Source organism: Xyrauchen texanus, chromosome 36 (genome assembly GCF_025860055.1).
Source record: "Xyrauchen texanus isolate HMW12.3.18 chromosome 36, RBS_HiC_50CHRs, whole genome shotgun sequence".
NCBI lineage: Eukaryota > Metazoa > Chordata > Actinopteri > Cypriniformes > Catostomidae > Xyrauchen > Xyrauchen texanus.
The window spans coordinates 31063769-31133255 of record NC_068311.1 but is presented as its reverse complement, the minus strand read 5'-3'; the positions used below and the strand labels follow the sequence as shown (position 1 = coordinate 31133255).

General features: G+C 39.4%; 2 protein-coding genes across 3 annotated transcripts; both read right to left on the bottom strand.

Moving 5' to 3' along the window:
- Nucleotides 1-22590: 22590 nt before the first annotated feature.
- Nucleotides 22591-59488, bottom strand: LOC127629776 (E3 ubiquitin-protein ligase rnf168-like). Its single transcript, XM_052107015.1, has 7 exons — nucleotides 59188-59488; nucleotides 57945-58358; nucleotides 57579-57649; nucleotides 34612-34782; nucleotides 27612-27706; nucleotides 27415-27490; nucleotides 22591-23631 (listed from the first exon to the last, which is right to left on the bottom strand). Exons 2-7 carry the CDS (start codon nucleotides 58282-58284, stop codon nucleotides 22936-22938), a joined length of 1449 nt encoding a protein of 482 aa, XP_051962975.1. The 5' UTR covers nucleotides 58285-58358; nucleotides 59188-59488; the 3' UTR covers nucleotides 22591-22935.
- A 202-nt stretch (nucleotides 59489-59690) lies between these two features.
- LOC127630237 (uncharacterized) lies at nucleotides 59691-63307 on the bottom strand. Of its 2 annotated transcripts, none has more exons than XM_052107712.1 (2): nucleotides 62843-63307; nucleotides 59691-61730 (listed from the first exon to the last, which is right to left on the bottom strand). In XM_052107712.1, exons 1-2 carry the CDS (start codon nucleotides 62932-62934, stop codon nucleotides 60578-60580), a joined length of 1245 nt encoding a protein of 414 aa, XP_051963672.1. In that variant the 5' UTR covers nucleotides 62935-63307; the 3' UTR covers nucleotides 59691-60577. The 2 variants fall into 2 exon arrangements, with proteins under 2 accessions (XP_051963672.1, XP_051963673.1); XM_052107713.1 differs by lacking the exon at nucleotides 62843-63307 and adding an exon at nucleotides 61946-62541.
- Between the last annotated feature and the right edge of the window lie 6180 nt (nucleotides 63308-69487).

Here is a 69487-nt window from a genome sequence, read left to right as displayed (position 1 = left end):
CAGATGTGTGATGTGATATGAATATGGATATAATATGAATTTAGATATGAATATCATATTTTGGCACAGAATGGAATTTTCAGAATTTTGGGCTCAAGTTTTAAAGGGTTAATATACTGTATGTTCCATTCAGTGTATCTTAAATATATTTAGGCTGTGTTTGTTGTGGAATATTTAAGTATTTTTTTTCCTCTTTGCAAGACAACTCTCGAAATCAAGGAGTTTCAGATGTCAAAGGTTAAACTTTATTGAGCAAAACAAACAAAACCGAGATGCCAGCTGAATCATCTGATTATCCCATTCCAAACTCACATTTTTATACATTTCCGTTATCATATTTTACCCTATAAGCATACATTTCTGTTATCTTAGCCAATGGGCGTGCTTCCCCACCTTTTCTTTTTGCCACCATTATTTATCAGACCTTCTGGCTTCTTTTTAATAGTGGAATCCTGGCAACTAGTCTATTTTTTTAAAAGAACATTTTAATCCAAATTATTAAGAAAATATATATTTAATGTAAACAGAATAGTACTTTGAATAATGATTGTACCATTCAGTGATTGAGGAATGCTTTCTCCACTGTGTACCATTCTATATATAATATTGCTGAGTGTAAATTTTAGGTCAGCTAAGACAGTATATTTGTATGTTTGTTTCCCATAGCATAGTCACGTAGGCAATTCAGGCTTGCGTACATTTTCCTGGTTTACATAATTGGTTTACATAATGCCCAGGCTACTCTATACAAATATCTTTTCTATGTTTAATAAAAATATATTATATATTACCCCTTTGAGACTTCTCAAAGTCTCACCTATATTACACTTACCCAGAGTGCAACTCCACATGTCAGTCTCTATCTCCACATGTCCTATCAATTGACCAACGTAAGTCACACATTCCTCTAACAATGACTTCTCTTATGGAGCCGCACTCCGGAGGAGAAACAAGACTAAACATTTCCCCCATGTTTGGCTAGGGGAAAGTAAAATATCTCATCTCCCTAACTAAGTCTTTCTCATTTCTGATTCTAACACAAATCAGAAATGAATCAAATTCTTGTATAAATGCGTATGCATGCAAATTCAGCCTGGCCCATGGTTGTCATGATTATTTAGAGTATACCAGTGATTAGACTTATTTCAGTAAATGAAAATATTTCAGTGATTAAACAATTTCAGCTGATTATCCAGCATATTGATAAGTCCCACGGTGCCAGAGGAACTCACAGACTTTTCCAGTAGCCTGGAGTGCTATCTGGTGGGGTTGGAGCAGACAGCGGGTTTTAAAACCACCTGTAGAGTCTGTACATGCTGATAAGCACTGAGGTGCTTGTCGATATTTTCTTATTTTCAGTGTTTTTTTCCTTCAATTTATGATATCTTAGTCTCTGGCCTTCCAGTGGTAACTCTAAAAGAGATCTAAAAGGAAGGGGCATATGCCAAAATAATAAACTTAATACCCTCTGTCTTCCTGCCTACTCTACCCAAGATAAAAAGTACTACCTAATTTTGCATAAAAGAAAATACAATGAGTATGATGACTCCCTTGCTGTTCAAAAACTCAAAATAAAGAGTCAAAAATAAAAAGGCTCCCCTTCCCTACCCCTCTTTGTGTAGTGAGGTTTTACACTATTTTATCCAGTTTGTCTAGTCCAGGACTTATAGGTATGTGTTGGTGATCCCAATGTCAATTTCAGATTGTTTCACAGACACATTGTTCATCTGTTTGGCTGCAGCACTGGCCATCATTGATCTGAGGAGAGGCAAAATACAACAAAAGAACAGCACAAAAATAATGACAGCTATGGCCATTATTATTCCCACTTTAGTATACCATTCTCCCCAGGATCCAAATAACTTGTCAAACCATTTCCCAATATGTTGGTCTCTTCCTGCATTTTCAGTGACCTCTTCACTTGCCTTTTCAGCTTCTTCATGGCTAAAAGAGAAATAGAACTGCATATTCCTTTCCATCCTTTGGGTAATGTTGCCTGCAATAATTTTCCTCCACAAATCCAAAAGTAGTCTGCTACTGTTAGTTCCTCATATATCCTTACCACAGGAGGAACTATAGTTTGGGTTTCAGAATCTAAAGACATCCATTACAAGTTTTATTTAGAAATCTTGTGGTTTCTATTAATGTAAAATGTTTCTTTTTTTTTCTTTTTGCTAAACCTATACACTTATAAACTCCTTCCTGATCATACATTTTTTTCATCCAGATGCCAAATTACTGCACGGTTACCTAAAAAATGTCCCATATCAATCTCTCCTTTGGATTTATTAAAACACTCATATTCAAGCATGAGGTTTATGACATATGTTAAGGGGTTTTCACATTCAATGAATCTATTCAAATGTCTAAATGTTTACATTTATCTCCCCAACCTTCCTGTACATAATATTTATGAATGTTTGAATGTCCTAAAAATGCCAGACACTCGGCTGGGCAGAAAGGTACTTTTTCCTTTTTAACACAATTTTGTGAATAGTGCTGGGCACACTGCATAACATCATATTTGTACTGTTAGCTTTTTCAGAGGTGATGGTGAACATAAACAATTAGACATTCTCAATTGTTTCACTGTATACTCTGCCCACTTAAACCAATCATTATGATATGTGTTCTCTAGCAATCTTTCCTTTTCCAATGATGGGTCAACTTTATAGTCCGTGTCATCATAAGATGTCTGTAATGGCAATTTTATAGACCGTAATCTGTATCACCATAAGTATTCTGATAGTCTGTATAGTCATAACGGGTCCCATAAAGACCTCTTTTTAATGGATTAATTTACTTGAGTAAATTGTGTCGGATCAGTGGCATTATGGAGACCAATCAAGGACTGAGAAGTCAATCGAGGGAAACTCTTCCTGCCTTGAGTCTGGGGTAACTGCTGCATCAGGTATATTGACATCAGCATTAATGTCAGAACCTCTCTCACATTTCTGTTATGTTTCCACTGGCTGTGGTACATCCTCTAGCATTTGTATTTAATTTTGTTCTTCTGCATGCTCAGTTGCCCTAAAATGAGGTGCTACAGCATTACTACTTTCTCCTTCCTGCTCTGCACTTCCTTCTCTTTGTTCAGAAATCAGTTTAATTATTTGGTCACCACGTTGAATTGGTGTCTTTGGCAGGGCGGAGGGCGGGGCCGGGTTGTGATTATACACACCCGGTCCCTTATCAGGCTAATTAAGCCTCCGAGAGGGATAAAGGCCAAAGGCAGACGGTGGTACGACGAGAGAGAGATAGTTTACGGACATGTCCGTCATGTGTGTGTTTGTCTTTTGGTTTAAGTTATTCATTAAAATATTATATTTATATTGCCAAGCCGGTTCTCACCTCCTCCTTCCCATTGAACTCCTTTACAGTGTCCCATCACTCTTTTTGAACCTCCTTTGTTTCCAAACCACTCCAAATAGATAAGCATATGATTTTTAGACAATTTACAGGCTTTCAGTGAATGCTTTTAATTCAGCCAATTGTGCTGAGCATGGTTTCTCACAATGCTGCAACACAATTTGGATAAAACTATTGTCTTCTCTCTTGACAATAGCATACCCAGCATGATTTCCCAGGTGATCTCTGAAGCATGATCCATCTAAAAAAAATAATCTGCATCTGCTTCAGTGATTGGTGTTGATTCTAAATCTGGTCTTAAATGAGTAAAAGCTAGAGAGTCTATTACACATTCATGAGTTGTTCCTTCCCCTTATAGAGGAATGAAATTGGCTGGGTTTTTCGCTTTTGTGCATCACTTTATGGTGATGTAAGTTAGCAATATTGAGTATGTCAGACACCTTGGGTCAAGACAAATCTACCTTGTTCTAATCATTCGGTTAGTTTGTGATGAGTATAAATTATAACTGGGTAGCCAATTGTCACAGTGGAAGCTTTGTCATAATCAAAATATACAGGTGAAACTCGAAAAATTAGAATATCGTGCAAAAGTTCATTAATTTCAGTAATTCAACTTAAAAGGTGAAACTAATATATTATATAGACTCATTACAAGCAAAGTAAGATATTTCAAGCCTTTATTTGATATAATTTTGATGATTATGACTTACAGCTTATGAAAACCCCAAATTCAGAATCTCAGAAAATTAGAATATTACATGAAATCAATAAAAAAAAGGATTTTAAATACAGAAATGTCGGCCCTCTGAAAAGCATAATCATGCATATGTACTCAGTACTTGGTTTGGGCCCCTTTTGCATTAATTACTGCCTCAATGCGGCGTGGCATGGATGCTATCAGCCTGTGGCACTGCTGAGGTGTTATGGAAGACCAAGATGCTTCAATAGCGGCCTTCAGCTCTTCTGCATTGTTTGGTCTCATGCCTCTCATCTTTCTCTTGGCAATGCCCCATAGATTCTCTATGGGGTTCAGGTCAGGCGAGTTTGCTGGCCAATCAAGCACAGTAATACCATGGTCATTGAACAAGGTTTTGGTACTTTTGGCAGTGTGGGCAGGTGCCAAGTCCTGCTGGAAAATGAAGTCAACATCTCCATAAAGCTTGTCTGCTGAAGGAAGCATGAAGTGCTCTAAAATGTCCCGGTAGACGGCTGCGTTGACTCCGGACTTAATAAAGCACAGTGGACCAACACCAGCCGATGACATGGCTCCCCAAACCAACACAGACTGTGGAAACTTCACACTGGACTTCAAGCATCTTGGATTGTGTGCCTCTCCATTCTTCCTCCAGACTCTGGGACCTTGGTTTCCAAATGAGATGCAAAATTTGCTCTCATCAGAAAAGAGGACTTTGGACCACTGAGCAACAGACCAGTTCTTTTTTTCTTTAGCCCAGGTAAGACGTTTGACATTTGAAGCCCATGTCCAGGACCCGTCTGTGTGTGGTGGCTCTTGATGCAGTAGCTCCAGCCTCAGTCCACTCCTTGTGAAGCTCCCCCACACATTTGAATGGCCTTTTCCTGACAATCCTCTCCAGGCTACGGTAATCCCTGCTGCTTGTGCACCTTTTTCTTCCACACTTGTCCCTTCCACTTAACTTTCTATTAATGTGCTTTGATACAGCACTTTGAGAACATCCAACTTCTTTTGCAATTACCTTTTGAGGCTTTCCCTCCTTGTGGAGGGTGTCAATGATGGTTTTCTGCACAACTGTCAGGTCAGCAGTCTTCCCCATGATTGTGAATTCAACTGAACCAGACTGAGAGACCATTTAAAGGCTCAGGAACCCTTTGCAGGTGTTTAGCTGATTAGAGTGTGACACTTTGAGCCTACAATACTGAACCTTTTCACAATATTCTAATTTTCTGAGATTCTGAATTTGGGGTTTTCATAAGCTGTAAGCCATAATCATCATAATTATATCAAATAAAGGCTTGAAATATCTTACTTTGCTTGTAATGAGTCTATATAATATATTAGTTTCACCTTTTAAGTTGAATTACTGACATTAATGAACTTTTGCACGATATTCTAATTTTTCGAGTTTCACCTGTACTGCTGCAAGTCCTTGTTGATAGCATGGCGAGCAGCCCTGTGCAACATTGTCCAATTTGGTGCTGTAATAGGCAATTAGTTGTTTTTTTTCATCCACTACAAGGATCCTGCATTAAGACTGCTGACGCATGTCCATCTTTTCTATCTGCTACATACAAATGGAATGGTCTGACATAGTCTGGGTTTACCAGAGTTTGAGCTGCCTGGAGCTCCTTTTTCAGTGATTCAAAGGCTATTAATGCATCAGTATTCCATGTTATACATGCTCTGAGATTCTAATGACCTGTCTGTTTATCAGTTCTCTTAAAGGGGTTGTTTTGATAGCATAAACAACAAATCTGCTTTCCTCTGATAAATGGATGCTAAAAAAGCGAACACAGGTCAATTACAGTGAAATAATTGGCAGCAGGAGGAACATTAGTCAACAGCATATTTGTATTTGGGAGCTCTGCAGGCCAAGCTTCCACTACTTCTTTAACTGCTCTCAAATCATGCACTAAGTACCATTTTGATTTGTCTGTCTTTGCAACTGGCAATATGGGCTTGCTGATTCAATCAATACCCCAGCTTTGATCAGCCCCTCGATAGTCTTTTTACTTCCTTCTACAGCCTCCTTTTTCAATGGATATTGTTGTTTTCTTGGTAGCTGCACTCCTGGTTTAATTGGAGTTTAATTCTAAATGGATTAGCAGATTTCACTAATCCTATGTCTGTATCATGTTGAGACCACAATTCAGCTAGTACTTGTTCTTTCATCTCTAACATCAATTCAACTGTTTTTGAATACAACTTCTTTTTTTTTAGTAATCACCACCACCCTTGGAATGTCATAATGGTAGTACACAGAATTGTTAGGTATGTTTTGTCTGCTGATTCGAAAATAAAATGATTATTTTATGCTTCACACTTTCTCACTTCTGCTCTCTGCACCATTGGTCCTAAGTCTTTTGCCTATAAGGTAACATGTGGAGCTGATTCTGGTACTTCAAAAAAATTTTCAATAAAACTACATTTCTCAATTTGTAGTACTGCTCCTTCTGGTCCTATAATTATGTATTGCGAACTCAATGGAACTTCCTGTCCTTTCGTGTCATTCAACCATTTCTTTTCAAGCTTTGGGTCCCTACCATGATCATATATTATGGTTCAATGGAATACAGTTTTTGGCAGACTTTGTTCACAAAGCTGCTCTTTGATATAATTTCCCCATTTGTTAATTTTTTTTTTCCACATCTTTCCCTAAATCTCCTAACTAATATTTATTAGCTTGTGGCTCTTGGGATTCTTGGAATATTGTAACAGTCTTCTGCTTAGTTCCCTTGTTGTGTATGTATATGCCTCTGGAGAGCACAATATCTGCAAGATCATTTTACATATGGCATCCCTTCCTAGCAGATTAACAGGTATTTTTTCTGATATTAAAATGGGAATTTTTATTTCTGTGTCTTTGCAGCGGAAGTCCCGAGAATCCTACTGTCTTTACATATTTTCCAGACTTGGGGAGGTGAGAGGCATAATTTGGATTTAAACACATGAATGATGCTCCAGTGTCTAGCATTACTGGTGTGGTATTGCCTTCTATTTTAACCTGCAGCATAGGCTCTTGATCAGCATCAGATGATATCATCGGAAGCTGACCCCTCCACGTAGGATCCTCTGGGCAGCATTTGTAGCCCTGATTTGGTCCACACCGTGGATTTACTGGACCTGGCACATGAGCTTGATATTCTTGTTGCTATGGATTATTACCTGGACTTGGTGCTTGGTTATTTTGCCATGGATTAGTAGGGTAGTCTCGTCTGTTGTGTCCAGGCTGGTTGCATCCCCAGCATACTCCTGGTGGGCCATTATTTCTCTGCTGGCTATTGTTCTGTCTTCCTCTTACTCCTTGTTGTCTGTTCTAGTTTCTGTTGTTTGATTGTTCTGGTTTTAGGTCAATTACAATTGGTGTTGGTGGCTGTGAGCTATTTCCAGCTGTTGCCTTTGCATTCTGGACAACAGTTGCAGGTGCTACTACTGTGGTCTGAGCAGCAGGTACAGGCATGTTCACAGGAGCAATTACTGCTGATTGTTTCTCTTCTTTGTCTTTTACTGCAGCTTGAATCTTCTTCTTGCTAGTTAGTTTTTCAAGTTGTAGTTGTGTCAGCTTTCTTTGCAGTTCTCTCTCTTGGTCTTTTAGTTTCAGCTCATTCTTCCTGTGTTGTTCCACAGCATAAGCCACATGTTTGCAGAACTCCTTTTGTGTCTTGGAGTTCAGTCCAACCACATTTTCCAGCTTGGCCTTCACTGTAGGTGGCATGGCATCCATTATGGTTGTTCTGAACAATGCTGTCATCACTGGATCTCCTTCTGGGTTTCTTTCCATCTCTTGTTTCCATTGTCTCAGTTGTCTCTGGATGTAGGTGGTAGGATTTTCTGTTTCACCTATTGGATCTCCTTTCAGGATTTCGGATCCATCTGTATTGGGTATTCTTTTCTCAGTGCAAACCATACCTGTCAAATGGGATCCCATCCAATCTTTGATTGTCAATTGCTTGGTGTAGATTAACCTTTCTAATGATCTCATTCATCTTGAATCCTGCCAGGCATTTACCCAGTAGTGCTTTGATGTCTCCAATTGCCAGCAGTTTGCCCATTGTTTCATATTCCACCATTCTGATCCATTTTCCAGCCCTCTCATGGATGTCTGGAAGGCAGGCTATCAGTCCATCAAGATCTTGATTGGCCCATGGCACATATTGTCCTTGTGTTTTGGGTTTTCACTGGGTAGATTCATGCTGCTTGTGGATCTTATCAGTCTGCCCTTTCCACTTTGTGTCCAGCATGGTTTCTCTTCCTTCTCTACATCCTCAAGGAGCAGTCTGCCTGAATCATGTTTATATTCTCATCCCTTAGGACTGTTTGAGCAGGCTCTGACGCTTGATCGTCTGTTTTTTTCTGTAGATTATATTCTCGTCATTTCTTTTCTCATTACTTGCTCCTCTCTTTTTATTTGTTCCCCAGTCTATATTATCTCTTGCTCCAGTTCCTGCATCATTCCTGTTAGGTCTTTGCTAGGTGATAATCTCCCCTCTGACAATTCTTCACATTCCTTTTCTTGTTTCTCTCTCATCTCTTTTTAAAGAAACTTTCTGTATTTCATATTATTTTTTTTCATATTTGTTTATTTTTCCCTTTCTTTTGTCTGCTCTTGACTCTTCCTTATAACTTGACATCTCACTTTCCCTTTCTTCATCATTCCTTTTGTGTACATCATTCTCTATTTCTACCTGACCTCTTACCTGCTTCCCAGATGGCTCATAAGGTGGTGCATAGGGAGTTTCATTATTTTTCATTTTTCATTATTTCCCCCTTTGGCCTGTCTTTTAATTTTTTGTAATTTTCTCCCATGGTTTTTTCCCTTTTGTCTTCCTTTTCTTGCCCTTATCTTTGGCCTTATGATTTCTTATCAATGCCTCCATTTCTCTACACATAGCCAAATCAACTGTTCCCTCTGCTGGCCATTTTGTGTTTAGACTTTTTGTTAATTTCTCCCACTTTTTAGAAAATTCTCTTATGATGTCTCTACATATTTGGTGTTCTGACCCCAGCAGCTCTACAGGTGTTGATGCCATTGTTATTCAAACTTAGTTATCACAGTGTGTTTTATGTTTTTTAATGCACCTCTCTAATCCCAGCTCACGTCTATTCTTAACTAGTCTTCACCAGGCTGGTCAGACGAGGGTCACTATAAGAACCCGACCCCTGTCTTCCCTAGTCACAATTTTTAAGGTATTTTATTAGTCTTTCTCAAGTATTTCAAAACAGCATTTACTTGTATTCGAGTTGAAGGTTTTATAGGCAATTCCTTTATTCCTAACCAACTTGAGTCACTATGCATCCAGATAATGTCTCTTCTTAGGCTGATTATGTCAAAGCTCCAAAGCTCACCTTCAGCAAACTAACGGCCTGTAGCTCTATTCCTCCTGCCCAATGTAGATAAGTGAGAAATGGGGTTAATTCTAAATGACACCCTCCCCACATAACCACAGAAATATTTTGTTTACTTATAGCACAGTACTCTTAATGGAAAGGTTCATGGAAGTAAATAAGGGATTCTCTCCTGTTTCTCAAAAGAATACTCATTAATTGCAATAGCTGATTGCTAAATGTACTATTCCTTTTATTTTCTCTGATTCCCATGTATTTCCACCACACCTGCCATATTTGTTCTGGGTCATTTCTTAAAACATTGGCATAATTTCTCCACTTTCCTCCTTACAGAATAACACCTTACTTTTCCACTGTCCTGGTCCTATACATGAATTTACAACAATGTAAATTTTTTTTAGATTGTTGCTCCTACTATTCCCTCTGGGCAGTTTCTCCCAAAATTCCTTTTGAGATAAGGCACATTCACTGGGTCAAAAGGCATTTCTGCTGTCACTAAAAATGAATCCAATAGAGTATATCTTGGTATGCAAAGTTTTCCAGTGGCTCAACAGCCAAATGTTATTTCCTATTGCTCGCCAGTCCACAATTGGCCACTCCTTTTCTATTTCCCTCAAATTCATGATTTTAGTCAATTTTCTTAGAAACTCATTTTTCTTTTGTTCTGTCAATTTCCTTACCTGCGCTGTAACATCTTTATATTCAGATTCTTTCCAGAAGTGATTGCTAATCCCTTTTGCTTCTATCAATGTCTTTTTAAATTCTCTCTTCTCTTCTGATTCAACTATACTTCTAGTTAAATGTTCTCTCTCAAACTCTGCTAGCTTCCACATCAGTTCTCAGATAGGAGCAACGCAAGAAAAAAAATCCTCTTTACCCACTCACTCACAGCCCCTCCTTTCACTTCACACACACTCAGTCACATGCAGCCCCTCCTCTTACACTCTCTTCAGCCACACACTCTTGTGCCACACAGTCAGCATTGTTTACTTTTGCTGTGGGAGAGAAACAAGTGTTTCATGATTTTAATTTTGTTTCTTTATTAATAATTGTGTCTCTTTATTTGGATCACAACAATGACAATTTGGAAGATGTCCAAAATCAACAAAGACCGTGGTGATGGTTTGAATTCATGGCAGCAGATTTTTCTTCTCTGCATGTAAGCTCGGATCCTCATTATATTTAGCAAAGACTTCTGCTCTAGACTGTTTCGTAGATTGTTTTTTATCAGTGACATTTGGGAAAATGAACGTTCAACAGCTGCATTCTGAATGGTAAAGCAAGAAGACACAATGCAAAATTTCCGAGATCTTCAAAGTTTTTATCACATGCAGTATCTGTGTTTGCGGCAACTTCTACCCAGAAGTCCTCCATTCTCAACCCTGTTCCTGGAGGCCCCCCAATTCAAAATTTTTGGAAATCTCCCTAATCAAACAGACCTGCTTCAACTTATCAGCTCATTTTTGGAGACTCCAAGACCTAATCTAGGTGTGTCAGATAAGAGAGATATACAAAATGTGCAGTGTTGGGGGACCTCCAGGAACAGGGTTGGGAACCACTGCTCTACGTCTTATGCACATAGCACACAAAACTGGAAAACGCTTTCTCAATCAACACAGTTGTTTTTTTATCAGTATGTCTGGAAGCAGAGTTGTGTTCACAAGGTTCCGCTTTGATACGGTGACCACTTTTGAGGATGAAACAATCACAATGAGCTCTTTTGAGAATGAAATAATCCCAGAAGTTGCCCAAATTTGCCATGTTAGTGACATAAAATCTTACAAAGTAAAGCAGATATCCACGAGACGAGCTGCATTTTCTGCTTTGTTTGCTTAGTTCTGTCTGCTAAATTATCTATAATGAGGTTTTCTGTGCTGTACTTAGAATCCTACACATTTTCTGTTATTTTTCCATATCTATTCTGTGCAATCGAGACTCACACGCTGTTATGTAAATTATTATAAAATTACTAGTCATGTGCTGAGCATACAGATGTGGCCTTTGAGTGTGCTGTTGCCAAAGACATGGTAAACTGTATACTCGGGGTGAAAGCCGGAAAGACGCTGGACCGCATCCCTCTCTGAAAACACTGTAGCTCCTAGCATAGACTCAATATCTACTGACATCCTCAAAAACAACAATTTTTTTCTCACTGCAAGTAGATGAGTCGACTGATGTGGCGAATCTAGCAAATCTTCTGGTGGATGTCCTTTATTTTTTGGGAGAAAATCAACAGTCTTGTTGATGTTTACAACAATTGCAGGAATCTGTGCTGAGTGATCGTGCATAATTGAACATCTCAACCAGCTTAGCCAGAATCTGCAGACTTGCTTTCCCTCTATGGACCCCTCTCTCACCTGGATTTGCAATCCTTTTGATGTCACTCCTCCAATCTCACATCTCTCATTTCAAGAGCAAGAACAATTACTGGAGATATCATCTGATGGGAGACATAGCATACATAAAAAATTCTGGACATCAGTAATGCTGGAGTATCCAGGCTTGTCAAAGCGAGCAGTGCCAGTATTGATGCCCTTTGTAACCACATACTTGTGCAAGGCAGGATTTTCTGCACTGATATAGTTGAAAACCAAACATTGACAAAGGCTAGATGCAGAGAATGTTTTGAAAGTAAAACTGTCATCCATTACCCCGAATTTTGATGATATGCTGATTAGAATATGGTTTGAAATATGTTATTTGATCTTACCCTGATAGCACACAGTGATGAGGAGGAGGGCGTGGCTGGGTTGTGATGGAGCACAGCCAGCACTGAATCAGCTGATCAGTGGGAGAGTGAGATAATGGGGAGCCAGAGACACCAGTTTGGGAGTTCATTTATATCATTAAACCTTTATGTTGACTGTTCAGCCGGTTCCTGCCTTCTCCTTGCCTGTCCGTTTATCTGTTACAACACATATTTTCAGGTTGTTTGCTCATATGCAATACGCCTATATGATGTATGTCAATATGAATGTCTTAAATGTCAATAAGACATTCAGCAGATGTCCTTGATACGTTTATAAAAAATTTTAAAATGTTTAGCAGATGTTAATTAGATTGTGAGGCTTTCCAGATGTAAAGATCTAAAACAGAATCTTGGAGATGATCATGTGCTATCTGGGTAATCTAGACAAACAGTTTTGGAGATTTCAGTCTTTCTTCAGTCAATTAGAAAAGAGATGTAGTTTTATGCTGCTGCCTGTGTAAAGCCTGTGTAAGCCCATTTATCGGTCCAATGACGGTCTCCAATAATACGGGTGAAGGTCTCTGCGCATTACTGTCTTTCTTGTTACGCAACACAACAATATTAAATGAAATACATTTTCTCTTATGTATTACCTTGTTTGTTCATCTGACTCCATAAATGAAAAAGGTTTTTAATGATATCTGAGTATCATTAAAAGTGAGCAAATGCTTGATTATTCTTTTAACTCCTTTAATTGTACTTTACCCGTTTAGATTAAGAAACTATGTCGCTTTGAGGTCCTCGCCTGTTTTCTCTACACTGCGGGTCTCACGATCACAAGCGGTCAGTATTGGATCATCAAACAGAGGTAATTGCTATATACCTGAGATCGGTTATGTTCACGTATACACAATCAAATGTACTTCAGTATAGTCCCATGGAATTGCATACACTTGAATGTAACTTAACGTTTTCTTCAGTAGAGGTCACGGCCACTATTACAGATGTAAGTTGACCAACATAACTTCTCTTATAATAGCTTTGGATTGGCCATGCGTGGTTTCCCACGTACACTTATCTGGAGAAACATCAAATTAAAACAGAGGTAAGACACCCAGATTTAGATTGGTCAAGCAGCGTTTGCTGTTCTAAACGGAAATTCCCTTTTTGTCTTTGCAAACCAAGTACACTTGAATCGATGCCAAATATTAGTCGTCACTAATCTGAAGCAGACTTGCGGTAACATATGAATCGTTTAATCTGTTTGGGAAACACAATGTCAGAGTCAGTCAGAATAAAATCAAATGTTGACAATTTATTGACCAGGTAACATAATCAATTCATCAATTCCAATTAGACAGTGATAAGTCAAAGTTAGACATTTTATCAAAACATAAGAAATTTGAATTGCTATGACCTGAAATAAATTACAAACAGTAAACTGTTTGGGATCGTCTGATTACAGAGAGCCCTGAGCAATATGTCGCCTTTCCTTAAATACCCAAACCATGGACAAAGGGGATTTTGGGAGTGGTTAGGTTTGGAAGTCCTGGGGACATACTTCATTAACATACAAGCAGGGATGGAGACAGACCTCCAGAATTATAAAGCATTTGGCAAAGACCTTATAACTTTGCTGTCATTAAGTTTACAAACCTGGGAATAAGAGCACTATACCAGACGCACTGAGACATTTTAAATGATTCCAAACATGTTACACTAGTTACATTATTTGTATACATCAGATATAGACTTTTGTTACATACAGATCTTAGGTGATTCTGAGCTGGATGGGGGAGAGAGGAGAGAATGGGACAGATGTGGAAGGGCAAAAATGAGGTGTGCATTTGCAGTCTTCGCTCAGTGGGGTGTGGTGCCTCAGGAAGAGTTGCTAATTGCGAGAAAGTTAGTTTGTTGATTTTCTCAAAGATCATACATTTGCTCTTTGCCTTTGAATGCAAACACATTGGCACCCTGCCTTACACCTGTTTTAGGCACTTTTCCCCGGGACTAGTACTTTTCGTCACTTTCGCACTTAAGGAACTATAGTTCCTCTAAACCGTTTTAGGGGGATTTTTAGCTCCAACTCCGGAGTGGGTACTTTGGAGGTGTATAGAGACTGTGGCAGATTGTGGGAGGTGCTGCAGCCTGTGATTGGTCAAAAACCTTTGACACACAAAGCTTTGAGAAGCAGTCCAACAACTAGCCTCTAGCCTGCTACTCAGAGAATTTAGCTAATTTTACAATTCCCTTAACAGAAATAAAATAAAACCAACAAAGTATTGAAAGAGGATCACCTGTTTCACATATGTGTGTGTGTGTGTGTGTGTGTGTGTGTGTGTGTGTAACTTCATTGGGAGACACGCTCTGATTTTTCATTACATCTGCACTGTTTGTACGGTGTGACTATAAAGAAAATAAAGTGATTTTGCGATTACTACATCAAATTGTTCCTGGGATGATGGATATAAATAATCAGAGGTTTATATTGAGTGGGTAATTGAACTCTATTATACACTAAACTGTCATGAAATCTAGTTTACATGGGGGAAGTATTGCTTTCCTGTTATTGCATGGTTAACATGAATCAAGATGTCTTTTGTAAGTCAATGAGTATTTCAGTACAGTAATTTATGTAATATAAAAGAGCGAATGGTATATAAAAATGGTATATAAAAGCATATTAACCTCCCTCACAATCCACTCTGTCCATCAGAAAGGGGACTTATTAATATGTAATTTTGGGTTCATACAAATGCTTGAGGAAACATATAAATAAATGTCAGAATTAAGAGTGTTGAGATAATTTGAAAATATGGTTCAACATTTTAGGATTCCCAGTTCTCGGTTCTTCTAGGTATTTACAGCTGTGCCACTTGCTCTGTCCTATTTTTGGGGGTAGCATACACTGGAGGAGGGAGTGTGGGCTAGGATTCTGAAAAACATCAAGTCTACATCTAGAGATGCAAGAGTGTGTCTGATGCAAAATAAGATTCTGTTGGATCCCCTCTAGATTGTATAGGCTTGGTCTTAAAGACTCACCCACCTGCTGGCAATGCCAGTCAAAAGACAGGGACACAACCCATGTTTTTTGGGGTTGTGTTAAGATTCAGGAATTTTGGTTGAGGGTCCAACGCTTTGTGTGTGACATTCTGGACACTCAATTTTCATTTTGCCCCAGACTGTGTAATTTGGGTGATGGGGGGTCCTGAATATAAGAGATAAATACATAAAAAGCTGGGTCCTAACCATTGTGATGATTGGCAGACAGCTAATCCTGAGAGGTGCACAGAGTTGGGTAAAGTGGCAGCTTTTGAGGACATGACTTCCAGAAAGCTGTGTAACCTGGCAATTTTTGACAGAAATTGGGGCAGTTATTTGTTCCAATGGAATGGTCCTAGCGAGGGGCAGTGGAGGGAGACAATTTTTTTTATCTGTGTCCTTTTTTTTCTATCTGTTGAACTTTGTCATTTATATGTACTTATGTATTTCTATTTCTATTTGTATGTCTGTTTATATGTGGGTATGAAGTTATTTTGTATTTGTTCATGGAAAGGGGGAGGCGGTTGTATTATAAAGGTTTATAAGTTGATTCTTAATGAATAATTCTGTGGCTAAATTTATACTTGTCTGTGTTGGAATCAATAAAACAATTTTATAAAAAACAAAAAACATCTTAAAATATCACTATACATTTGATATTATAGAATCTGTCCTCCAGTGCATCTGCTGTGAAATGTAAGGTGACATTGTTTTTATTACAGCACGCATTAAAGAACTCTTAAAGAGGAGAATATTCCCTAATAAACAGTCTACTCTGGCTCCCATGAAAGCCTGAAACACTTCTTTTGCCCCTGAAATTATTATCTTAATGTCCCCGCTGCCCATATCAAGATCATGGTTCCTGTCTTGTTACAGTTTGGATGGCTGTTGGTAGTGTTCCAGAAGTTTGACACTTTCGAATAAAGTTCTCAAACCTTGTTTCAGTTGCAAGAAGCCCAAAACCAGCTCTAATGACTCGGTCATGCTGGGCATTCCGATGCCGGCGGTCACAGATGAGCCCCTGTGTCCACTAGCTCATTACTTGCATGCAAGGCTGAGGTTCTTTACTTGGGTACTAAGCACAATCGAGCACAGCTATGTTCATTAATGGCATTCTGTCTTCCTGCGTGATGGTGGGCGATACTCTGATTTTACTGTCAGAGGTACAGTGTCTCCTCGACAAAGACTGCAGCCCATACTGGACTTGAGGCACTTGAACCAGATGCCTCTGTATTATTTGAATGCTGTTGCACTCGGCTAAGTTGCCAGATACAAAGTTGTCTTGACGGATACTTCCAACTCAGGCTGGGGAGTCCTGTGCAACGGTCTTCAGCAACTGGACAGGTGTGCAGGTTATGTGGCACATAAATCGCCTAGAGCTGCTAGCAGTTCTAAGAGCCTTTCAGGCAGACGTGCAAGGCTTTCATGTTCTGGTCCATACAGAGAGCGCTACTGTTGTGGGGTACATAAATCTCCAAAAGGGTGTACGATCGTGCCCAATGTTGGCTGTGGCCAGGGATGGAAAGAGTACAGAAAAATAATACTCAATAAAAGTACTGTTACTTCTTAAAAAGTTTAGTTTGCGTAAGAGTAAAAGAGTTGCTCATTTAAAAGTACTCATGAGTAGTGAGTATTGAGTACTGAGTTGCAAAAGCTATGCCCCGTTATAATAAAAACCTCAATGCTCAATTAAAAAATGTAGCACATATACTGTAATTTACATTCCCTTTCTTGTCTGTTTGCCAGAAAGAATAAAAAATGTAGGTATTTTATAGGTGTTTGTGACTGCCAACTTTTAAAATATATTACTTATCTATGATACTGTAAACACTGCATGAATATAATTTTAAAAAATAAAGGGGCGACATGATTACAGAAATGAAAAGATAAAAAAGTGATTTTCAATATCATAATGTATGAAACAATTACATTAAAATCAGTTTACGTGCAGGGTCTAAATTTCCCTTAATGCTGACTGAGAGAGTTATTGTTGTGCATACATCATTCAAAACAATGCAAGGAATGCAAAAACACAAAAAAGCAGGGTCACTTGGCACAATAGAGGCATTAGAGCAGTTGTTTGGTACAGGGGCCATATCGGGCTTTAAAGGGATAGTTCACACACAAATTTAAATTATTTAATTATTTGCCATCCCTGATGTGTGTGACTTTCTTTCATCAACAGAACACAAATTAAGATTTTTACAATGCAAGTGAATGGGTGCCAAAATTTTGAAGCTCCAAAAATCACAAAAGTCAGCATAAAAATAGCCTAATCCATGTGACTCCAGTGGTTAAATCATGACTTCAGAAGTGATATGATAGGTTAGGTGAGAAACAGATCAATATTAGAAATTCTCCTACCTGCTCAGTCAATCTCCACTTTAACTTTCACTTTCTTCTTCTTTTGTTTTTGATGATTCACATTCTTCATGCATATCACAATCTACTGGGCAGGGAGAAATATTTCTAGCAAAAATGGACTTAAATAATGATCTGTTTCTCACCCACACCTTTCTCTTCCTCCCTCATGTGGTACCCTTCCTGCAGGCTCATCCTGACATGACCCTCCAGCATGACAATGCCACCAGATAAACTTCTCGTTCTGTGTGTGATTTCCCACCAGCCAGGAATGTCAATGTTCTGCCATGGCCAGCGAAGAGCCCGGATCTCAATACCATTGAGCACGTCTAGGACCTGTTGGATCGGAGGGTGAGGGCAAGGGCCATTCCCCCAGAAATGTCCGGGAACTTGCAAGTGCTTTGGTGGAAGAGTGGGGTAAAATCTCACAGCAAGAACTGCCAAATCTGGTGCAGTCCATGAGGAGGAGATGCACTACAGGACTTAATGCAGCTGATGGCCACACCAGATACTGACTGTTACTTTTGATTTTGATGCACCCCTTTGTTCAGGGACACATTATTCCATTTCTGTTAGTCACATGTCTATGAAACTAGTTCAGTTTATGTCTTAGTTGTTGAATCTTTTTATGATCATACAAATATTTACACATGTTATGTTTGCTGAAAAGTTTAGGTTAGCGGCCTTAAAAATGAAGTATGTAATTTTTCCTCAGTTAATAACATTCTCCTGTTCCAGCTTAATATATAGACATGTTTGTTTGGGTTTCACAATCTCGACTACTGTAACTGCCTCTTTACTGGCCTACCAGCTAAAACTCTTGCCCGATTACAATACATCCAAAACTCTGCAGCTAGAGTTCTCACTAACACTAAGCATTCTGCACACATTACTCCCATCTTGTTTAGTCTTCACTACATCTCATGCCGTATTAAGTTTAAAATTCTTCTCCTGACTCCTGAAAAGCTCCAGAGCTTTTCTCAATGATCTGGCACCTTGTTATATATGTGATTTGCTGCATCCATACACACACTCTTCGTTCTTCTGATTCCAAGTAGTTGTCTGTCCCTTGATTTCGTCTATCCACATTTGGTGGGAATTCTTCACTTCAGTGTAATTGCACCTAAACTGTGGAACTCTCTACCCCAGAGCCTCTGTGATATCTCCTCTATATCTATTTTTAAATTTCAGCTTAAGACACATCTTTTCTCAGCGTTTTATATCCTTTTTTTTAAATGAGATTGTAACTTCTGTTGAAATGTATATTAATGTCCTTTGTCCTGTTAAATATATACAGAGTGTAAAGTGTCCTTGAGCACGTGGAAAGGTGCTATATAAATAAAAAGTTTTATTATTAGTCATTAGTATAAGTGTCCTGAGATAATAACAGTAAATTGCTTTGAGTTTGTGGCAAGAGTATATGTTTGTCTGATGGGAAAACATAAAAAATGATTATTTTTGCAGTTCTGTTTGTTCATGCTAGTGGCTTTTAAATCACATTTAACAAGCACATATCATTGCACCATACCATATTATAAAAAAAACCATACAAAACACCCATATATAGAAAATAGGAATCTGCAAATTTTATACATCACTTGTTTTCATCTCATGTCAAGCTTTTCTATGAAAGCAGTGGGGGAATTTTTTTGTCTTAAAGGATCAGCAGGTGTTCAGACGCAATGAATATTATTCATGCTGTGCAAAGACAGAGGAACGAGAACTGAGAAGTGCTGCCACAAACATATACCCACAAATGTAGGAAATAATAAAAGAAGACCATAATAGGGTATGAGTTAAACCAAAAGGAAGACTTGTGACTTGAAATTGTTATAACACTAATATGGTTTCCCAGGGTTCACATGACATTTCTGAGGGTAATACTTAACATGCAATGTTTTGCCATCATTGCATAAAAAAAACTTTAAGAATGAAGAATGCCGTGACAATGCTTTCCCATTCAGAACATATTTGAACCAGATAGGGCACATAAACGTCTTCAGAGAAAATGACACAAAATTGCATACTTCCAACGAAAGAACTTACATCAGCAATGCACAACCAGAACTATCTGCCTATAAATATACACTCACCTAAAGGATTATTAGGAACACCATACTAATACTGTGTTTGACCCCCTTTCGCCTTCAGAACTGCCTTAATTCTACGTGGCATTGATTCAACAAGGTGTTGAAAGCATTCTTTAGAAATGTTGGCCCATATTGATAGGATAGCATCTTGCAGTTGATGGAGATTTGTGGGATGCACATCCAGGGCACGAAGCTCCCGTTCTACCCATCTTGGGTTGAGATCTGGTGACTGTGGGGGCCATTTTAGTACAGTGAACTTATTGTCATGTTCAAGAAACCAATTTGAAATGATTCGAGCTTTGTGACATGGTGCATTATCCTGCTGGAAGTAGCCATCAGAGGATGGGTACATGGTGGCCAAAATGGTCAGAAACAATCCTCAGGTAGGCCGTGGCATTTAAACGATGCCCAATTGGCACTAAGGGGCCTAAAGTGTGCCAAGAAAACATCCCCCACACCATTACACCACCACCACCAGCCTGCACAGTGGTAACAAGGCATGATGGATCCATGTTCTCATTCTGTTTACGCCAAATTCTGACTCTACCATCTGAATGTCTCAACAGAAATCGAGATTCATCAGACCAGGCAACATTTTTCCCGTCTTCAACTGTCCAATTTTGGTGAGCTCTGGCAAATTGTAGCCTCTTTTTCCTATTTGTAGTGGAGATGAGTGGTACCCGGTGGGGTCTTCTGCTGTTGTAGCCCATCGTGCGTGTTGTGGCTTCACAAATGCTTTGCTGCATACCTCGGTTGTAACGAGTGGTTATTTCAGGCAAAGTTGCTCTTCTATCAGCTTGAAACAGTCGGCCGATTCTCATCTGACCTCTAGCATCAACAAGGCATTTTCGCCCACAGGACTGCCGCATACTGGATGTTTTTCCCTTTTCACACCATTCTTTGTAAACCCTACAAATGGTTGTGTGTGAAAATCCCAGTAACTGAGCAGATTGTGAAATACTCAGACCGGCCCGTCTGGCACCAACAACCATGCCACGCTCAAAATTGCTTAAATCACCTTTCTTTCCCATTCTGACATTCAGTTTGCAGTTCAGGAGATTGTCTTGACCAGGACCACACCCCTAAATGCATTGAAGCAACTGCTATGTGATTGGTTGATTAGATAATTGCATTAATGAGAAATTGAACAGGTGTTCCTAATAATCCTTTAGATGAGTGTAGTCCCGCCATTAAAAAGACAATTAAGACAACTTTACAGCTCAAATAGTACATCTTTTTGTATGAAAGAATTAATATAAGCATTTAAAAAAATTTTTTTAAAGAAAATTATTATACATGCTTCACAATTAGTTTTTTAAACCCTTTGGAATGCAATGCCCCATACATTTCCATTGCAACTGCATTACTGTAAATGCAATATTTGTTGCTTTTTTTTCTTTTCTGAATAGACAAGTTAAAATTATTGTCTGTGATAAATTTAACGATTCTGGTTCATTAAAGGGATAGTTCACCCAAAAATGAAAATTCTCTCATCATTTACTCACCCTCATGCCATCCCATATGTGAATGACATACTTTCTTCTGCTAAACACAAATGCAAGTATTCAGAATAAGAAATTTCAGCTCTGTTGGTCCTTTTCAATGCAAGCGAATGTTGGCCAGAAATCTGAAGGTCCAAAAAGCAGATAAAAGCTGCATAAAAGTAATCCATAAGTCTGTAATAGTTAAATCCATATCTTTAAAAGTGAAGTGATAAGTGTGGGTAAGAAACAGACCAATATTTAAGGCATTTTTACTATAAATCTCTACTTACACTTTAAGATGTGAAAGTGAAACTAAACAGGTGTCACATGTGAATTTTAGATGTAAAAGTAAAGTGGAGATAGAAAGTGGAGTGATTGAAGTGGAAAGAAAGTCATACACATCTGGGATGGCATGAGGGTAGGTAAACAATGAGAGAATTTTCCTGTGGCAGGGCGGAGGGCAGGGCCGGGTCGTGATTCCGCACACCCACTCCCTATTCAGGCTAATCAAGCCTAGGAGAGGGATAAAGGCCGACCGGAGGCGGGAGTGCGACAGAGAGAGTGTTACGGGCAGCTGTCCGACACCTGTGTGTGTGTGTGCTTGTCTTTTTGGTTAAGTTCATTATTAAATTATTATTTAGATAATAATACTCGCCTCCTCCTTTTCCGCTAACAATTCTTTTAATACTTTTCAGATAGAAATATTTGAAAATAAAAAATGCAGTTCTTGGATTTCCTATCCTCAGCAGCCTATAACCAAAGGGTGAGATGATGTTTTTGTTTTTAACAGAACAGATTCTTGCAAAAGGTATGTGCTAGAGGTCTGCGCGGGCTGGATTTTTCAGACCTGCTCCTGAAAAAATAGGTCCCGCCCGCAACGTTTAGCACAGTAGATTCAAAAGAACCGGATCAGAAATTATTTGTTCAGAAATCTGGATACACTGGCAGGTCTTTATGTTTTGCGCTGCTGATTTTGTAGCGATGTTGCTGAATGCTTGCACAGGAAACACTAACAAGAGTATTTTTAGTTTGGTGTTCCCTTCCCAATGGCAGAAGAATGGTCTGAGAATGTTTAAAGTAACAAAAGACATGAAAAACATTAGGTTAAAATTATATCTTTTTTTTTTTTAAATGGAATGGGTTTTCGGTTTCCAACCCAAGTGGTAATCAAACGCATGCCACAGATGCTGTGGATAGAGTAAAACTTGTTTTGAACCCACTGTTAAGTTTCAGACATTAAAAATGTATTCATGCATATGTATACCTCTGTGCTGGATATCAGTTATACAAGTGACTATCTGTTTAATATTGCATATGACCATTTACCGAAGGGCAAACGGCAAGCTCTTATTGTGAAGTAAACAGAAGTGTGTGGGGTTTTGAGGGGAGTGAACGTTGTGAAAAAATGGCAGATCCTAATAAAGTTGTGATCGAATAACTTCTGAAGTGTGTCTTAACACAACTTTCTTGTTTTCCACTTGTTCAATAAACGCACAACACAAAAGACACATTTCTGTACTTTCCTTTATTTCAAACAAGTGAAAATAGCTGCAAATTCTTACAAAAGGAGAAAACCTGTAAAACCATCTTCTTTTGCAGCATTCGCACCATTTCAAACTCATAACTAGTCATTACTATATAAACACTCCTGTTTATTATGACAGTACAGTATGACCCTCCCAAAAATACTGTTCAGAAAGGCACTGAAGAGGTATTAGCAACAAATGGGCTGAAATTGATAAAGATAATGGAACAGCTAATCAATGTCCTTTAGTAGCAGCGCTGCCTCTTACAACAAATGTCATTTCTATTGCAAGGAGTGTATAAGAAAACTGTTCAAGTCAGCAGTGCATTGCTTCAAAAGCCCAAGTTGGGGAACATCTCGGTCAGGGTGGTCTGCTTTGTCCCCTTCTTCAGAGGAGTAACTGGGACTGTTGTTGTTGGAGAAGACACAGGACTTTTCCCAGGAGTCTTTTCCACTAGTTGGGAGCTTGTTACAGACAGTCTCTTTCCAGCTTTCTCATTATCCTCATTCAGTCCTGTGCTATTCCTTGAAGTTGATCGTGATGTACTACAATTCCCTGTCTTAATTTCCTCATCTGGCTTTGCACTTGTGGAAGCCGTAGTGTTTTTTTGCCGGAGTTGATAGCTGTCGGCCGAACCCTTCCTGCGGTCCACAGCGTAATCATGGTTCAACTCCTTCTGAAGTCGCAACGCCATCCGTCGGTCCTCCTCCTCTTGCTGCAAACGACTCCGCAAACTCTCATACCACGCCATCTCTGATAGAAAAGGGCTGTCTGCTAAAGGCAATTCACACTGTGGAGCAGCACATAACCTCTTGTTGAGTAGATCCGATTCACTTTCGAACTCTATCTCTGAGCTCTTTCGTTTTGATGAGGTGCTATTAGGATTGTTGAAAGTGAACGTCTGTTCTGAGCTGCTGGGAATAGAGGTTGAAGGTTTTGCATAGTAGTCCAGTGCTGGCATGGTTAGGTCAACTTTGTCCTCCACAGACTGTGACACGAGGGTTTTTGGAGGGTTCAGAATGTTTTCCTGTTAAAAACCCAAAGATCAATAATCAAACTACATTTATAAACACTTTAGAAATGTTTATAACTACTAAGTCTTTCAAATTCAACTCTACAGTTTCTATAGCATGTGCATATTTTCCAACTGAAAATTACATATAACATCTTAAGTTTAGTTACATTTATCTTTCTGATACTGCATTTGATTTAATCTGATACTGTTTTGATTACATTTTTCATTATAAAATTAATTTAGGAAATAACTAGAAATTAAGAGAAATAAATAAAAATATGCACACTCACAGACCACTTTATTAGGAGCACCTGTAAACCTGCTTATTTATGCAATTATCTTATCAGCCAATCATGTGGAAGTCACAGCCTCAGCTTTCTGTTCTTGTCTGACAGAAGTGGAACCTGACGGAATCTTCTGTTGTAGCCCATCCAACTCAAGGTTTGACATGTTATGCATTCTGAGATGTTATTCTGCTCATTACAATTGTACAGATGGGTTATCTGTGTTACCGTAGCCTTTCTGTCAGCTCAAACCAGTCTGGCCATTGTCCATTGACCTCTCTCATTAAAAAGGCATTTCCATCCAGTGCCGCTCACTGGATGTTTTTTGTTGTTGGCTCCATTCCGCGTAAACTCTAGAGACCATTGTGCATTACAGAAATACTCAAACCAGCCCATCAGGCACCAAAAATCAAGCCACCCTCAAAATCAGTGAGATCACATTTTTTCCCCTGATGGTTGATGTGAACATTAACTGAAGCTCCTAACCCATATCTACATGATTTTATACATTGCACTGCTGCCATTGTGGAAGATTAGATAATCGCATGAATAAGTTGGTGTGCCAAATAAAGTTGTCGTGAGTGTGTGTATATACAGGTGCTGGTCATATAATTAGAATATCATCAAAACGTTGATTTATTTCAGTAATTCCATTCTAAAAGTGAAACTTGGATAATGTATACATTCATTCCACACAGAGTGATATATTTTAAGTGTTCATTCCTTTTAATTGATGATTATAACTGACAACTAATGAAAAACCCCAAAATCAGTATCTCAGAAAATTTGAATGTTGTGAAAAGGTTCAATATTGAAGACACCGGGTGCCACACTCTAATCAGCTAATTAACTCAAAACACCTGCAAAGGCCTTTAAATGGTCTCTCAGTCTAGTTCTGTAGGCTACACAATCATGGGGAAGACTGCTGACTTGACAGCTGTCCAAAAGACGACCATTGAGACCTTGCACAAGGAGGGCAAGACACAAAAGGTCATTGCTAAAGAGGCTGGCTGTTCACAGAGCTCTGTGTCCAAGCACATTAATAAAGAGGCAAAGGGAAGGAAAAGATGTGGTAGAAAAAAAATGTACAAGCAATAGGGATAACCGCACCCTGGAGAGGATTGTGAAACAAAACCCATTCAAAAATGTGGGGGAGATTCACAAAGAGTGGACTGCAGCTGGAGTCAGTGCTTCAAGAACCACCACGCACAGACGTATGCAAGACATGGGTTTCAGCTGTCGCATTCCTTGTGTCAAGCCACTCTTGAACAAGACACAGCGTCTCGCCTGGGCTTAAGACAAAAATGACTGGACTGCTGCTGAGTGGTCAAAAGTTATGTTCTCTGATGAAAGTAAATTTTGCATTTCCTTTATAAATCAAGGTCCCAGAGTCTGGAGGATGAGAGGAGAGGCACAGAATCCATGTTGCTTAAAGTCCAGTGTAAAGTTTCCACAGTCAGTGATGGTTTGGGGTGCCATGTCATCTGCTGGTGTTGATCCACTGTGTTTTCTGAGGTCCAAGGTCAACGCAGCAGTCTACCAGGAAGTTTTAGAGCACTTCATGCTTCCTGCTGCTGACCAACTTTATAGAGATGCAGATTTCATTTTCCAACAGGACTTGGCACCTGCACACAGTGCCAAAGCTACCAGTACCTGGTTTAAGGACAATGGTATCCCTGTTCTTAATTGGCCAGCAAACTCACCTGACCTTAACCCTATAGAAAATCTATGGGGTATTGTGAAGAGGAAGATGCGATACGCCAGACCCAACAATGCAGAAGAGCTGAACGCCACTATCAGAGCAACCTGGGCTCTCATAACACCCGAGCAGTGCCACAGACTGATCGACTCCATGCCACGCCGCGCTGCTGCAGTAATTCAGGCAAAAGGAGCCCCAACTAAGTATTGAGTGCTGTACATGCTCATACTTATCATGTTCATACTTTTCAGTTGGCCAACATTTCTAAAAATCCTTTTTTTGTATTGGTCTTAAGTAATATTCTAATTTTTGGAGATACTGAATTTGGGATTTTCATTAGTTGTCAGTTTTAATCATCACAATTAAATGAAATAACATTTGAAATATATCAGTCTGTGTGTAATGAATGAATATAATATCCAAGTTTCACTTTTTGAATGGAATTACTGAAATAAATCAACTTTTTGATGATATTCTAATTATATGACCAGCACCTGTATATACACTCACCTAAAGGATTATTAGGAACACCATACTAATACTGTGTTTGACCCCCTTTTGCCTTCAGAACCTGCCTTAATTCTACGTGGCATTGATTCAACAAGGTGCTGAAAGCATTCTTTAGAAATGTTGGCCCATATTGATAGGATAGCATCTTGCAGTTGATGGAGATTTGTGGGATGCACATCCAAGGCACAAAGCTCCCGTTCCACCACATCCCAAAGATGCTCTATTGGGTTGAGATCTGGTGACTGTGGGGGCCATTTTAGTACAGTGAACTCATTGTCATGTTCAAGAAACCAATTTGAAATGATTCGAGCTTTGTGACATGGTGCATTATCCTGCTGGAAGTAGCCATCAGAGGATGGGTACATGGTGGCCATAAAGGGATGGACATGGTCAGAAACAATGCTCAGGTAGGCCGTGGCATTTAAACGATGCCCAATTGGCACTAAGGGGCCTAAAGTGTGCCAAGAAAACATCCCCCACATCATTACACTACCACCACCAGCCTGCACAGTGGTAACAAGGCATGATGGATCCATGTTCTCATTCTGTTTACGCCAAATTCTGACTCTACCATCTGAATGTCTCAACAGAAATCGAGACTCATCAGACCAGGCAACATTTTTCCAGTCTTCAACTGTCCAATTTTGGTGAGCTCTTGCAAATTGTAGCCTCTTTTTCCAATTTGTAGTGGAGATGAGTGGTACCCGGTGGGGTATTCTGCTGTTGTAGCCCATCCGCCTCAAGGTTGTGCGTGTTGTGGCTTCACAAATGCTTTGCTGCATACCTCGGTTGTAACGAGTGGTTATTTCAGGCAAAGTTGCTCTTCTATCAGCTTGAATCAGTCGGCCCATTCTCCTCTGACCTCTAGCATCAACAAGGCATTTTCGCCCACAGGACTGCCGCATACTGGATGTTTTTCCCTTTTCACACCATTCTTTGTAAACCCTACAAATGGTTGTGTGTGAAAATCCCAGTAACTGAGCAGATTGTGAAGTACTCAGACCGGCCCGTCTGGCACCATCAACCATGCCACGCTCAAAATTGCTTAAATCACCTTTCTTTCCCATTCTGACATTCGGTTTGGAGTTCAGGAGATTGTCTTGACCAGGACCACACCCCTAAATGCATTGAAGCAACTGCCATGTGATTGGTTGATTAGATAATTGCATTAATGAGAAATTGAACAGGTGTTCCTAATAATCCTTTAGGTGAGTGTGTATATATATATATATATATATATATATATATATATATATATATATATATATATATATATATATATTTATTTACATTCATAATCACCTTATTAGCCATCAGGGAGGGGTCTGGTCTTCCCTCAGAACAGCTGGTCTGTTTATAAGACACTGGGCGTAGAAACCTGTGATATGAGTATGTAGTCACTTACACTTCAAACAACCCTACGGTCTTTAAACCATAAAAGAATGACCAGGCGAGTTATAATACTGATATAGTTGGCCAAATAAACAGTAGATACTTACTTCTCAATATCCCCTGCATGTGGTTTCTTTTTCTTAGCTGAGGTAGCATCAGTAGGTTTGATGTGCAAAGGTGAATCAGAGATTGGTCCTGAATTCTACACAAACAACAAAAAAGCATTACATCTCATCTTATTTTGAGAAAGTTGAGGTTTGATACTACAGGAACACAAAACTGCATCAGCGTGAATAAAGGCATGTTTGTTCTAAATATGAGACTTTTCAAACATCAAGGTCTTTACTCTTCTTTATATTGGTGTTTCTTTAACATTGGGCAATTTCATGTCCAATAACATTAAATTATTACATGTTCAAAACTATGATAATCTAAACATAATTTTTCAAAAATGTTAATTCTCCGACAGCTGTGGGACAGCAGTAATTTCCACCACAACAAATGATTTTGCCCCCCCACATTTTTTTTTCTTTCTTTCCCCCAAAAATGAGTCAACAAAAGTGTCAGTGAAGACATATAAAGACATGGAATGATTGAAGATAAAGAAAATTCACTTGTGAGCAGAATATTTTTCCAGGCCATCATTTCCTATCAAGCTCATTTCAATCAGCATCATTTCCACCACGGAATTCTATTAGACAAATCCTTGAATGCTGTTCATATTGGTACTGTTCCAGGACAAAATTATTCTGGAGCATTTCTTGTGTAAATATATTACATGTAATTTATTAATACATTTATTGACACACTCAACTAACTTTTTTCATAGTTACACTAGCATATTGATGACCTTAAAGGGAATAAATACAGACTAAAAGCAGCTTAAATTTAGATTTCATGGCGACTTTAAAATGTTCGGGGGGACTTTATGGTATTTAGACATTTTAGACATTAAATGATTAATTTATATAGAAAATATACATATTTTTTTGTTACCTTCACTTCAGATAAAAACAAAATGATTATTGTTGCCTGGTCTCTGTAACCAATGTTGTAACTTAATTTCTACATATTATCACAAATTATGCATTTGGATATATATTTAGACTAGGTTTGCTGCGATAACAAAATTTTAGCTTTGCTACGATACCAGCCCTGGTACATCGGTATTGATACTAAATAGGGTTGGGCGATGTCCCCTAAATTGGCAGTTGACGATGTTGACAGTAAAACATCGTGATAGACGATGATATCAATATATCAATATAATTTCATATAATTTTCAAAAATGCTATGAAAAATTATTATTTCGTTATTTTACTAACCCAACTAATGACTCGTCGGCGCTTTATCAGTACGTTGCACGACACGTTTTTTTTTTAGCTTTCACTTAAGAAGAGTTGTGCTCTTTATAATTTCATATAATTTTCAAAAATGCTATGAAAAATTATTATTTAGTTATTTTACTAACCCAACTAATGACTCGTCGGCGCTTTATCAGTAGGTTGCACGACACGTTTTTTTTTAGCTTTCACTTAAGAAGAGTTGTGCTCTTTTTATTTTAATATATCTCTTTACATAAATACTATTTTCCACTTAAAAACTATAATTTCGATATTTTACTCATTGATGAGCAAAAGGTCGAGGCAGAAATGACCATGTACCTGCAGGAAATGGCCATTGATGGGGAAGAGGACCCGCTGACTTGGTGGAAAACGAACGACAAAAGGTTTCCGTTCATGGCAAGATTAGCACGGAAATATCTGTGCATATGTGCTACCAATACTCCATCAGAGCGGGTCTTCAGCACAGCGGGTAGTGTAGTTACTCCAATCCGCAGCTTATTAAAACCAGATAAAGTGAATATGTTGTTATTTCTGGCCAGAAACATCGAAATTTAAACATGGTCTATGGTGAAAGATATTAGACTTCTTTACGCATTTTTCAGCCATCCGTTCTGGAGCTATTCGATTTTGCATCTTATTTTTTAAACGTTCATTTGTGTAGTTCATATGACCACTTTACAATATTTCAATAACATAATTTATTTTGTAGCCTGTGCTGAAGTTAATTGTGCTGCTAATTATAAGTGAAATGTTAATGCCGAGTTTCGGTCTGAGTGTTGTTCCCGTTTTCTAGTTCTTTATTTGTTGTTCTTCTATGTTTTAATAAATGTGTGTTATTCATATTCACCTTGTTTCTTTCATTTGATTGGACATTATGGATTCATGGCCAAGGAAATTTTTCTTTAAAAGTATTAACCAGACAAAAGTTATTTGACGTTCGCTGGTCTGGGTTTATCTTAAACTGCCGCTTCAGTGTATACAAGAGCTATGTGACAATGAACAAGATTTTCTGAGACACTACAACTACTAATAATGAATTAATAAAGGCTATTTTCTTGTAGCCTACAACATAAAATATTTTAATCTAAATGTACAGTGTAAGACATGTAAAAAAAGACAAGAAGCTAACAATGTCAAGATCAATATTTGTGTAGCCTGCCTGACACGGTATTTTCACAGACTAACACGTCACGTCTCTGGCATATACCACAGTATTTAAAATAGCATATATGCATTAGTTATATTCTCAATTTAATTTACAGAGCAATCCCTGCAAAGTTTTTAGGTTAACTATAGAAGAGACTAGGATTAGTGAGTCACACTAGCAAGACTCGCAAAAGGGGGCGTGGCATCACGATGGTGGCTCTACATCGTGATGTTGGTCAGCCATCACGATGGACGATGATATCGTCCATCGGCACAACCCTAATACTAAATCAATACTTCAGCAACAAATAAATAGCATCAGATTACTGATGAAACAGAAAAGGATTACAACTTAAATCATTAAATTAGTATTAAAAGCAAAAACCGAGGTTACAGTGAGACACTTACAATGGAAGTGAATGGGGCCAATTTTTGGAGTGCTTAAAAGGCAGAAATGTGAAGTTTACAATTTTATAAAAAAAACTTACATTAATTCTTCTGTTAAAACTCATGTATTATTTGAGCTGTAAAGTTGTTTAGATGGTCATTTTAGGGTTTGTTGACTTTACATTGTCATGACAATTAAGTTGTAAAATTGGATATATCTTTACACGGAAAAGGTGATTTTTTTTTCCACACTAAAATCATGGTTACACACATATTGTTTATGTACTAAGGCTATACTTTTGAAACAGTGAGTATTTTAACGTTCAACAATTGGCCTCATTCACTTCCGTTTTCTCTCGATTTTTGCACTTCTTAAAGAAAAGGAGAGATGAGTCAAAATAAATGTTTTTGGTAATCAATATTATGCCACAAATGCTGTCGATTGAGCTTTACTTGTATCGAACCCAGAATATTCCTTTAAATGGTCATGAAACACAAAAAAATATTTTATATGGATATAAAATATTGATATGATGTATTAATAGTATTTCACAGCTATACATCAGCAATGTTTAGTTACTTGCATGATTATTCATCTTGAGAAGGCATGCGTTTGAATGGTACTTTAGTCCAAAAATTCAAAAGCATTGATTACAAATGTATTTACTAGAGGTCGACCAATATGGGATTTTTAATGGGCAGTGCCGATATCCAGAGGACTGAATGGCCGATAGGCTGATATACACTCACCTAAAGGATTATTAGGAACACCATACTAATACTGTGTTTGACCCCCTATCGCCTTCAGAACTGCCTTAATTCTAAGTGGCATTGATTCAACAAGGTGCTGAAAGCATTCTTTAGAAATGTTGGCCCATATTGATAGGATAGCATCTTGCAGTTGATGGAGATTTGAGGGATGCACATCTAGGGCACGAAGCTCCCGTTCCACCACATCCCAAAGATGCTCTATTGGGTTGAGATCTGGTGACTGTGGGGGCCATTTTAGGACAGTGAACTCATTGTCATGTTCAAGAAACCAATTTGAAATGATTCAAGCTTTGTGACATGGTGCATTATCCTGCTGGAAGTAGCCATCAGAGGATGGGTACATGGTGGCCATAAAGGGATGGACATGGTCAGAAACAATGCTCAGGTAGGCCGTGGCATTTAAACGATGCCCAATTGGCTCTAAGGGGCCTAAAGTGTGCCAAGAAAACATGCCCCACACCATTACACCACCACCACCAGCCTGCACAGTGGTAACAAGAAATGATGGATCCATGTTCTCATTCTGTTTACGCCAAATTCTGACTCTACCATCTGAATGTCTCAACAGAAATCGAGACTCATCAGACCAGTTGTGTCCAATTTTGGTGAGCTCTTGCAAATTGTAGCCTCTTTTTCCTATTTGTAGTGGAGATGAGTGGTACCCGGTGGGGTCTTCTGCTGTTGTAGCCCATCCGCCTCAAGGTTGTGCGTGTTGTGGCTTCACAAATGCTTTGCTGCATACCTCGGTTGTAACGAGTGGTTATTTCAGGCAAAGTTGCTCTTCTATCAGTTTGAATCAGTCGGCCCATTCTCCTCTGACCTCTAGGCATTTTCGCCCACAGGACTGCCGCATACTGGACGTTTTTCCCTTTTCACACCATTCTTTGTAAACCCTAGAAATGGTTGTGCGTGAAAATCCCAGTAACTGAGCAGATTGTGAAATACTCAGACCGGCCCGTCTGGCACCAACAACCATGCCACGCTCAAAATTGCTTAAATCACCTTTCTTTCCCATGACATTCAGTTTGGAGTTCAGGAGATTGTCTTGACCAGGACCACACCCCTAAATGCATTGAAGCAACTGCCATGTGATTGGTTGATTAGATAATTGCATTAATGAGAAATTGAACAGGTGTTCCTAATAATCCTTTAGTTGAGTGTATATAGATGGGAATCTTGAGAAATTTTATGATTCCAATTCCTCTAAACGATTCCAGAAATTATTTTTGTATTTTTGAGGAAGAATTATTTGATGAGATTACTACAGCGCAGATAACACAAATCAGAAATAAATGTAATACAATTCTTGTAAAAGGTGTGTTTGCAGACTTTGAGACATTAATACAATTGTTGAAAGTGAACGTCTGTTCTGGGCTGCTGGGAATAGAGATTGAATGTTTTGCACAGTAGTCCAGCGCTGGCATGGTAAGGACAACTTTGTTCTACACAGACAGTGACAAGGGTTTTTGGAGGGTTCAGAATGTTTTCCATAATACAATCCAAAAATCCTAACTAAATTTTTTTTTTAAATCTAAACAAACAAGAAATTTGAAGGCATAATTAATGTATTGTTTTAGAAAATTCCACTTTTTAAAACAAAACTTGTGTATCTTTAATTATATATATATTTTCATTTGAATAACTAGTCTGTAACTGCACTGCTTGATTAAAGTCTCACAGGTCTAACGTAACATGACATGACAGAAACAGTAGCAGAAACAGTTTAGACTGTGTTATGTAGCCTAATGTTGTACTTCAGTCTTGAGTAGGGCTGGGACAATGCGTCGACGTCATCGCAAAAAATATGTCGACGCAAAATATGCGCGTCGATTCGTCGGACCCAAAACAAAGATGGCGGTGCCGGCGACTAGTAGCAACACCAGTGGCTCCTCAGACTATCAGAAGTGCAAGGCGGCATGCACTCGTTCCTCTAAAGTATGGGAATTCTTTAATTTAAAAGGAAACAATTCCGTGATATTTCGTCTTTGCAAAATGGAGATGGCCTTCCATTCTAGCACCACGGCAATGCACCAGCACCTTAACTCTTTCCCCGCCAGCGTTTTTAAAAAAAAGTTGCCAGCCACCGCCAGGGTTTTTGACGATTTTCGCTAAACTTTAATGGCCCGCAGAATATTTTTTTCCATGAATATATGAAGATGCTATACATCACAATAAAGATCTGAGCCTCTGCTTTTAGGCAAAAAAAACGATTTTATATTATCTTCATATGTTCTTTTTTTATTGCGACTTGAACAGAGGTAGGTTTTGTCAAAAAACAACATTTCAGACAAAAAGCTGAGAAAAAGGCATGTTTATGTCTGATATTTTGAGCTTCTCAATACTCCACTTCATGTTTGAGACGATCGCAGTCTGTTTCTTTGATCAAAGAGTTGCGTACTCTTTCAAAACATGCGCAGGGGTCTTCCTTACCGTATAACACCTAAAACACGGAAACCCGGAAAATTCTGTGTTTGGCGGGGAAGCGTTTTTTCATAAAACACAGAAAATTCCGTGTTTGGCGGGGAAAGAGTTAAGAGGCACCACCCGGTTGCAGCTGCAGATGACAGAGCACCGTAAGTTTTTTTTCAACTCCCCACTTTGCACTCGATGTTGGAGTAGGCTATAATACGTTGTCGACACCTAAAGTTTTAAACTATAGCTATTAATAATACGCTTATAGCTATGAATGTGGTGAAAAATACATAGAGGACACTGACAACGGCTGACAGACAGGACCAAGCAGGTAACATTTAATAAAGTCTCAACTTTCAAATCTGGTCATTCAAAGAAAATTAAACCATAAATAGGCCTACTATTTTGTGGCTCTTTAATGTGTCGTGACAGATTGCCTCAGTTAAAGCTGCTTCGTGAACCGATCATCTTTTCCTTGGTTAATTTATAGCATCAAATAGGCTAAACATGAATGTAGCCTACATCAGAAGGACTGTTGTTTTAACCGCGGAAAGATGTCAGTACAGTAGCCTACAATCCATTATTCAAATTCAAATCCACCGACGTTAATCTTCTCTCTCCTGACTACTTTGTCGGACAAAAATGGCGTATTATGATTGATTGATCAGATCGCCAGTCAATCAAACTCCCGGCAAATTTTTTTTTTTTTACATTTTATACACCCCCACCCCCGATGAAACCGGTATTACCGGTGTTGTCACAAGTCGATTAATCGAATCGAACTGGAAAAATTAATCGTTAGATTAATCGATGCATCGAAAAAATAATCGCTAGATTAATCGTTTAAAAAATAATCGTTTATCCCAGCCCTAGTCTTGAGACTTCAACAGTTCTTATTTCATTTCAAGTTGGACATTCATAACTTGTGCATCAGTATGAGATTACGTCAGACCCTGAGATGAAACTGCTGTATGTTTTGTGCTGTAGATTCAAAAGGACCGGTTCTAATACTGAGCGTAATATCGTCTCTTATGTGTGACCTCACCAGCTCTTGGCTGAGCAGTCTGGCAAGTCTCTCATCGCCCTCCAGCTGTTGCTCCTCCTGTCTTTTCCTCTCTTCCATCAGGCGCTCCTCTTCCTCAGCTAGGAGGCGCTGGATGTACTCCTCACTGGCTCTCCTCTCAGCTTCCTCTAGAGCTCTCTTCTCCTCCACCAGCTGTTCAATACAAGCAAGGTTTAATGATTGCTTTTTATGGGGGGTGGGAAGAATGACCAAAATTGTATATCACATATAGAAAATTACTAAAATAACTTGTATATCTTGAAAACAAGACATTAGATCTTACAGTAACGATATATATACCACAGTATGGATATTTTTGCAGGAAATATATATAGATAGATAGATAGATAGATATATATTACATAACCATGAAGTAATGGTTTTTTTGTTTTGTTTTTGCTAATCAAGATGCTTCTAATAACTTTTTTTAATTTGGAACATTATTAGGGATGGGAATCATAAGAAATATTTGGAATAAATGCAATTATATTTGGATTTACAAAATAACAAAACTAAAAATTTGCTTTTTAATTACACAATGTCATCTCAACAACCACGGAGTAATTACTATGAATTCTAGGTTTATTTATTTATTTTTTTCAATAATATAATAAATAATATAATAAAACTCCCAATTTGGAATGCCCAATTCCCAATGAGTCCTCGTGGTGGCGTAGTGACTCGCCTCAATTCGGGTGGCAAAGGAATTTCAGTTGCCTCCACGTCTGAGACGTCAATCCGCGCATTTTATCGTTGAGCACGTTATCACAAACACATAGCGTGTATGGAGGCCAGCGCTATTCTACGCGGCATCCACACACAACTCACCATGCGCCCCACTGAGAGGTTAAACCATGTGACCCTACCCTCCCTAGCAATTTGGTTGCTTACGAGACCTGGCCGGAGTCACACAGCACACAAATTCTACATATATTTAAGTCTCATAAGAGCAGAGAACAGTCACATAGGATGTAATAGTTAGGGAATCGGACAACACTGTTCAGTTTGTTTCATGCTGCTGATTTTATAGATGTGTTACATTGTCCCTGAGTGGTTGCGCAGGAAACGCTTTCAGAGTGTTAGTACAGTGTTGTGTCTGCATAGGTGGAATAATGCACATTTGAGAACTTTAAATAAGTTCTTCATAACAAATGAATGTCAAACAAGCTGCTTCACATTATTCAACACTTTTATTAAAAAACTCAAACAATTAGCCCATAACATTATAGAAGGGAGAGGACGAGACAAATTTGAAGCCATTGTAAAATAAAGCAATAATAAGCCATTAAATGCCACGTGTTGATTTTACAATGGGTAAAGGGTGTTCTTATGAATGACGCAAAGTGACAACTGACAACAGAAACGTAAAATATGGCAATGTTAAAAACATAGCAAAATGTTTTAGTAACGATAATCGTTATAAACAATTCCTTCATCAAGTAATACAGGCTGTTTGTGGTTGCCAAGCAATGTAGCAACTTGATGCATTTCGATAAAATGCGGTTACATAATTACATGTTACAAAATACATGTTGTGCTGTGAAAGTGTGGACAGTAGGGCTGCAACTAACGATTATTTTGTTAATCGATTAATTTACCGATTATTCGCCGATTATTGCAAAGATTAACCCTCTGGGGTCTGAGGGTATTTTGGGCCATGGAGAAGTTTTGACATGCCTTGACATTTGTGCTTTTTTCAGTTGCTTAAAAACATATTAATGGCTAAAGTCTGATAACACTGTATTCAGCACAAACTGGGCTACAATAATATGTGAGCAACATGTGTGTACAGGTTTGTATTTTTGAGAAAATAACGTTTATGCATTTTTGAAAAAACTAAAATTTTAAGTCACTGAAATAAGGTCATATAACACATACTAAACATTTGTCCACAAGACTTTTGAGAAATGGATCTTGTAGCCTAGAGTTTTTGCTACAAAATTATGTGAAAACCATCCTGATCACTCATTCATTCAAAACAATATAGTAATTTAACTTTTGTAAGACAACTTAAGTGTTGAAAGGTCATATGCGAGGAGGCGTGAACGATCATGAATATTCATTGCATTTCACACATGAGAGACAAAGACCCCTCCCCTCGGCCTATCAGTGAGGGATAGAGAATGAATGTGAGGAGACTTAATAATCCAAATCAAGTTTTAAGTTAAAAAGTAATCTGACTATATATTTTCTTTACATAAAGACTTTACTTAATTTTAGACCTACACTACAGTTAAAAGAAGTCTCTTCTGCTCACCAAGACTGGATTTATTCGATCCAAAATACAGAAACAACATTGATATTCTGAACTCTTTTTAAAAGAACAGTTTTCTATTAAATATATTGTAAAAGGCAATTTGTGATCAAAGCTGAATTTTCAACATCATTACTGCAGTCTTCAGTGTCACATAATCCTTCAGAAATCATTATAATATGCTGATTTTCTAATATGGGCATATTTAAAGTGCATTTTACTAATTTAACCTGAACACATATTTGCAAGCACAAGCTTTGTTGATTATAATGAGGCATTATAAACACTAGATAGAATATAATCTAAACATTCATATTATTTTTATATCATATTACATATCATATTTATATTATACAGCATACAATTTAAACACCTGCTTTAGCCGAAACAGCATTTAAATGTAAAAACTTGCTTATTAGGACAAATTTCAATACTCTGAATCCTGGCTGGCAAGTAAAATATGTACATGTTTATATAAAATAGCATGTCAGCTAATGAAAACTAAATGACTTACTCGTCCAAAATTGTATCCTTGGCTGGATCAAGTCTCTCTTCAATATACAAACGTTCATCGGAGTCCCGCTCTTCTTCTGAGGAAAATGTTAACTCTTCCTTAATATGCAGAAGTTTAATTGCCTGTGTATCGTTACAAACACGCAGAAAAGTTGAGTTGTGTTGTGTTTACGTTAAACCTCACCGTCGGGGGGCATTTACATTTGCCTTGATCGTCTCAGCACATTAGCGTATGAATGGCATGCTCTGCTGGTGGGTGTGATCACATTATCTATAATGAGCTCAGCCAGCTGAAACATGTACATCGCTTTGTTTCATACAGATTACATTGCAGGACAATATTTGTTTTAAATTTGAATTGTTTTATTTAAAAGTAGACATTTTAAGCTTTCTTTAGACATATGTTTCATGTTTGTGTGATAAGTATTCGCAAAGTTTCAGTTCATTTTTGTGACGTGTTTCTGAAATATGCTCGTGAACACAGAGACTGCTGATAGCTCACCCTTTTTATTTTCTTTATTTTACAAAAGCACAAGATTTTGTTGTTATTGTGAGTGTACACAAATAAAAGTAGACCCTTTATAGTCTCTAATGATGTCTTACACTTATCTGTATGCCCAAAAATTACAGAGTATTTTAAGGTGTATCTGCTGTAATGACGCAAATATCCAGCAGCATCCGTCGACCCCAGAGGGTTAAACATTAGCTCTTAACTGATTATTCAGCTTGTGCTCTGACTTAAAGGGTTGGATTAAATGTGCTTAATAAAAATAAAGAGGACAAAATCATCTTTTAACAATACCTCTATATAATACCTAACTCTAAAATACCTCAATAGCAAAAAATCCTATTGTTATCAAGTTTTTTTCTCTTGTTTTCCATTTAAAATTGTCTAAAAACAAAATACATTTACTTGAGAAGCAACATATAAGATATTTAGACTTGCTTTAAGAGAATGTATCTTAAATATAAGTATATTTTGTAAATAAGTGTATTTTGAATATACGTGTATTTTTTTCACTTGGTTATAATTCTGCGAGTGCAGTAAAGACAAAATATATTTATATATAAGATCTATTCTCTAAAAGCATGTCTAAATAGCTTATATGCTGCTTCTCAGGTGAATGCATCTTTTTTAAAGGATTTGTAGATAATTGCATTTTTTATATTATAGTCATCATTCTCAGGTTAAAAAAGAAAACATTCTTCTGCAGTATAGCTGCTACCGCTCTCACCTTTCTGTTCACTTCAATCCATCTTTAACTCACTAAAAAACAAACTCCCTCTTATTAATAAAGCTGCATATTGCCAATTTTCTTCATAAGAAATGCACAGTGACAAATATATTATGATTCAAATAAGTCGCAAGCCATCACGTTCTAACCTAGCTGCATTAAGTGTATGCACTCAAGGGACAAGCATCCCAGCGACAGAGTGTGCATCAGCCGGTTACAGTTAGATCGGGACATTAGCTCAACTCATTGAAGAGGCACTGACCACACAGAGAAATGACAGTTTTGGAGTATGTAGTTATCTGGTTCAGTATTATTTGAACTTTAATAAAGCTATAACACATTAAATATAACTGAATTTAAGATCTAACGCTTGGGTATTTCCTTTAAAGAACTCCGGATCTGCTTATTCCACAAACAGGAGTGCTTCTGAATTTACTTATTTGTTTTTGTTTTTTTATAATTCCCTCATACTTTGGGATCTACATCACCTGAAGCTGTTTGGAAAGTTTAGTGTGCATCTGGACTGTGATCTGTATAATTCTTCCTCTCCTCAATATGCGAACTGCAGTGCTCCTCTCGTGCGCAATCTTTACATTTTCATGTGATCCCATGTTATGTTAAATGAGATCAAATGACTATTCAACAACCAAAATTTGTCAACAATTTTTTATTGTTGACGTTGTCGATAATGTCAACTAATCGTTTCAGCCCTTGTGGACAGCCCCGATTAGGGTTGTTTGGTGTACCATGAATCTGAGCATTTTGTAACAGCAACAGGATTACATTTACATTTATGCATTTGGCAGACGCTTTTATCCAAAGCGACTTACAGTGCACTTATTACAGGGACAATCCCCCCGGAGCAACCTGGAGTTAAGTGCCTTGCTCAAGGGCCCAACAGTGGCATCTTGGTGGTGCTGGGGCTTGAACCCCCGACCTTCTGGTCAGTAACCCTGAGCCTCAACCACTGAGCCACCACTGCCCATTTACATCAAGAGTAACAGAGCGCAACAGCACACATCTTTTCAGCAAGGGTTCCAGAAGTGTTGGAATTTATTTTCCATAGGGACTTCTTAAAATCCTTCATAAGAGTTCTAGGCCATGAATCAAACCAACCAGTTCCAAGGTGAATTCCAAAATTACAAACTTTGATTTGAAGCAAAAAAGTATTTGAAAATCGGACAAGTTGAAGGTCCAAGACTGTGTACTTGAAGTTATTAATGAGGGAAAGAGCTACAAAAAGACTTAATTGAATACAAAAAAAATGGTAATGTATAAAACCTTTATGTTTTATGCATACATTGTATGTTTATTGCAAAACATTCTGATATTTGCAAATATAGAAGTATTTAAAGTGTAGGAAGATGACTCGATTACATCATTCACAACGTGCATCATGAGAGTGGGACAACTGCAGAGCTTTGCTTTTTTTCACTGTGATTCTCTGATAGGTGGATCTTTCTCAGCAGAATTCCTGGTGAAGAACTACACTACCCATGATCCTGCAATTAAATATGATTTTTAAACAATGAAGTTGAAATAACATGACGGCTTCAACAGAGACGTATACCATAGATTAACAACCTCTTAGTTCTTGGTAGATACAGTTGTGGCTAAAAATATTGCCACCCTTGGTAAATATGAGCAAAGAAGTCTGTGAAAAAAAAATTCTGCATTGTATATCCTTTTGATCTTTCATTAAAAAAAAAAATGTAAATCACAAAAATCTAACCTTTGATTGAAGTAAAACAATTAAAATATATCTAGGAAATATCTAATTATTAAATACATATTTTCCTCTAAAAAGCATTGGCCATAATTATTGGCACCCTTTATTCAATACTTTTTGCAACCTCCCTTCGCCAAGATTTCAGCTCTGAGTCTTCTATTACAATGCCTAATGAGGTTGGAGGACACCTGGCAAGGGATCGGAGACTATTCCTCCATACAGAATCTCTCCAGATCCTTCAAATTCAGAGGACCATGTTGGTGGACTCTCCTCTTTAGTTCATCCCACAGGTTTTCTATGGGGTTCAGGTCAAGGAACTGGGATGCCATGGTAGAACCTTGATTTTGTGGTCAGTGAACCATTTTTGTGTTGATTTTGATGTTTGTTTTGGATCATTGTCCTGCTGGAAGATCCAACCACGGCCCATTGTAAGCTTTCTGGCAGAGGCAGCCAGGTTTAGATTTTCTATCTGTTGGTATTTGATAAGATTCTGTGATGCCACGCATACAAACAAGATGCCCAGGACCTGGTGTTTGCTGCCAAAAAGCTTTTTTTTTTGTTTGTTTTTTTTATCTGACCATAGAACCTGGTCGCATTTAAAGATCCAGTAGTGTCTGGCAAACTGAAGACGCTTGAGTTTTTTGTTGGATGAGAGCAGAGGCTTTTTCTTGAAACCTTCCCAAACAACTTGTGGTGATGTAGGTGATGTCTGATATTTTTTATGAGACTTTATGACCCCAAGACATACACATTTTTTGGCCACTTAAACCCTCCTCCTCACTGTGCAGTGTGGAGACAATATAGACACATGTCCTTATCCATGCCGATTCTTAACATCTCCAGTTGATTGTAACATGTTAATTATTGCCCTGATGGTGGAAATGGGTATTTTCAATGCTTTGGCAATTTTCTTTAGCCACTTCCCATTTTGTGAAGCTCAACAACCTGTTGCCTCACATCAGAACTATATTCTTTAGTCTAACCCACTGTGATTGATGATTAAGGGAATTTGGCCTGTGTTGAACCTCATATTTATACCCCTTTGAAACAGGAAGTCATGGCTGAACTATTTCATGTTCCTAGTAACCCAGTTGCACTAAAAAAAAAAAAAAAATACAAATGGGAATATACTTCAGATATATTTTACTCATAATAATTTCTAGGGGTGCCAGTAATTGTGGCCAACATGTATTGGAGAAAAATGTTTATTTAATAATAATATTTTATTCAAAATTCTCCAATAACAATTTTTTTCTTCTGCAGTATAGCTGCTAAAGTAAATGTACATAAGGAGTTTTAGATATTTATATTGGAAAAAAAATTAAAGATAAATAAAATGTATTTTTTGTTGTTGCATTGTATAATGGGCTACACCCTCACACCTTTTTGTTCACTTGATTTCGATCCATCTTTAACTCACAAAAAACAGAGCTGCGTATCACCGATTTTCTTCACCATAAGATAGACACCATGACACTCATATTATAATTCACTATATCATGAGCAATCACTATAAACAAAATCTAGCTGCAGTATGTGCCAGTGATACAGAGCCATAATCTCAGTGTGAGACAGATCAGCCGGGAGAAGTTTGAAAATCTCTCATGCTGTTTTTCACGTAACTCATATAAGCGTCTCTGACCGCACAGACAAATGCAAGTTTCAGAGTTTGTGCTTATTTATACAGCCTGCTTCCTTATTATTTGAACTTTAATAAAGTTTTCATTAAATACAGTATATAACGGTGCAGTGTTTCCTTTTTAGACGTTCTGACAGGCAAGTTGGTACAGCTCTGCTTTATTTCACGATGACACTGCTTCTGTATTTACTTATTTTGCATTTCTGTATTATAATACTCCGCGATCTGCATCACGTGGGAGAGCAGCACTTCAGCTCGCACTTGAGGAGAGGAAGAAAGAACAGCTCCAGACGCACTCCAAAATTTCCAAACAGATCTTAATTTGTTTGGAAATTATTAGCGTTTCAAAAGATCGCATGTATTAAATGAAATCAGATGACTATTCAACAATGAACATTTTTGTGTCTTTTTTTTTTTTATTGTTGACATTGTCGATAATGTCAACAAATCGTTGCAGCCCGAGTATTAACTTTAAAATGTCTGCCTGTTATTGTACCAATAGCCTTTCTATACATCGGTAACATGTAAATGTCAACGGCTAAAATATCAATGTATTCACTTTGGTGGCCAAAAGTTTGGAATGTTTCAGAAGGAAATTGGTACTTTAATTCACCAAAGTGGCATCACAAAGTATAGTCAGGACATTACTGATGTAAAAAACATTTATATATATTATATTAAAAAATATGTTTGCTCAAATCTAGACAGGCATACACAAAATATTTCATATTAATTAATATATTAATATTATAAAAAAAAACAGAATATTTCATACAAAGGTGTACACTACAATCTTCAAAGACAAAGAACTGGCTCTAACAAGGACAGAAAGAGATGTGGAAGGCCAGATGTACAACTAAACGAGGATAAGTACATCAGAGTCTCTAGTTTGAGAAATAGATGCCTCACATGTCCTCAGCTGACAGCTTCATTGAATTCTACCCGCTCAACACCAGTTTCATGTACAACAGTAAAGAGAAGACTCAGGGGTGCAGGCCTTTGCAAAGAAAAAGCCACTTTTGAAACAGAAAAACAAAAAGAAAATGTTAGAGTGTGCAAAGAAACACAGACATTGGACAACAGAACATGAAAAGAGTGTTATGGATCTTAACCCCATTAAGCATTTGTGGGATCAGCTAGACTGTAACGTGCGAGAAGTGCCCGACAAGACAGCCACATCTATGGCAAGTGCTACAGGAAGTGTGGGGTGAAATGTCACCTGAGTATCTGGACAAACTGACAGCTAGAATACCAAAAATATGCAAAGCGGTCATTGCTGCATGTGGAGGATATTTTTATGAGAACTCTTTGAAGTAGTTTTTTTTTTTTCAAATTGTAATAGTAATTTTTCACATTATTGATGTCCTGACTATACATTGTGATCAATTGAATGACACTTTGATGAATAAAAGTACCAATTTCCAGAGGTGGGACCAAGTCATTGTTTTCCAAGTCACAAGTAAGTCTCAAGTCATTGCATTAAAGTCTCGAGTCAAGTCCCAAGTCAAGGCAGGCAAGTCCAAGTCAAGTCCAAGTCAATTTACAAGTCCACAACTTTTAGCTTCAAGTCTTAAAAATGTCATTAGTGCGCTTTGTGCAAATTAGTATCAGAGTATTAATTACTATAGTAAATTTATACAAATTTTATCTAGAAGTTTCTAATTCATAATCTAATTTTATCTTTTTTTTTTTTTTTTTTATCGATATCTACCTGTAAAGACCAAAGAGGGTAATAAAGATGATACATGGATCTTATCTTTGGACACACATTAAGGCAAACCAAACTTTTACTCTAAACACACAGTGAAAGGACACTGAACATGCTGAACTGGTGAATGAAATCTCAAATATTACCAGGCAGTGGCTAATTGCAGACATTTAAGTTGCATATATGAGTTATATACAGGCCCGGACTGGCCATCGGGAGCACCGGGACAATTCCCGCTGGCCTGGCGACTAAGTTGGCCTGCTGCCAGCCAGCGGTTTTTTTTTTTTATTATTATTATTATTTTATATTACTACCTTTACCAGTGATCATTTTTGAATTCGTCATTCAATAAAATTATTATTAATATTAATAACAATAATTAAAAATAAATCATGAATCTGTTAATCTTGACTGGCAAGGCTACGATTCGACTTTACAAACGGTTAAACAGAAAATGCGAGCAGCAACCGATGATGGAGAGAAAACGGCCAGGTGGAGCAGAGAGGGAAAGGACAAAAAAAAAAAGAAAGCACTCCAAGAAGAAGCAGCAAAATGTTGCAAAATTACTGACCTGTTGTTCAGGGCTTCAAGTGCAGGTCAGTTTCATCTGTAAATACTGTACTTTTTTCTTCGTTAACTTAGTACTGAACTGCTAGCAAATGTAAGCAGTAGCGCCTGTCTAACGTTACATTAGTGGAGAAATCAAAACAAATGAGTGCACACAGAAAACTCATAGAAGAAATGTACTGAGGTAAAAATTCTAATTAGTTGTTTTTTTTTATTTATAACATATGATTTAGTTTAACATAACACAACTAAGGGAGCTGTTTTGCTGAATATTATCACGATTGAAAATGTTACATTGAATTTATTGTTCAATAAACAAGTAGCGTAGTTAATATTTATTATTAAGTTACTTTCATTTTAGACACAAACCATATTAACTGTTTTTGTTCTATTTCACCGACTAAAATAGTTCCAAAGGAAAGCTACAGCAGCGCGGTGTTTTGTTACCAAATGATTCAGCGTTTTGAACGAATCTTTTGTATGAATGACTCACTAATTAAGACGGTCACTTGCCGCCACCTATTGGCGGTTTAGTTTAATGTTTAAGTAGGGCCTATTGCATTTTTTTTATATTCAAACATTTATTTAAACATAAATCTCATAACATTATTTATTGCAGTTGTAATTGCAGTGCACATTTTTTAATTTGACGGGTAATAGCCCTATAGTGTCTTATTATTATAACTGAATTTATTGATCAAATGTAAGAATTTGACATGAAAGATGATGCATACATTTAATAAGGTAATTCAAATTTCCTTTTTTTTTTTTTTCATCAAATGAAGGTGGAGACAGCCAACCTAGCACTAGCTGTGGTGCAATGATCACACATCAGATTCAGCCAGGGAGTGAGATGACAGGTAGAAGCAAAATAAGAAAATAAAGAAATTTAAATATTGTATGAAATACAAGGTTGTCCGTGTTTCTACATTTTATTTGGGTACATAGGATGGCCTGGATGGGTGTAGGATTTCCCGGCCTGAAATTGTGTCCCAGTCCGGCCGTGGTTATATACTGTAAAGGGCTGCAAACAGAGTAAATGATAGGTTTTGTGATTTTTAGAACCATAACCAATATAATTAAATAAATATAGCCAAACGCATGACAGAGGACCAGCGCGTCCGCAAAAGCATGAGTGTGTTTACATGCACGTTCTGACCAGTTATACTCAAAAAGCACTAACGTGTGGTCACAATAAATGCAGTTCCTTTATCGAGATCATACAACAGCGTGATAAAACACTGGGTAGATTTAGTCCATTACACTAATTACTATAACACGTTAAACGCTACTGACCGCAGTAAAAAATAGTATGCGGTTCGATATGCAGACTTTGTTAGCCTGTAAATCTGCCATGTGCTGCCATAGACATGTATGTTACTGAACCATAGCTGACCTAAATTAGTTAACAACTTACCTCTGTCTGTGGATTTTCAGATGCCTCACAAAATTGGACGTTGTCGACGAGGTGTCTGTAATTTTGGAACCACAGGTTCTACATGTTGCAATCCTTTTGTTGCCTTTAATGCTGTATTCAATATATCCCAATTATATCACCTTTGGAATAATTTTTGCTGTGTCCTTGTCCTTAAATGCACGCTGCGGTCTTCAAACTTGGTTCAGCTTTCGTGGAAGCTGATTGGTTGGTTGTCTGATTGGTTGAATAAGGAGCGTTGACATTAGGGTTGTGCCGATGGACGATATCATCGTCCATCGTGATGGCTGACCAACATCACGATGTAGAGCCACCATCGTGATGCCACGCCCCCTTTTGCGAGTCTTGCTAGTGTGACTCACTAATCCTAGTCTCTTCTATAGTTAACCTAAAAACTTTGCAGGGATTGCTCTGTAAATTAAATTGAGAATATAACTAATGCATATATGCTATTTTAAATACTGTGGTATATGCCAGAGACGTGACGTGTTAGTCTGTGAAAATACCGTGTCAGGCAGGCTACACAAATATTGATCTTGACATTGTTAGCTTCTTGTCTTTTTTTTACATGTCTTACAATGTACATTTAGATTAAAATATTTTATGTTGTACGCTACAAGAAAATAGCCTTTATTAATTCATTATTAGTAGTTGTAGTGTCTCAGAAAATCTTGTTCATTGTCACATAGCTCTTGTATACACTGAAGCGGCAGTTTAAGATAAACCCAGACCAGCGAACGTCAAATAACTTTTGTCTGGTTAATACTTTTAAAGAAAAATTTCCTTGGCCATGAATCCATAATGTCAAATCAAATGAAAGAAACAAGGTGAATATGAATAACACGCATTTATTAAAACATAGAAGAACAACAAATAAAGAACTAGAAAACGGGAACAACACTCAGACCGAAACTCGGCATTAACATTTCACTTATAATTAGCAGCACAATTAACTTCAGCACAGGATACAAAATAAATTATGTTATTGAAATATTGTAAAGTGGTCATATGAACTACACAAATGAACGTTTAAAAAATAAGATGCAAAATCTAATAGCTCCGCAACGGATGGCGAAAAATGCGTAAAGAAGTCTAATATCTTTCACCATAGACCATGTTTAAATTTCGATGTTTCTGGCCAGAAATACCAACATATTCACTTTATCTGGTTTTAATAAGCTGCGGATTGGAGTAACTACACTACCCGCTGTGCTGAAGACCCGCTCTGATGGAGTATTGGTAGCACATATGCACAGATATTTCCGTGCTAATCTTGCCATGAACGGAAACCTTTTGTCGTTCGTTTTCCACTAAGTCAGCGGGTCCTCTTCCCCATCAATGGCCATTTCCTGCAGGTACATGGTCATTTCTGCCTCGACCTTTTGCTCATCAATGAGTAAAATAACGAAATTCTAGTTTTTAAGTGGAAAATAGTATTTATGTAAAGAGATATATTAAAATAAGTGAAAGCTAAAAAAAAAAAATGCTTCACGTGTCGTGCAACCTACTGATAAAGCGCCGACGAGTCATTAGTTGGGTTAGTAAAATAACGAAATGATAATTTTTCATGGCAATTTTGAAAATTATATGAAATTATATTACCCCCACCCCCCACCCGACGATATCATCGTCCATCGCAATGTTTTACTGTCAACATCTTCAACTGCCAATTTAGGGGACATCGCCCAACCCTAGTTGACATGCAGATTTGTAAATCAAATTAATCGTTTATTTGGGAAATTAATTGTTGATTTACTGCACATTTTTAATTATACAACTCTTATCTTTGGTTTTAAAAAGTATAAGTATTTCCAAGTCAGACAGCTGAAGTCCAAGTCAAGTTGCAAGTCATTGCTGTCAAAGTCTAAGTCGAGTCGCAAGTCTTTTTTGATCCTATCGAGTCGAGAGTCATCAAATTAGTGACTCGAGTCCGAGTCAAGTCCAAGTCACGCGACTCGAGTCCACACCTCTGCCAATTTCTTTCCATAAGAGCAAAATCTGTACATTATTCCAATCTTTTGGCCACCAGTGTATATATATCTAAATATATTAAGAATGTCAAAATCTGTTAATGTGCATGTGCGTGAACAGACCGGATAACAAAGTCATAGGATGGAGCCCAACAACAAATCAACACAGCAGAGAGATTTTAAAATTTTTGCGACTACAGTGGGAAAAGCACATTTACTATGAACTATTCTTTTACTTTTACACACACCACTGTAAAATATCAACGGCCCCTCACATTCGTATATATGCGCTCATACAGAGGGAATCTCAGAATTTTACTTTAGAGGAAAACCACATTATTTCAGCGCAATTCTGCTGCATAACACGATGGAAAGGAATAAAACACAGCAACAACTCTGGAATATCTGGAAATAAAGCGACGCAACGGGGAACAAAACAGTGAAGTCTTCCTCGGATATTATGTTTGTTATTTACACAAGCGTCGTGGGGAAAATAACATTGCTGTGGATAAAGCTGCTTTCTGAGTCACATGTATATGGGAGTAAAGAGTACACCGCTTATACAGTGCATGTAAATGGAAATGCTGTTTTATCACAATAAGCTGCTTTCTGGTGTCCAAGTAAAATCAGTTGTCCGGTTTTAGAGAGGACATCACTGAGGTTATATTTCCAGCCACACTGAATGCATGTTCCATCAAGGGAATTACTGACAAAATGTAGGAAGTGTTTTGTGGCAGGGCGGATGGCAGGGCCGGGTCGTGATTATACATACCCGGTCCCTTATCAGGCTAATCAAGCCTCCGAGAGGGATAAAGGCCGACTTCGGAGGATTGTGCGGGAGAGAGAGATAGTTTACGGACAGGTCCGTCGTGTGTGTTTGTGTCTTCGTGTCTTCTGTTTTAAGTTTTATATTAAACTATTATTTATATTGAAAAGCCGGTTCTCGCCGCCTCCTTTCCACTGACTGCTTTACATGTTTGTATGTTTTTTTTATTCCGATATCAAAGACGAGATGAAAAAAATACACATTATGAGTATAATTAAACGATTCTACTTAAAACACACTGTTGATGAAAATATAACTAAAAATACAAAACACTGCAAGATATTACCAGTGCACTAACAATGTTTTATTTTTGAAATAGAAAAAAACTTGTTGTACAAACCTTGTCAAATGATCCATTCATAGTTTATTGAGCTGTGGGAGCTAAAGATCTGAACACTATAAACTGAAGCACTTAGTGGGTTAAACACCTTTATTTGAATGCATCCTATACAGAATTAATCAGCTTTATCAACAGCATACATATAATATTATCACTTACATAAGCTCATATAATGAAGTGAATGCACAACTGAGCTTGTACTAAATTGCACAAATCTGCAATGCGCTATATAGCACAAAATCCTAAAGTCTCTAACAAAAAGAAATTAATACGTCTCTAGCATTAAGAATCGACAGCACAGTAACAAAGGATCCAATACTTCACTATACTCATCAGCTATTAATTAATTCATTTATTTATTGCAGATTTTCACATGGTCTTATTAGTTGATACATTTACATGCACATCACTGCTGGTGGCACTCCACCACCATGGTGGGGCAGTTTTCACAGTGATCCTAGCAGCCCTAAAAGGCAATCGTGAAGAATGTTGTATAGTGAGAATGATTTCAAACATAATGCCATATAGGGATGAAACGGTTACCGGTTTCACGGTAAACCACATAAAATTCCCAGCGGTTAGTATTACCGTGTCACATTTAATTATCATTAAAACAGTGCATGATTATCGTGCAGTAGAATTGAAAAATTTGCGGTAAATGCCGTCCACACACACCCAGCATGAGTCTGACGCAAGGGCACAGCATGCAACATTGTTATTGTTGTTTTATTAGCATGAAAACATGACACGGTGCTCAGGAGAATTTCCAATCTTCCAAGAAGACCAAATCAGAAGTGTGGTCATATTTTGGATTTTATAAGAATGCTGAGGGAAAATTAGTAAAAGATGGTAACCCTGTCTGCAGAGCTTGCCAGAGGAAAGTCGCTGCAAAACAGGGCAATGCATCCAATCTGGCGAGTCATCTTCGTGACAACCGTCCATCACTTTATAGTTCATGCAAGGTAAGTTATCTTTTAGCTCAATGCATGAGTTGGGGAAAGTACGAGGAAAAGTAAATAGTTGGACACAATATTTAATTGGGTTGAAATAATTTCTTATCTCACTAGTAAATAACATATACTGCATTTGCTATTCCCTTGTTTACTAATTTTATTTGTTGTTTGTTGATTTTCATACATAAAACCTTTCAGTGTGTGTATCAGTACTTTATGTACATTTTCAGCACATTTTAACAATACAGTGATAATACTGATAACCGTGATAGTTTTGTTCACGATAATCGTAATATGAAAATTTAATACCGTGACATCTCTAATAGGGATGTAACGATATCAAAATCTCACGGTACGATACAATTTCGATATTGACCTCACGGTACGATATTTATTGCGATATTGTGGAAAAGCTCACGGTATTGTTAAATAGCTCACGATAGTGTTTGTGATGATAGCGAAAAAATACTGACATTTATTCTGCTTTTGCCAGTCAACAGGCAATTTATTGTTGTATTTATGGATCATGACAACATAAAACGCTGATCACATAGTGCTTTTAAAGTGCAAGTTGTAGTCAGGAACATCAATATTCTGTATAGTAATATTTGGTTGCATAACTGATTCTTCTGTGCAATGTTCAAGTTAAGAAGCAACTAGAACAATTGTAAACAATAGGGAATTCCCTTTAAGTGCAAACAAAGATCAAGTTAAGTCAGGTTTATGCGCAAGGCAAATAAAAGCAGCCTGGCAGCCTTAAAACTGGTATTTAGGAACATAACTTAAACTTAAATAAAATAGTCAGTCAAAAAGCCTTTTAAAAAAACACTGACCTATCATTTAGCTTATGTTCACGTTTTTCATCAGAATGATCAAAATAGTCCATTGTCTGTCCACCACCTTCTCTCCTTTTGCGTTTTTTGACACGGCGAAACCAAAATGTTTCCAGACATCTGATTTAAAAGCTGCGGGGGCTGGCACAATCTCAACTTCGGGGTTGTTGTTTTCATCCTTACAAGTATCGCTGTCTGCCCTGCTGTGAGCTTGTGTGGACAGCGTGTAGCGTGCAATCCTATTGGCTTAACGGTTGTTGTGACAACGCAGCGCAAAGGATCATGGTCTATGTAGTTAACAATGATTTGTTCCGCGGGACTGTGTTTAATCCTCTTGCTTTTTGACGGACACCTGTCCTTTTAATATTGTAACCCAACCACGACGATATCGAGACACGTTTACCACCGCAATAACGCGATATCGTCAATATCGTTACATCCCTAATCTCTAATGCCATGAAAAGTTTGAATTTACAGTTGAAGTCAGAAGTTTACATACACCTTAGTCAAATACATTTAAACTCACAATTTCACAATTACTGACATTTAATCGTAGAAAACATTAGCTGTCAGTTAGGATCACTACTTTATTTTAAGAATGTGAAATGTCAGAATAATAGTAGAGAGAATTATTTATCTTTCATCACATTCCCAGTGGGTCAGAAGTTTACATACACTTTGTTAGTAATTGAAACTCCCCAGATCTTAATCCCATAGAGAACATGTGGTCAATCCTCAAAAGGCGAGTGGACAAGAAGAAGCCCACAAATTGTGATCAACTCAGAGCACTAATAAGGCAAGAATGGTTCGCCATCAGTCAGGATTTGGCCCAGAAGCTGATATCCAGCATGCCAGAGTGAATTGCAGAGGTTATGACGAACAAGGGCCAACACTGTAAATATTGACTCTTTGCATATTTTGAATGTTTTTGCCAATAAAAGTCTTTGAAACTTATGAAACGCTTATCATTGTTTTCGAGTATACCATAGAAACATGTGAAAAAATTATCTACCAATACTGAAGCAGCAAACTTTGCAAAACACAAAATGCATGTCACTGCCAATACCTTTGGCCACGGCTGTACATACTTGTCTACCTGTATCCTCCAGCATCTTCACAAGGTCCTTTGTTGTTGTTCTGGGATTGATTTTCACTTTATTTATTTTTTAACTACGTTCATCGCTAGGTGAAAGAATTAGAATGCTTCCTGAGCAGTATGATGACTGTGTGGTTGCATGGTGTTTATACTTTCATACTATTGTTCGTACAGATGAACCTGGTAACTTCAGGTATTTGGAAATTGCTCCCAAGGATATACCAGACTTGTGGTGGTCCACAATTTTTTTCTGAGGTCTTGGCTGATTTCTTTTGATTTTCCCATGATGTCAAGCAAAGAGGCACTGAGATTGAAGGTAGGCCTTAAAATAGATCAACAGGTACACCTCCAATTGACTAAAATTAGCCTATCAGAAGCTAACTGGCTAATTGCCTAAAGGCTTGAAATAATTTTCTTGAATTTTCCAAGCTGCTTCAAAGGCACAGAAAACTTAGTATATGTAAACTTCTGATCCACTGGAACTGTGATATAGTCAATTAAAAGTGAAGCAATTTGTTTGTAAACAATTGTTGGAAAAATTACTTGTGTCATGTACAAAGTAGATGTCCTAAATTACTTGCTAAAACTAGTTTGCTAATATTAAATCTGTGGAGTGTTTAAAAAAATGAGTTTTAATTACCTTATGTAACCCGGATGATCCAGGCTACCAGTAGATGAGTTGAGAGATATGTAAAAAGATGGGAAAATTAAGAAAAAGAGAATAAGAGAGAAAAACGAGTGCTTTAGAAGAAAAAGTGTTTCGTCCAATAATGGATCTTGCTGCATTGATTGACACTCCAATGAGCCAATGGTAGCAGCGCACTGAGACTGCGCGGGCCACACTGCTGCTGTCAAAAACATTGTTGCCAACTTAGCGACTTTGTCGCTATTTTTAGCGACTTTTCAGACCCCTTTAGCGACATTTTTTCAAAAAAGTGACTAGCGACAAATCTAGCGACTTTTTGGACAAACCTTAGCAACTTTCCAAATTCCAAATATCGCCAGTACTGCAAGCGTGAGGTCTTCCCCGCTGCGTCTGCTCTGTTCAGTGAGCGGCTGAGAGGAGCAGCACATTCCATTGACTGCACGCCAGCGGACATAGACATGAATGAGCTGCGCATGTGCACGCTGTGTTAGCTGGAACCAATCAGTGATCACATAGCAGCTGCCTTCTTTTTTTTTTATTCAAAACATTTAATTTGACCGTTTTTTCTTGGCATGCGCTTATATTCACTACTAATCAGTTCATTCCGGTTCGGTTTCTGAACTCTCCGACTTCAGATCGTATATTTACAGACTCTATACATTTTACTTATCCAAACACAACAATAAACCTTCTTCAAACTCATAAACATGTAACGTTAGCTAAGTTCCGTTCCGTTGTCTAACAGAAAATATGTAATTGAGAACCGTTTTACTGGACATTCGGCTATATACTTATATAAAAACAGTATGAGCACGGTTTAGGGGAGATAACCGTTATTATAAACTGAAGTAGGCTACAGTACCGACAAATTAGGCAGAATGCAAATACGACGCGATGACGTCATTAATATGCTAATGACGCATGACGTCATCTGGCGACATTTAGCTACTTTCCATTGAAAATAGTTGGCAAAACTGGGACTCAAAAACAGAGAGAGCGAGCGAGTCAGACGAAGCAGATGCACCCTGAGTGATCTTCAGATACTCCGCATTAAAAAGTAGATATTGAGGAAAAGAAATCTGAATGCAATCAAAAGATTACATTTCTGAGTTAAAGTGATAACTTTGAAGAGCTGACGCCGAAGTGAGAAGAAGACGAGGCAGAGAATCGAGAATAAAAACCGACATAGATACACGGAGCGCCAAAAAGCACCGCAAATTATCTTCTTGTAAAATAAGAGGTGAAATTCTTGCCTTGGCTGGGTTTTTTTTTGTTGTTGTTGTATGCGTGTTTCTTCCGAGAAATTGTGATCACCATCCTGGATACGTGCAACGCATATGAGCGTATGTAAAAGGCGAGCCACTAACGAAGACCATTTGATTGAACTTTGATCTTGAACTCATCGAAACTAGTATGAGAAACCCTTTCCTTTTTGTTTCTGGACAAATGGGACTGAAACTTTGTTTTTGCATATTTTTCCTCGAGCTTTGAACGGAGAGACATCGATTCTGAACTGAACGATTCTAAAGAGTCAACAACTCTTTTGATCTGAGTCATTTGACTCTGAACTGACACCAACTGAATCAATTCAGTGAATTTTTAACATTTGATTCATTTGGCTGAAAAGACTGTTTCATTTTGAAGGGAGAGTGATTTGAATTAAGTTGCAATATGTTGTTTTGAGAACACTGTTTATTGTTTTCTTTAAATTTTATTGGGTCATAACCAAACTGAGCCTGAGTTTTCCAAGACGTTTTATTTTATTATTTCATTTTCATACAAAGTATATGACAATTGTTGTCAATTGAGTTGATTTGTTTGAGTCAATGAGTCCAACTTCCTGAAGAGAGTTGATTATAAGCATTATCATACATTGTGTGTTGTCAAGTCAAATTACTGTATTGAGATTTACATGCTCCAGACAAATTAAGAATTGAATTCAACCAGTACTCTAGAGACTTCAACCAGTAAACAAAGCTCTTGGTTTTCACCTGCCTGCTGTGTTGTTTCCCTCTCTCCAGTAGCCACTCCTTATCTTCTGATCAGTTGGCCGATATTGAACCTTATACAATTGTAATACATAAGACCTGGCATGTGTGCCTCGTTACACTTAACCCAAGTGTATTTAAACTTCTGACTTCAACAGTATCAAATAACTTTATACAAAATAATCTTTGCCCATTATGGATGAGAAAAACTACTTGACAAGTTCAATAGTAAACAACCATGGAATCACAATACGAAAGACAAGCAAGCAAGTTTTCTAGCAAGCCAATAGAAAAAATTTAATGCATCTCTCTACAAGCTTCAGCAGCGATGACAGGTGTGTTGCTGATTCACTCAACGAGAAAGAAAACATTCGAGGCTCTTTCAAAAACTACTCACCCGCTAGACAAATGAACTGACAGTATTATCATGTATACACAGTCTGAGGGGTGAATAGAAAGAATTGAGAGTAAAACGTAATATTGACGAATATACAACAGTTAGTTCCGGTGTTAGTTCCCAAATCTGATTGGACGAGAGACATTTCATGAGCACTGATGTTCTGACAGGATCAGCACTCAGACGCTTCACTGTGTGTGTATCACTCCGCTTGTATTCATGCCATTCTAAACTAAGGTTTAAGAGCAGTATATATATATATACAGTGAGGAAAATAAGTATTTGAACACCCTGCTATTTTGCAATTCTCCCACTTGGAAATCATGGAGGGGTCTGAAATTGTCATCGTAGGTGCATATCCACTGTGAGAGACATAATCTAAAAAAAAAAATCCAGAAATCACAATGTATGATTTTTTAACTATTTATTTGTATGATACAGCTGCAAATAAATATTTGAACACCTGTCTATCAGCTAGAATTCTGACCCTCAAAGACCTGTTAGTCTGCCTTTAAAATGTCCACCTCCACTCCATTTATTATCCTAAATTAGATGCACCCGTTTGAGTTCGTTAGCTGTATAAAGACACCTGTCCACCCCATACAATCAGTAAGAATCCAACTACTAACATGGCCAAGACCAAAGAGCTGTCCAAAGACACTAGAGACAAAATTGTACACCTCCACAAGGCTGGAAAGGGCTACGGGAAATTGCCAAGCAGCTTGGTGAAAAAAGGTCCACTGTTGGAGCAATCATTAGAAAATGGAAGAAGCTAAACACGACTGTCAATCTCCCTCGGACTGGGGCTCCATGCAAGATCTCACCTCGTGGGGTCTCAATGATCCTAAGAAAGGTGAGAAATCAGCCCAGAACTACACGGGAGGAGCTGGTCAATGACCTGAAAAGAGCTGGGACCACCGTTTCCAAGGTTACTGTTGGTAATACACTAAGACGTCATGGTTTGAAATCATGCATAGCACGGAAGGTTCCCCTGCTTAAACCAGCACATGTCAAGGCCCGTCTTAAGTTTGCCAATGACCATTTGGATGATCCAGAGGAGTCATGGGAGAAAGTCATGTGGTCAGATAAGACTAAAATAGAACTTTTTGGTCATAATTCCACTAACCGTGTTTGGAGGAAGAAGAACGATGAGTACCATCCCAAGAACACCATCCCTACTGTGAAGCATGGGGGTGGTAGCATCATGCTTTGGGGGTGTTTTTCTGCACATGGGACAGGGCGACTGCACTGTATTAAGGAGAGGATGACCGGGGCCATGTATTGCGAGATTTTGGGGAACAACCTCCTTCCCTCAGTTAGAGCATTGAAGATGGGTCGAGGCTTGGTCTTCCAACATGACAATGACCGAAGCACACAGCCAGGATAACCAAGGAGTGGCTCTGTAAGAAGCATATCAAGGTTCTGGTGTGGCCTAGCCAGTCTCCAGACCTAAACCCAATAGAGAATCTTTGGAGGGAGCTCAAACTCCATGTTTCTCAGCGACAGCCCAGAAACCTAACTGATCTAGAGAAGATCTGTGTGGAGGAGTGGGCCAAAATCCCTCCTGCAGTGTGTGCAAACCTGGTGAAAAACTACAGGAAACGTTTGACCTCTGTAATTGCAAACAAAGGCTACTGTACCAAATATTAACATTGATTTTCTCAGGTGTTCAAATACTTATTTGCAGCTGTATCATACAAATAAATAGTTAAAAAATCATACATTGTGATTTCTGGATTTTTTTTTAGATTATGTCTCTCACAGTGGACATGCACCTACGATGACAATTTCAGACCCCTCCATGATTTCTAAGTGGGAGAACTTGCAAAATAGCAGGGTGTTCAAATACTTATTTTCCTCACTGTATATATATATATATATCAGTTAGGAGTGAAATTACATAAGTTAGCCAGCAGGTGGTGGCAAAAGATCATTTTTGTGTGTAATATAAGACAGTTGGTGAAGAAAAGTGAATCCATTAGTCATTGTTTACATAGAACAGCGCTCCATGATCACTCGTATTACCACTACATTACTTAAGCTAGGACATTGTTTTAAACGGCTTTAAATTAACAATTTGAGGATTAAGGCTCATTGCACCTGAGAGACACAAAGGACTGTTTGATTACAGAACTAGAGGCGCTTATGTTGTAATTATCAACGGCACCAGCAGTGCTGATATAGGGCCATATCGCACTCATGCTCGTGTGATATTACTTAATTATAACATGTTATCAATTGTAACAATGGTGATTACATTCCACTGCTATGTACATTTGTTTGCGCACACATAATGTCTGTTAAAACAAATGCTGTCAAATGGAATGATATTGATTGTATCTTATTGACATGCACATCTACTTATATTATACATTTGGTCAAAACCCTACATGTTACGAATTAAACGTGGCAATGTCTAGGAATTGTTGATGGAACATTAAGAAACTGGAATTGTTAAGAGAAATCGGAAACAGATTTGTTAAATTCCTTTTGATTCCCATGCCTAGTTTTAACTGAATCGAAAATATTAGGTATAAAGCACACTGTCATGATTAAAATATAATTTATTTACCTTAAGTTTGTATAGTAAATATTTTAAAAATAATGTTTTAATCATGTTTTAGCCAACGACAATATAAAAGCTAATTATTAAATTTTTTATCTCTTATCTATAATTTGTCTTGCACAGTATAAATGGGTCTTTGCACAGAAAATAAACAGGTGCATTTTAATATTTTCAAAAGGAAGTCCCTTGCAAGGAGATCATCATTTTGGGGGTCCTTGGTAAATTCCTGCATTCGACCATGCTGAATCACTTACCTTAGTGATTTGATCCTCATACTCTCTCCTCACTTCTCCCGGCTGACTCACACGAGGTCTTGGAACCAACACTAAAATAAGTGCATGAGAAATTACAATCGATTCAAGAGTTGTTTTAATACTGAAAACACTTATGTTACTCATATTCATGCAATCACACTCCAGGCCTCAAAAATAAGAAAAAGTGTTTATTACTGTATAATGGAGTTAAATTATAGCTGTATAATTTCCAGCTATAACTGCAAATTAAAAATCTAAAATTAGATCTTTTATAACCTAATTATACAAAATTATTGATATTTTAAAGTATCTAATGCTTGGTTACGGTGCTGTCAAGTGGTTAATTTGAAACACAATGTTACTCACTGCCGACATCATCATCTTCATCTTCTATCCCCTGTAATCTTCGCTCACACTGGGTGGGAAATGCATCCTGTATTCGTTTCCACAGCTCCATATTCACCAACGTTTTGTTCCGGCCATTGAGTCGTGCCCAAGTGGACACTCGTTTCCGGCAAAGCGGACAGCACATGTTGGACTTGTCAACAGTCTCCAAAAAGCAGGTTTTACAAAACGTGTGTGTGCATGGCAAAGTGACCGGCTCCAGGAATATGTCCAGACACACTGGGCACAAGCAATCCGACTGTGTAAGTCCCCCAGAGCTTTCTTCAACAGGACCTGTGTCCACTTCAGACACAGGTGGCATTCTGCTGCCTGTCCCTTTTCAATGACTGATGATGTTTTTCTGACTATAGTTTAAGAGCTGCAAGAGACAATCAGCTGAAAGACAACAACAAAACAAGTATTAGCATAACAGCTGATTTTATATATATATATATATATATATATATATATATATATATATATATATAAACTGGGGTTTTAACCATATTAAGGTATTACTGGGGGTCCAATGAGAAAATATATAAATGTTCCCAATTTTCCTGAAGAATATTTGACATTTCTAACTATTTGAATAAACTAATGATCAGAAAAGCATGATGTGCTGTAATAATGTTTGTTAATGTTCTTAATGAAAGTTAAACAAAGTCTGCTATAGGAACAATATAAGAGTTGCGGGGTCTCTAAAGTTTGAAAAGGATTAGACGTAATAAATTGAAAGTAAATCATACTGGTTATTTTATCAACAAATCAGTAACCAGTAATCAGTCAATTTTTTGTGTGTTTGTGTGTTGTAAACCTCTTATCGTGCACAAAAAATAGTTCACTAGTTATTACGATGAAGGGGAGAAAAAAAAACAGGTCAGTTTGTCAATTGTATCCATCTCAAAGACAATCTTTAACTACTCTCAATACAGTTCTCTTTACAATACAGTTTGCACAGTTATTGTTTCTTTTTAGTAGGTACTGTCAATCAAAAATATATAATTTCAGAAATAATCCAAATGTGCAGAATAAAATCTTATAGAACTTTTTATGCTAACTGCGCAGTTAGCGAATTTCAATGAAACAGATTGTTTACTGAGGGGATATATGAAAGCTACACGGTATTACTTAAAAATGCAACGTCTCAAACTTTACACTGTTTATTAATCTAAGCGTCAACGTCAAAATAAAGCTGTTTAAAAAGTCACAAAAGGCTACTTACTTGATAGGACCCAAAATCCCGGGATTTTTTTTTTTTTTTTTTTTGCGCTGTTTCTCACACGTGATTCCATAAAACCAACAGAACAACCTTTCAAAATAAAAGTCCTTCGGGTTGTTTGTTTCGCAGCCTGTTCATTTTAATTAACTTATGATTCCATTTCGAAGTAGAAATAAAGTAGTCATTATTTGATTGATATCTGGTCTGCTTATAACTAGTTTACCAGGTAACTTCATACAAAAGGGGAACTCGATAATTTTTCTCTTTTAAATTTTTTTTCTGTAGAGCACACAATATAAATTAAAATACTTTTGAAAATATATTTTAAATCATACATATTCACTTGAGATAACGCCAGTCATTAAACATGTTTTAGAAGAAAGCCATATAGTACAACACATGCACACAAAAATACAAAATAAATAAATACTGGTTGCACCATTCAAGGGATAGTTCATCCAAAAAACGAACCTAACCCCAGGGACGTGGTGCAGGGTATACGCAGGTAGGGTAGACTGGGTACAGTTGAGACACTTTTTGCGTTTTGATTTTTCACACAGAAATAGATACTGAAAAGAAGTGAATTTCCACATGACATGCCACATGACATTTCATTAGCTTGAAGACTAAGATATTATCAATCAATATTACCCATAAGTAAGTTTATATTTTCCACAATTAGCTCATAAAAATAAGGTGCTTTTTGTCTCAACTTTGTCTCAACTGTACCCATATGTGGTACAGTTGAGACAGTACCATGGTACAGTTGAGACACCCATTTTTAATGAAGTAGGCTAAATGTAACTACCCGTTCATTGCAAATATAATAAATAAAGAAAATAACATTTGGGCAACATGTTTGTTTATTCATCCATTTAAATTAATTCATTTAATTTAAATTAGCACTGGTTAAAATGTATAAAACAGGAACAAGATATTTCATGAACAGATATTGCAACAGTACAAATGGAAACATTCCAATAACAACACTAACAATAACAATGTCAAAAGTAACAGTAAACAACCAACAAAGGAAGAAATTGATTCAGGTGTCACTTTCACAATGATGGCATGTGTAGCTGTCTCCGCCAAGGGTACACTCTACGTGTGACCACATGCTACACCTAGAGCAGGACACCCATTTCTCTCCCGACCGTGAACTTGAGAACCATTCGTCACACACCAGGCATTTTGTGTCTTCTGTGCTTTTCTTTCTTCTTTTTCCCTCCTTCCTTTTTCTCTGTCATGATCTTCCTTTTCACCTTCATGGAGGATCTTCTTTTCTTCTCTTCAAGGGTCTCCTTTACAGGGGTATCAGTGAGAATTTCAGTGGTCCTTTTCCTCCGACGTTGACCATTGGCCTTTCTGGGGCCAGCTTTTGGATGAGGCCTGATTAGTTCAGGACTAAACTTTGGAACATGCTGGACCATAATTGTATGTATAATACATTGCTTGAAATTAAATCAATTTCTCTTACTTCCGTGATGATTTCCTCCTCTTGTAATGAAAGAGGAAATAAAGTCAGGGTTATTTCATGAAGACCCTCAGAATTTATAGTCATTGTTGGCCCTGTAAGAGCAACAAGAGCATCATCGGCAGACGGCCCAGGTGGTGTAAGGGCAGCGTCGGACGGCCCAGGTGGTGTGAGGGCGGCGTCGGACAGCCCAGGGAGAGATTCATCTGGAGGGGGCCTGTCGGTCACTGAAGCTGGGAGAAAATCCTCTCCCTTGAAGATAAGTGGATTGAGCGGCCAGATCCCAGTACTCTTAAACCCCTTCTTTACATTCAGAGGTGACGCTGCCAGCAGTAAGATGTTGTTTAGCAACTGTGGCAGGTCATAGATGGTGATAGTTTGTCCAGGATTCTCACGGTGCCACTTGTCCATCTCCTCATTGAAGAACCTCTTTAACGGACCGTAGACAGACTTGTCAAGTGGCTGCAGATGGTGAGTGCATTGTGGTGGAAATGAAAGCATAACCACACCATTGGCCCTACAGAAGTTTATAGCTTCTATTGAGATATGGGAGCTGTGATTATCCAACAGCAGCAAGACTTTGCTCTCCTCTGTTGCCCGGGTGTAGTGTTCAAAATGCTGCAAGAAGACAACAAAGTCCTTCTCCATCATCCAGCCACTGCCATTGGCTGTGCCGATAGACCCCTCTGGGCAACCACGAATGAAATGCGGAAGGTATTTCTTCCGGGGAAAGACGAAATGGGGGGGAATAATGTTACCAAGAGCATTCCCTGCCAGTGCCATGGTAACAAGAACCCCCCTTTCAGCTGATGTTATGCTACCCACTCGTCTTTCCCCCTTCGTCGCAACAAGAAAGTCAGGTTTCTGGACCCTCACAAGCCCAGTCTCATCTACATTCCAGATATCTTTAGCCTGAAATCCATGTCTGCTGTAGACAGTTGTCAATTTTTTGAAGAAAGACCCCACATTCACTTCATTAAAGTTTGTTGACCTGTAAAAACATGTAGCCTGAGGCCTTTTTAGTCCACTGCTGTGGAAAAGGCAATCTGTAAAAATCGGCCAATTTGCGAATCTAACAATAAAGAAAAACAAAATTAGCTGATAATGCAGTTGTACTTTTATAAGATATCCCATGTATCATTTAATTATTTAAAGTTAAAGGCTGTTAAACACATTCAGCCTACAGAAAATGTATGTGCAGCAAAACAGTTGTTATGGATTTGTAATACTGGCTTATTTGTCATTGTGCCTGTCTCTCCCTATTGTTGGTTTTTAGTGCATTCCTACCTCTTTAGGGGGTAGCCCATAATATAAGGCTGCCGCTGTCCTGATATAAGACACCAGGCTGAGCTCCTGGTCATAAGTTAGAACTGCATTGCAGCTCTTGTACCCTACTGAGGGCAGCAGGCCTGGGCCCTCATCAGCAAGCTCTCGCCTTTTCTTCACATATCGGGCCAGTGAAGCAACAGGAATCTGTAAATTCTCAGCTACCTTCCTAATTGATCTGCCCTCCTCTACCTCTCTAATAGGTATCCTGGCACTCCCCTATTCGTTGTCCTAGCTCTGTTGTGGGGCATCCTGCAACAGGTGTAACATAAACATAAACAAAAAGTCCTCATACAGGCTATGTATACACAACATAAACAGCATAGCACACACACACACACACACACACACACACCCCCCACACACACACTCTCTCTTTTAAATTAACTATGTGACTGCTGCACACATCTTAAAAATGGTGTATAAACTGTACCCGTTTTACCACCTTGCCTATTTGACAACATGCTAGGTTAACCTTATAACATTCTGTTAGAAAATATTTTCATGAATAATACACAGTTTAAATATCACAAATATACAATTTTATTTTCATTTGTGTCCTATGCTGGCTAATTATGACATTTAACCTGTTATCATAACACTGAACAACTAAACAGCGTGTGACGTAATAGAACTCTATCGCGGGTACATTTGAGACGTGTGTCTCAACTGTACCCTGATGGCCACCTCGCGCATTTCTCTAGATTTTGCAATGACCATGCATGACACAATACCATGAAATATGCCCGTTTTTAGGGCACAGAATAACGTTTGTGATTATACCAGTTACGTTTAACAGTCACATAAGGATAATAAGCTATTCATTGTGGAGTGTGCATGGTGAAGTGAACGTCTTACCTTAGAAAAAAAAAACGTTTGCCGATATCTTCGCATCGGAGATGCGTCCATTTTTCAAATTTCCCACGATCAAAGAGGACACTAATAAGCATGTGCACAGCAAAAATCACAACTTGTGCTTGCTGCGCACGCAAGTTATTTAAGGTGTCTCAACTGTACCTATGTCTCAACTGTACCCAGTCTACTATGGCGTATACACACTTCTTTATAAGTCTGCATTGCGTATACCCACTTCTACAATCATTTTGTAGTGTTCTGCATTAGCCAAAAATATAACAGTCCAGCACACGATTAGCTAATCCAATCGCAGTGTTTCCCATTTGCCCCGCCACGGTCTCATAATGAACCGAAAACATTTTTACATTTCTCATCTAAAATATTATTTCACTTCTCAGTCTCATAATAACATCAAATAAAAGCTGTCTCTCGCGCGCGCCAGTCAGTTCCCTCTCGAGAGGTCTCTCCTATTGCGTAAGTAGCTTACGCTATGGGAAAACTCCGTTTCTCGAGAAATATTGAAGTCTTTATGTAAAACGCATTGCAGCTGCACAGCATACAGCAATGAGCGAGGCAGCTCGGTGATTGGCTGTGCTGTGGCAACTTGCTCGAACCAATGACGGGGCAACTCTGAACGCGCGACCAATGGGCGCGCGCTTCGCGCTCGCGCGCTCAGAGCCCGCCAAGATGGGCGTGGCTAGGGCTATATATTAGGCGCTTCAGCGAAGACCTTCTCTTCGCTGGATCCTCCGGATTGTTGGAGTCTTTTCGCCCGCCGTTGACAAGCCTACAGCAGGACTGCTAAGAGGACGCCGGCGCCTTCAGCCGCCTTCGAAGCCTTCTGCTACGCCATCCGGCGCGCATCACTGATATCCTTTTTTTACTTACAAGTGTTCGCCTCTGCGACGCTTTTGATTTAAGTAAAAGAGCAATTTTCGAGGCGTTGTTCCAAATGCCCTTAACCTGCGCCTCGTGCAGAGGCCCTCTTCCTGACGGGGACCGTCACGTTATCTGCACTCGCTGCCTGGGACCTGACCACGCAGAAGCTGCTCTCATTCAGGGCGGATGCCCGAATGTGACTCCCTGGGCCTCGCCGAGCTGCGCGCTCGCTTTGCCGCCTTCGCCACAAATGAGCCTGCTTCCACCGTGCTGCCGTCTCCTCCGTTCGAGCCGCGCAAGAAAAAGCGCCGCTCATAGAGGCTGCCAGAGCACGCGGAATTCAGTGACGTCACGCCGGGCCAGTCCCCGCGTGCTTCACCACTACCCAAGATCTCCCCGCCGGCAGTCCATTTCACGCAGGCGGACCAGCACCCCTCCAACAGAGCGGTGGGTCTCGTCTCGTTCGGCGTGTCAGGGGACGACTGTGAAAAGGGTGACAGCCTTTCTATTGACGCTGCATCCAACGGCCTTCGACCCCGCGCCGTCGACATTAGCGGACACGAGCACGGGCACCAGCATGGACTCTGAGATCATCCGCATCCTGTCCAAAGCCGTGGAAGACCTCGGGCTCGACTGGTCTTCTCCGGAAGAACCCGCCCGCAGCCGGCTGGACGAGTGGTTCCTGCAGGGGCGCCGGCAGGCCCCTCGACAGAGACCCTCCCCTTTCTTCCCCGAAGTTCACGACGAACTCACAAAGTCGTGGAAAGCCCCGCGACTCTGCTCGCCTGAAGCCTTCTTTCTCTTCCTCGCTCTCCTCAGTGGACGGCGCGAGAGAAAGAGGCTACGAGGAACCCCCCCTCGAGGAGGCTGTGGCCAACCATCTGTGCCCACCCTCCACCGCTGGATGGAAAGCCAAAGCTTCTCATCCCTCGAAGCCCTGCCGATCTACCTCAGCTCTGCCGGCCACGCATACGCCGCCGCCGCCAAGCTGCGTCAGCGCTTCATTCCATGGCTGTTCTACAAGTTTATCAGGCCAAACTTCTCCGCACCATGGACGAGTCGGGACCTGAACCTGAGGCTTTCAAGGACCTGCGCAGCGCCACTGACATAGCCCTGCGAGCCACAAAGGCCATCGCCCAATCCATCGGCCGGGCCATGGCTAACCTGACTGTCCTTGAGCGCCATCTGTGGCTGACGTTAACAGAGATGAAGGACGCGGATAAGGCGCCATTTCTTGACGCGCCTATCGCTCCAAGCAGCCTGTTCGGACCGGCGGTAAAAGAGTTTGCTGAACGCTTCACTGAAGCTCGGAAGGATTCGCAGGCTATGCCTCACTTCCTGCCCAAGCGCTCCAGCTCGTCTCAGAGCCGCCAGAGACCACCTCAGCAGCAGCAGCGAGCCAGGGCGGCGCCTCCCGTCTCCCAGCCAAAGAGCAGACCTGAAACGGACGCTCGACGCCGCTCGCATTCCGCTAACCGAAGGAAGCCGCCTGAGCAACGGGGTCAGGGTCCTCGGCCCAAGATCGTGCTGAACCCGGAGCCTCGTAAGTCTTTCTAGCAATAGGAAGAAAAAGAGAGAGTGCGTGTCTCGCAAAAGCCGGACCACTCTCTCTAAAACGTGTGAAACATTACCCAGTCCCCTTACAGGCGGCTGGAAATGTCTGTACAGCAGTCAATGGGCCAGTCACAGAACTCGCTCACCTGCAATCAAATGCCATTTTAACGGCAACACACAGAAATCACAAAAAGAGTCATTTTCTGCCTGTGTCACTAAGGGGTCACGTGTCCACACTAAAGTGCGCATTCCCACGTATCAATACTGTCCAAACAGTGCCGAATACTTCCCCAGCTCCAGCTGGGCGCACCATATATGTAGATTGTGTGCCTATTGTCATGTATGCACCTCTACACGCAAGCACTGTTCCCACAGTTATAAACACTTCCCCAGTAAAAGCGGGAAATACTATAAAGGTAGCGCGCGTGCCTGCTGTCCTGCATGCACCCCTACACACAAACACTGTATGCATAGCCAAAAACCCCCCGCCGCGAGCGGGAGGCTTTATGAAAGTGGCGCGCGTGCCTACTACGGTATATGCACCCCCACCCATAAGCACTGCCCATACAGTTTCAAACAGTTCTCTGTCTCATGCCGCAACCATCACGGATGCGACACGTGAGCCAAGAAACTCCCCGCTAAGAGCGGGAAGCTTTATGACAGTGGCGTGTGTGCCTATTACGATGTATGCACCCCCACCCGAAAACACTGTCCATACAGTTTCAAACATTTCTCCAGCTCATGCTGCAAACATTTCGGAGATAGCGCGCGTGCCTGTAATCTCACACGCACCCCTGCACTCGGCACTCAAAAAGGCTGCTCAGTGCGCGCCCGCGCCTCTGACAGCTGTAAGCTCAGTGTTAGCACAAGGCAATTTGCCGGTGGGGCCCATACGTCACTGCGACACGCCCCCAGCCAGCATTCAGCCCATATCTGTGCGAGCAAAAGCCTGGGAAAAAATCCCCGACATGCCGAAATGGGTTTTGAACATAATAAAACACGGTTACTCGCTTCAATTCGCCACGAGACCACCCCGCTTTTCAGCGGTGGTCGAGACGAAAGTGAGGAGAGATGTGTCACATGTTCTACGCACCGAGGTGCTCAAACTAATAGAGAAGGGCTTATAGAAACTGTTCCTCCCTCTATAAGCGAGGCAGGTTTTTACAGCCGCTATTTTCTCGTCCGAAAAGGACGGTGGCCTCCGCCCCATCCTAGATCTCAGACATCTGAACAAAGCTTTAATGATTCGCTCGTTCAGAATGTTAACGACCAAACATATCCTCGCGCAAGTTCGCCCGGGATTGGTTTCTATCAGTGGTTTTGAAAGACGCTTACTTTCACATTCCGATAGCGCCTCATCACAGGCCTTTTCTGAGATTCGCTGAGGGACAGTCATACCAGTACACATTACTACCATTTGGCCTATCATTGGCCCCCGTACATTCACTGAAATGTATGGACGCAGCACTTTCCCCTGAGACAGCGGGAGTGCGAATACTGAATTACCTCGACGATTGGCTAATCATAGCACAATCAGAGAGTCAGTTAACGACGCACAGATCTTGGATTATCAGCCATCTAGAATGCCTGGGTCTGAGAATCAATTTTGCAAAGAGCATGCTATCCCCCAGCCAGAATATCTCCTTTCTGGGAATAGTGCTAGACTCAGTGCAGATGACGGCGTGCCTCTCATCATAGCGCGCGCTCTCTAATCGACGCCTTGCAACATCATTCAGACCGGGCGTGCGCGCCCCGTCAAACAATTTCAAAGGATGCTCGGTCTCATGGCTTCGGCATCAGCTGTACTCCAGCTAGGATTGTTGCACATGCGTCCTCTCCAACGCTGGCTCAAGAGCCATGTCCCCACTCACGCGTGGCGCTCTGGCCACTTTTTATTCAGAGCAAATCATGGCTGTATAAAAGCCCTGACGCCCTGGAAAGCCGTCGACTGGTATCGAACCGGCGTGAGTCTGGGCGTGAACACATGGAGAAAAATGATCATGACAGATGCCTCCAAAATAGGATGGGGGGCCCTTTACGAGGGCAGGCCTGTCTCCGGCTTTTGGTCAAACACGGAAAAGCGCCTGCATATAAACTGTCTGGAAATGAAAGCGGTCGCCTTGGCTCTCAGAGCCCTGCTTCCGTACCTGAAAAACGTACACGTCCTGGTCCGAACGGACAACATGACGGCAGTATCGTATATAAATCGCCAGGGTGGACTCAGGTCGAGCTCCCTGCACTCTATGGCCAGGGAGCTCATCTCATGGTCACAGCACCACTTGCGCCGCTGAGAGCAGCGCATGTGCCAGGCGCCCTGAACCAGGGAGCGGACATGCTGTCCAGAGACAAGGTTCTCCCAGGAGAATGGTCTCTCCACCCCTGACGGTTCAGTGGTTATGGCAAACCTTTGGCAAGGCGTAGGTCGACCTCTTCACCTCCAGGGAAAATGCGCACTGCCCCTTTTCTTCTCAAAGAGCACGGACGCTCGCCCAAGTCTGGCCGAGCCGCCCTTGTATGCTTTCCCCGATCGCGATGCTACCTCAGGTCATCAGTCGGATCAGGGAAGTGAAATGTGCAGTGCTCCTGGTAGCCCCTCTCTGGAAAAACCAGACGTGGTTTCCAGAACTGATGCAGATGATGCAATCTGCCCCATGGCCGATTCCGCTGAGGCTAGACCTCCTCAGGCAGGCCAACGGGATGATTCTTCATCCCCGCCTCGATCTGTGGGCCCTCCATGCATGGCCCCTCAACGGGTTCCCGAGAACCTCCCCAGTGGAGTTTTGAGAACCATCACGGAGGCGCAAGCTCTCTACGAGACGCTTATATGCCCAAAAGTGGAAAGTGTTCAGTGACTTGTGTGATACCAAGAGCTTGAACCCCAAATCGTCGCGAGATACCAAGTGTACTCGCTTTTTGCAAGAGCTGCTGGAGGCAGGCCGCACACCCTCCACGCTCAAAGTCTATGTGGCTGCCATAGCGGCCACACAATCCTGATAAAGGACGCTCATTAGGGAAAAATGACCTAATCATTCATTTCCTAAGAGACGCTTAGGAGGATGAACCCCCTCGCCCCCCTCGGTGCCGATCTGGGACCTGGCCACGGTCCTGGACGCACTCAAGAGTGCCCCGCTCGAACCTCTCCGAACCGTGCACCTTAAACAGCTCTCGCTCAAAACTGCGCTCTTGCTGGCGCCGCCTCAGTCAAGAGAGTGGGCTGACCTGCACACGCTGTCATCAAGCTGCTTGCCTGGAATTTGGACCTAACGACTGCAGAGTTGTCCTTAGGCCAAAGCATGGGTATATTCCTAAAGTGCTCTCCACACCCTTCAGAGTACAGGTGATATCTCTGGCAGCTTATCGTCCCCAGCGGACGAAAGCGACGCTAATTTACTCTGCCCGGTCAGGGCGCTCAGAGTATATTTGGAACGTTCTGCCCCGTTCAGACAGACGGAACAATTATTCATATGCTTTGGCGGCCGCACTAAAGGTCTTGCAGTTTCAAAGCAAAGAATATCGCGCTGGATAGTGGATGCTATAGCGCTGGCTTATGAAGTCAAGGGCCTTCAATGCCCCTTAGGCGTCAGAGCTCACTCTACGAGGAGCATGGCCTCCTCGTGGGCGTGGTCGAGTGGGATACCCATTGAAGATATTTGTGTGGCGGCAGGCTGGGCCTCGCCTTCAACATTTATCAGGTTTTATAACCTACAGGTCCCCTCATTGCATTCCAACATTCTATCAGCCTGACTGTAGAATGGACTGGAGTATGTATATGCTGAGCATTATCTCCTCCCTTATAGGTCCGTCTCTGACTGACTTAGAGGATTTTTTATGCATATCAATACATAGAAAAATCAGTACACAAGTTATGTGCTTGTGTTTTTACAATGAGCGCCTCACCATGGACCTCCTTGGGGTAAAGGCGCTCTGTATTTTCCCATTATATAGCTCGCCGTTGGCCGGCTTGTTGGATAATCACTTTGCTTTAAGGCTCAGGCATCCGCCTCTGGCTTTATAGAGCGAAGTCAGCACGCACGGCGTTTTGCATGGTGTTCCCATAGCGTAAGCTACTTACGCAATAGGAGAGACCTCTCGAGAGGGAACGACTCGGTTACTAACGTAACCTCGGTTCCCTGAGAGGAGGGAACGAGTATTGCGTAAGCTGCCGTGCTTGTGCTTGTGCTTGGTCAGTTCGCTTCAGTCGATTGAACCTAAAGA

Coding starts and splice junctions, on each gene's coding strand:
- LOC127629776 (XM_052107015.1), bottom strand. CDS start 58,284: ATGCCACCTGTGTCTGAAGTGGACACAGGTCCTGTTGAAGAAAGCTCT. Junction 27,707..34,611: donor GACTGCTCAGCCAAGAGCTG/GTGAGGTCACAC, acceptor TTGTTTGTGTAG/AATTCAGGACCAATCTCTGA. Junction 23,632..27,414: donor CCTCCCTGATGGCTAATAAG/GTGATTATGAAT, acceptor GGTTTTTAACAG/GAAAACATTCTGAACCCTCC.
- LOC127630237 (XM_052107712.1), bottom strand. CDS start 62,934: ATGCTTATTAGTGTCCTCTTTGATCGTGGGAAATTTGAAAAATGGACG. Junction 61,731..62,842: donor AAACGTTTTTTTTTTCTAAG/GTAAGACGTTCA, acceptor CTTTATTGTTAG/ATTCGCAAATTGGCCGATTT.